This window comes from Felis catus, chromosome C2, assembly GCF_018350175.1.
Source record: "Felis catus isolate Fca126 chromosome C2, F.catus_Fca126_mat1.0, whole genome shotgun sequence".
Classification (NCBI taxonomy): domain Eukaryota; kingdom Metazoa; phylum Chordata; class Mammalia; order Carnivora; family Felidae; genus Felis; species Felis catus.
The window spans coordinates 28,651,720-28,723,808 of record NC_058376.1 but is presented as its reverse complement, the minus strand read 5'-3'; positions in this window follow the sequence as shown (position 1 = coordinate 28,723,808).

Here is a 72,089-nt window from a genome sequence, read left to right as displayed (position 1 = left end):
TATTTAGTAGCATATTATGATGTACAGCATCATATCAAATACTTTCCTTGTGACACACATTTAACATTCTCACATTACAGACCACGGGCCCAGATTCCAGTTCAAATGCAATTAGGTTTAAGTGATACAATGGGAGCCATAGGAAATGTGAGAACTGTCAGATACCACACTGTCCTCACTACTGAGCTAGACTGAACCAGAAAGAGGCCAGGCTTTATGATTCCCATTCTCCCATCTCTGGCAATTCTGAACTTGACCTCTGAGTCAATCTTTACTGAATATGCATTTTAGTGACAGGTTAAGGGTTTTTGGTGGTGGTGGTGGTGGTGGTTAAAAAAAAAATCAGAAAGAGCACTGGTTAAGGTAACTATATAGGTAAATGTAAAAGTATGTACTTTTAGTTTTGACTCTTATCTGATTTAAAGGCAACCACATAAAGCAATAATATAAAACTGCGTTGATGGACTTATAATGGATGAAAAATGTAAGTTGTAAGACACTAATAGCACAAAGGAAGGTGAGGAAATACAGCTATATAGGAGCAAAGTTTTTTAAACAATTGAAATTAATATGGCATTAATCTGAACTAGATTGATATGTATTAAATGTTCACTGTAATTCCTAGGGCAACAACTAAAAAATAATTCAAAAAGTAGCATAAAAAGAAATTAGAAGAGAATTAAAATAGTACACTAGAAAATATCTATTTAACACAAAAAAGGTGGTAATGGAGGAATAGAGGAACAAAAAGAGTATAAGACATAGAAAACCAACATTAAAATGTAGATGTAAATGCTGCCTTATGGGAAATTACATTAAGTGTAGATGGATTAAGCACTCAAATCACAAGACATATTGGTAGATGGACTAAAAAACAAGAAAAGATCCAACTATTTGCTATCTACAAGAGACATGCTTTAGGTTCAAAGACACAAATAGGTTGAAAATAAGAATGGAAAAGAAATATATTATGCAAACAGCAATGAAAAAAATGCTAGAATTGGTATACTGACATCAAGCACAATAGTCTTTGTTTTGTGGCCAAAGTCAAGGGGAAGCATGAGATATGTTTCCTAAGCCATCACTTGCCTCATTCCAGGGTAGTGGATTAAAGAGTGAGGAACATCTATCACCAATTCCTGTCTCTAATTATTGTCCTCTCCCTTTCTATGGCCTGGGGAAACAGAAATTGCTTAGATTCTAAATTTGAGGGGTGCCTGGGTGGCTCAGTTGGTTAAGTATCTGACTCTTGATTTCAGCTCAGGTCATGATTTCATGGTTCCTGAGTTCGAGCCCCACATTGTTTGAGCCCCACATTGGGCTCTGCACTGATAGTGCAGAGCCTGCTTGGGATTCTGTCTCTCCCTCTTCGCTCTGCCCCCCCTTCACTTGTGTTCGCTTTCTCTCTCTCTCTCAAAATAAATAAGTAAATATTTAAAAAATAATCTAAATTTGATTAAAAACCTAAATTTGATTAAAAAGCCTAAAATATAGTTTTTATTTGATTTTATTTTTAATAAAATCCTATTATATGTGAAAATACAGTCATATTTTTATTAAACAATAATTTATGAACATAAAAGGATATAAAACATAAATGCAAGCTCAATTCATTTTCACAAGTGAGAGCATACTTACGTAATTAGATCAAGAAATGGAACATTGACAAGGTACCTGGGTGGCTCAGTTGGTTAAGAGTCCAACTTCAGCTCAGGTCATGATCTTGCTACTTGTGAGTTTAAGCCCCAGCTCAGAGCCTGGACCTTGCTTTGGATTCTGTGTCTCCATCTCTTTCTGCCCCGCCCCCTCTCTGTCACTTTCTCTTTCTCAAAAATAAATAAACATTAAAAAAATGTTTAAAAAAGAAAAGAAATGGAACATTGCTAACATCCTTGAACCAACCACTTTTGTCTCATCTTCTAGGCACTTCTTCCCTCAAAGGATAACTACTATCTGGACTTCTAACACTATAGATAAGTTTTATCTGCTTCTAAACATTATATAATGAAATAATAGTGCATACTTTTTTGTGTCTTGCTTCTTACACTTAATGCCATGTTTATGCAATACATCTATATTGTGGCTGCAGTTGTACTTTGCTCATTCATATTGTGTTACCGAATTCCCTTGTGTGATTATACTGTAATGTATTTATCAGTTCTGCAATTGATAGATTTTGGGGTAGTTTCCAGATTGGGGCCATTCTGTGCAGTGCTGTTATGAATATTTTTGTATATATTTTTCAGTAAAAATATGTAAACTTTTCTCTTCATGAATAAGACTAAAGCTATTGGAATAGGATATACCTATATTCAACTTTAGTATGAGTTGCCAAATATTTTCCAGTGTAGTCCTACTAATGTACACTCCCTCCAGCAATTTATGAGAGTTTAGTTGCTCTATATTCTCACCAATGTTTGATGTTTACTGTTTTCATTTTAATCATTCTGATGGGCATGTAGTTATAGTAAACTGTGATTTTAATTTTCATTTTTCTAATGAACACTTTATCATATATTTGTTGGCCATCTTAATATCTTTTATATATTGAACACTATTATATATTTGTTGGTCACCTTAATATGTTTTTTTTTTCTGAATTCTTGCTTATTTTCCTGTTTGGATTCTGTCTTTATTTTTTTTATTGATTTACTAATGTTTTCTCCCAATCTGTGGGTTAACTTTCACTCTATAAATGGCGTGGTTTGATTAGCAGACATTCTTAAAAGTATCTAAGTTACTAATTTTTCTCATATGGTTATTGATTCTGAGGTCATATTTAAGAAATACTTCCTTACTTTAAGATCTTGAAGATATTCTTCAGTGCCTCCTCTAGAAGACATTGTTTTACTTCTAAATGCAGCTCTGTACTTCATCTACAGTTGACTTTTGTGTGTGGTTGAGAGATATGAGTTAATAGATAGATGTAGATAGATATAGATATAGATGTAGATATAGATGATATAGTTATAGATATAGATATAGATTGATACAGATTTACCCCCTATGGATGGGTATCTAATTCACCCAGCACCATTTATTTAAATGACCATCCTTTTCCCATTAATCCTTAAGGCTGCCTTTGCTGTGATTTTTAAGATCTTTTCCTTTTTTCCTCTTTTTAACCAGCTAATGAGAGACTTGAAGATATTATCCAGTAAGTATTGATGCACAGAAAATCATTAACCCAGTTTCTGAAAATAAAAAGCATTGATGCTATCATCTCCACTATTCTTCGGTTGTTTTAGTCTAGCCATACATAATACATATAGCCTTCTCATGATTCTTTTTTGTTCTTTGAAAAATAACTTTTCTAATAAGATAAGTAATACTGTTCATTGATTAAAAAAACTTATAACATACAGAAAATAAAGCAGAAAATATGAATCACCATAATCCCATCAACTAAAAGAAAATCACTAAAAAATTTGATGAGTTTTCTTCTCATTCATTTTTTTAAAAAGTTCATTCATAATATTTAATTCAAAGTTACTAACTACATAAAAACACCAAAATTTATAATTAAAACATAGATGATGACATTTTGCTTACCAAAATAGGTATTCATGAACACTTAAGGGGTGTCTGGGTCACTCAGTCCAGTAAGCGTCAGACTCTTGATTTCAGTTAGGGTCATGATTCCAGGACTGTGAGATAGAGCCCCACATTGGCTCCATGCTGAGTGTGGAGCCTGCTTGGTATCCTCTCCCTCCCTCTCTTTCTGCCCCTCTCCCACTCATGCATGCGTTCTCTCTCTTTCAAAAGAAATAAACATTAAAAAAAAAAAACTGGAAGAACATTTAAAAATGCAGAAAGGAAGAGCACCTGGGTGACCCTCTCTGTTGTGTGTCCAACTCGGTTTTAGCTCTGGGCAAGATCACGGTTTGTGGGTTTGACACCTGCATTGTGCTCTACTCTGACAGCCCAGAGCCTGCTTGGGTTTCTCTCTCCCCCTCTCTCTGTCCCTCCTTCACTGAAGGTCTCTTTACATAAACAAACAAACAAACAAACACAAACTTTGAAAAAATGCAGAAGGGAAACAAGATGGCACAGATCATCTTTTCCTACCAAGTGCAGCTAAAAATTCTGAAAATAACCCAAGAGGCAACTCTGAAAGTTGAAAAGAGGAAGGTGAACTGGCTAGAAATCTCAGAACCCAAAGCAACATAGTAGCCTGACGTCTTCTGACCTTCTCCTGTCCCCATTTACACCAGCAGAAAGAGAACCAGGCCCAACATCTCCTGGTCCCCAACTAAATGGGAGAATATGGTCCAAATAACTGAATTCCTTTCCCAGATTGAAACAATTAGCATAGATTTTTGTTCTCTGCCCCATGGCCAATCTTATCCCCCACCTTCAAACTCAGATATAGGCAGTCTTGATTAAGTGGGAACCCTGTCAACAATAGGAAGCCCATGGAACTATCTCTACCCCATGAGCAAGAGTTTCCCTTCCCTTAAACACTTAAAGACTCTAAGTACCTGGCTTTGTGGCTGGCACCAGGGAGGAAAACCAGAGAGACAAAAATAGACTATAAAGGCTCATAAAGATAAATTGTCAGTGCAACCGTAGCCCATGAAATGTAGGCCAGGGCCTCCATGCTAAACCAGAACATAAGGTACAGAAAACCAGAGAAGACAGAAAAAATGAAGAAGGTGACTCCCTGATAAAACAGAAAACTTAAGTAGGATCCAGAGTATCCTAAAATAATAATCAAAATTTCCGGGACAAAACGAAAATCATTTGCCATAACAAGAAATAGGAAAATCACAACTTGAATGAGAAAAGACAACAGATGCCAAAACTAAGAAAAACAGGCTATATTGAAATTATTCGCCAAGGAATTTACCTTAGCCATAATCAAATTGCTTCAACAAGCAACTGTAAGTATCTTTGAAAAAAAAATGAAAATCTCACTTGAAAATAAAAAAAGACCAAATGAACATCATAGAGCTAAAATACACAATTACTGAAGTAAATTTTTTTTTCATTGGATGGGCTCAATAGAAAGAATATGACAGAGAAAAGAATCAGTAAACTTGAAACTAGAATAACAAATTACTCAATGAAAACAGTAGGGAAAGCATACACACAGAAACAAAATAATAAAAGATCCAATGTTCATGTCATCAGAGTGCCAGAAGAAGAGAAAGAGAATGGGGCCGAAAACGTATTTAAAAAATAATAGCTAAAAATTCCTAAGTTTGGTAAAATATGTGCATCGACAGATTTGAAAGAGTTGAGCAAACATCAAACTGAATAAAAACTTAAAAAAAATCCACATCAAGACACATTAAAATTAAGTTTTAAAAACAAAGAAAAAAATTTGAAAGCAGCCAGAGAGAAAGCAGCCAAACAAAATACTACCCATAGTGGATGACATACGATATTTTTCTCATCCGCAGCCATGAAAACCAGAAAGAAGTGGTATGACAGTTTTCAAATAATTAAAGAAAAGAACTCTCAACCCCAAATATATCCTTCAGGGAAAGAGTTAAAAAAAAAAGAAATTTTTAGATGAAGAAAATTTAAGATAATTTGTCATCGGCAGACTTATTCTCCAAGAATAAAGAAAACACTCAAACAGAAAGAAAATGGCTGCAAGATAAGATCTGAAATTCCAGAAAGGAAGGACAAACAATGCAATAGGCGAAAATAAAATTAAGCAGAACTTCTTCTCTTCATGATTTTTTCAAAATCATTTTTGATCACTGAAGCAAAAGTTATAAGACCATCTATTCAATGTATTCATATGTAGAGAAAATATTTAAGGTAATTATATTTTCAAAGATGAAAGATAAAGAGACCTAAGTGGAAATAAGCTTTCTACATTTCACTGGAAGTAGTAAAACACCAAGACTAGTACATTGTGATAAGTTATATAGTTATATTATGATATCTAGAGCAAGTACTAATGAAACTGTAGAAAAAAATATACTCAAAATCATTAAAAATTAATGGTATCCTAAATAATGGTCAAGTAACTCACAGGAGAGCAAGAAAAGAGAGAGGTATGAGAATAAACAGAAAACAAACAAAATGGCAGCTGTAAGTCCTGTTCTTTCAATAATTACCTTCAGTATACATGATCTAAATACACCAATTAGAAGACATTTGGCAGGGTGGATTTAAAAACAAACTAACAAACAAACATCAAAAACCCACATGACCCAATTCACTGTATGCTGCCTCCAAGAAATTAACTTCAAAACCAATGCAGGTGAGTTGGAAGGAAAGGATGGAAAAAAGACACACTACACAAGCATCAACTTAAAAGAAAAATTCAGAGAGAATTCTTTCTTTATTAACATACTCATAATGTTCAAATACTCTAATGTATGGTGGGGCCCAGTGTTGATGAAATCATTTGGTTACTACAGATTTGCAGACTTTCTTAGCTCTTCCTGAACCAAATTACTCAAGAGTCAAGATCTTACTAATGTATATATTTTTAAATAGTAATAACTAGAAAACCATCTAGATGAGCACACTGATATGAAATTGTTGGCAGGAGGTTGCTGGTCAGAAAAGCAGCCAAAGCTAAAGGGAGCACATATGCAAGATCACTTAGATAAATGAGAGCCCAGCTTCATGTTTTGCATTTGAAAGCGTTCTAATGCAGTATGAAAATAGCAATAGAAGAGGGACAAGTGAAGAGATGATTTTTATCCTCAGTTCTATGGTGTGGCTTGTGGCTCTGTTCTTTTCAACATCTGTCAGTCTCTATCAATATATGCCTGCATAAAAATTCAGGCAATTATCATTTGAAAGGTTATAAAATTGTCCACACAGTCACATTCACCTTCTCAGTTGTAGTTTGACAGCAAGGTTGGTAAGTTAGATCCAAATCAAATTAGCCTTCAATAAGATGCTTTCAAATTACTATAACAAACTTCCTGGTACCTATAGTGCCTTTTAGAGGACCAGAGGCCTCACTCAAATGGACCGGAAGGCCTGTTGACTAGACCATACTGCATGCAGTCCGCTAAAGTGCTGGAAGCCATGGACAAAAACCAAAAAACAAAACAAAAACAAACAAAAAATCATCCCTTGCTTTTTCCCCTAGACCATTGTAGAAAAGTGAAGGGTTTTTTTTAATTTCTAAAAGCAGATGAAAATATGTTAGAAAATGTACTTTCTATTTTTTTTTTTCAATCAAATTCTAGGATGTCCTGTGGGTTCTGGAACCAATGAGAGCGACCCTGTACCTATAGAGAAATCCAGTAATTGCACTCGCATGTGAACTCCCGTATAAAAACTGTCATAGTTCTATAGATGGCTGGCCCTGAACTAGGCATTCCCATAACTTGATAAGAGAGCCACAGGAGGGCTCAGCATGACATTAGAGTGGAAATAAGATATGGTCCTCTTCCTACAGTCCTCCTGCAATCTTTCATGACCAATCATCTATTTAGTTAGAAATACTTATTTAGATGTTTAGTCTGAGTGCCATCTTTCTTTATCTCAGCTACATTCTGTCCCTAGCCAGATGTAGAAAAGGGTCATACTCTATGAAGAATGATAAATAAATTGATTCCATATTCCTAACATCAGTTTATACTGTGAGGTTGTAGGGGGGATGGTGGGTAGAGTATAGTGGGCTTAGATCAGCTTTTCAACATTTGAAACTTTTTTCTTTCAATTCAGTACCATTCGATTCAATTCAATTTCACAGTTATTAGACATTTGATGTGAAAGGTACTCTATAATGCCAATAAAACCAGAGGAAGACAGAAGTAGTTGTCAGTCTGATAAAGAAGTATGTTAAATACAACAACAATATCACAAGGTAAATCTCTCCCTCTTTCCTTCCTTTTTCCACTTTTCCCCTTCCTTCCTTCTTTCTTTTTCTTTTCTTCTTTTCCCCAGCTTCATTGACATTTAATTGACATACAACACTGTGTAAATATAAGGTGTACAACATGATGTTTTGATACATGTATATCGTGTATTTTCTATACATTCACATATATTCATGAAATGATTACCACAACAGGGTTAATTTAACCTATCCATCATCCCACAGAATTATCAGTTTTTGTGTATGGTGAGAACATTTCTTCCTGACGTACTGTCATCCCAAAGACACATTAACAAATATAAATACTGATTTCCACCTATCATTTCTCTAGCATCTTTCACTCACCAATCAAAGACAACAATGCCCTCATAATAGTAGATGTCATAAAAGCAATCATTCCTTTTGCAGAGACCTAAAGAGCAAGGAAGACTTTCTCAAGGTCACCTTTTACTTTTCCGATGCACACAATGAAAACACCAGCACCTCTGCTCCTGGTAAGGGCATCTCTCATAACTGCAGTTTTCCTCCACCAACTATAATGCGCTACTGGTGATTTTCATCTACTTCTGTATGAAAACATGATAGAATGCACCTCTTCCCTGGGTTATTTCCAGAGCTACTGTATTTATTATATTAATGTTTATCACTTGGATGTCATTTAATGAATGTCGGCGGGGGTGGGGGGGAGGGAGGAGATAGAATGTTCACCGAAAGAAACTGTGCCATTAATTCAAATGGATGGTAAAGACAAGCATGCACATTCACATGGCCATATGGGGGCTGTTTTAGGGCACTGAAGCAGTTAATTTTGTTTTAAAGACACAAGCTTAGATAAAATAGATCTTTCTGACTTTGTTGAGAATTGAAATTATAAAGCATGTAAGGCTTCAGATCAAAATGCCTTATTATTCTCCCCTCCCCACCTTATCTGAGGAGTGTAATGCCCTTACAATGGCCCACTTCTTGAACTCTTTCCAATTTCAGATATTTCCTATCTCTTTTAATACCTCATTGCTTTTGCATCAATTACAGCCTGACCTAAAGCTGCACTGGAAGTGGAAGTGATATATAGTGGAATCCATTTAAATGAATTTCTGATGAAAGAATAAAACTGTTAAAAGAATAAATTTACTGCACACAAATTTATACAAATCCCGTATATGCTGTGAAATCCTCTTAAATGAAAACCTGATGAAAGATTAAAATGTTAAATGAATTAAAATCCACCAGACTGGTGAAATATAATGATGATTTGACCTACTAAATGAATGGCTGAAATGAAGATATAAATTTGAAGTGCTCCAATGTATGTCAATTTTAACTGTGTGGTGAGCCAGCATAACACAAAAATATGGCTCTTGCTATTAAAGGAACACATTCTTTGTTGAACCAGCCATTATTTAGAAACACCTGTGTTCGTTCTTTGCATGATGAAAAAAGCAAAATATCCTGGTTCACACACAGGTAACATTATGCATTAACTCTTCCCTCTTTTCTAATCCTTTATCTATATCCTCTCTATATAGATATAATCCTGTATCTATATCCTCTTTAGGTTATATTTCAATTTGGACACAGTGCCGTAAGTGTGGATAAGAAAACTGGGAACTTCCCATGGCCATGTCTTTCCTTCAACAGGGGTCCTTACTAAAACAGCAGTTATATCTTGTTCACTGAATATACATTGGCCAAAAGCTAATATTAGGATGTAAATTTTCAGTGAGACACAGGGAGTTGGCCAAGAAGTTCCTATCAAGAATTACTACTCTATCTAACTCCCAATATAACATTCAAAAAAATAAAAACTCTGTTATAAAGTTTCTAGCACTTAAAATAAGTTTGCAAACCGGCTTCTGGCCCAGAAGAATTATAGGTTCCAACTCAGTTTAGGGAACAGGTGATACATGTTTTGTTGGTAATAAACTTGAAGCCTTGGTCACTCAAATATCATATCTCTCTAATTAGGCACAACTGGAAGCCTTTGATTATTGCCAGGAAAAACAAAAATGCAATTGCACTATGGAAAACTTCACCCAGCAGTCCTTTGACCTCAGTTCAGATTATGGTATTACAGCCATTTGCAATTAGAAGCCATGGCCAGGAAGAGGTCATTATCCCCACAGGCACCTCTGGTGGTGCCCAAATTTCTGGGCATATGGCCAAATGCATGTGACCATTAATTTAAATGCATCTACTCACCATCAAATGATCTATAATTTGTCTTAAAGGACCAAAAGGGGTGAGGTTTCTATGCTAATTAGGTCTGGCCAATCCTGAACCTGCTTCTAGGGAGAAATAGAACATTGCTTTTAGAAAGCTTTTGAATTTTTCATCAATCCTAGATATTCTTGGGTGAGGAATTGTCCTAACCTTCAGTGGAATTCCTAACAAGGAAGGAATCCAAGGCACGGTTGCAAGTGATCCAGGGTGGTCTGTGGTGGTTACTTGGCATAGCCTAGAATAAATGTCTTGGGTGCTGCAACATCCCTTAAGTTACTGTTGTCTAAAAGGCCAGATGCTTTGCCTTTCGTGGATAATCTTGGTGTCATTTGTCAACTACAGTAGTTGCCACACCAGCTTCCAAATGCCTCAAGAACAAGAAATGAGTCTTGGTTATCTTTGCAATTCTAGGGAAACCCACAGCACCTGATAAATGTTGTGTTGGGGTGCCTGGGTGACTAAGTGGGTGAAGTGCCTGACTGTTGATTGCAGCTCAGGTCATGATCTCACAGTTCATGAGATCCAGCGCCACAATGGGCTCCTCACTGACAGCACGGAGCCAGCTTGGGATTTTCTCTCCCTTTCTCTCTCTCTCTTCCCCCCCCCCTCACTCTCTCAAAGTAAATAATTAAGCTTTAAAAAGAATAAATAAATGTTGGATTAAACTAAAACGGTTGAGAGCAACTTTACTGAGGCAGAAGTGAGTAAGACTTGGGGCTCTAGCACCCTCTGGGGGATGCCATAGTTGACTTCCCTTATATTTTTTCATTAGCTTCAGAATATTTATGAAGTGCCTCTTATGGAGAGCTAAATAGTGGGAATGGAATATGTATACTCAGGAGGCTTACTTTCTGTCAGAAATGCTGAAGATTTCTAATTGTTGTGATGATTGTTTATAGAGTAACAACTATTACCAGGACCTGTAGGAGGCACAAAGATACAGTAGTAAATAAGGTATAGCTCCATTTAAAGGAGCACTGATGGGGAAATGCGCAGTTACAACTGAATATGAGAAGTGCTCCAAAAGGATTAAGTACAGAATGGAAAAGAGTAAATATTATCTAAACTGAAACCTGAAGGATGAATCAAAGTAGGCAAAAAAGGCGTAAAAATAGAAGGGGAGCTATACTTTCCAGCTGACCTTATTTTGTGGATCCATGTTCTACATGTTTTTCGTTAACACACAGATATTTTCATCTTTCAAATAAATAATAAGAATATTTAGCTCTACCAACTGTTTGACTCTTTTTGAATAGCAGATGAGTGCCCACAGCTTATTTTATTATGAATATTTTTTGCATATGTCTAGCAAGTAGGTCAGGTATTAGCGTGTAAAATTAAATACTTATCAGGATTACTATCATCAGTAATGTCATGGTAGGACTTAAAGACTTCCAGTATTTATTGGTGTCAGAGTGAAAAAGAATTCTTATATCATGAAGTTAAATAAAGTATAGTGAAAGTGTATTAAACTGCTATGGATAAAAACATCTATTTATATTCTTTAAGTTGTACCTAAAATATGCATAAAAATTCATTATTTTTTAGAGATATTTATCAAAAATGGGGATTAATCTTCACTCAGTTTTAATTTAAAATCTGAAGATGAATTGGGATTATAGAACATGATTTAAATAAAAATAATATATATCCACATGAAAAAATATATATAACTATATAAATATTTAATATATGTATACATTAAAATGCATTTTATTTTAGTATAAAAGATAAAAATATATAAAAATTAAAAATTAAAAATTATATATGTGTGTGTATATAGTGAAGTGACACTAAAAGCATATGAAGAACAAGTAAAATCTAAACAGTTATTTTTGAACATTTCAAAGACTTCTTTTTCTCAAGTCTTCTTTTGATTTCTAATTTAAATATATTAATTATTAAAAAGTATGCACATCTCAAATTTCACATTACCAATCAAACTCTCAAAAATTCCATTTTGCACTCACATAATTCTTTCTAGACTGAGATTTGGTATAAAGTGAAGTACAAAGGTTTATGAATATCTGGTCACCTGACGGTGACTTACATTTGTCAGTTTATATGAGCTCTCTGATGATCCACCTTGGAACCATTCACTGAAAGCTTGCTGGAAAGCAGAGTTTCTGGGGGAATAAATCTCTGATCATCAGAATCTTTGACAGTTTGGATTTATGAAATGCATAATCCTGGACCCATGCCAGGTCTACTGGATCAGAACTGTGGGAAGGCTTGGGAGAGTGAGATTTAGCAACAACACAATTAACAAAAGTAACTTTAATGCACAGTTCGGTTTTTAAAATGGTGAAACATGATAGAAGGTAAGTCTCCAAATTATGAAACCTTGAAGTGGAGCCCAAAACTCAATTTCCCTCTTGACTAAGATTATGACTGAGAATAACAGAAAGATTGGAAAGAAAAATAAATGTAGGTGATTACAATCATGATAGGAAGGAAAGATTTTTTAGGGAGATTTTAGTTTGAAAAAAAACTCAATTCCTAAAAGCAGCTCCTTAAAAGATGGAGTCAACAGCCATGAGAAGTCATCAGGGAAACTTAGTGAGAAAAGGGGGCTCTGGCAGGGATTAATCAATCATTCAAGCTATAGGCCAGGAACAGCATAGGCCCTCAACAAATTTTTGTTGGATGAATGGATAGATGGGAATTCTGGGTCTCATTTTTAGTGTGTCAGTGTATTAAGAACTACAAATGTGGAGATTCTAAGAGAATTGAACTTTATGTATTTTGATCACAAAGATATTCTACAAATCTAGTTGTGATTTACTGTTAGAATGCTTGCAAGTGTGATATGCTAGACTATCTCCTAGGGCGTTTTTCTGAATACCTACAGGAGACACAGTAATATGGATGCTTTGTGCCAAGGCCAATCTAAAGCAAGATTTCCAAGTATAAATAAACACTAGTGATTAATTTGTGCTTTACTTGATAGTAAATATTGACAGAATTATCAGATAGGCATCATTGCATCCGAAGCTTCATCTAGAACTTGGTATGCAAGTCAAGAGTATTATTTCAGTTTGGAGATTGAAAACAGGTAACATAATTTTCCTTGGCAACGTATTAAAATTGAAAAGTTCTTGGAGAACTTTTGGAGAACAAGATGCTAATTTTACCACTAATTCATTGTACAAATTTGGACAAGTTATTATATACCTATTAGTAAAACAAGAAAATTATACTATTATTCTAAACGGTTAGGGCAGTTGTAATCGGTAACATGCTGGTAAATAGTTAACAACTAGATCTCTAAAGGAGGGGGAAAAAAGCCTAATTCATATTAGCATTCTCTAATTTACATGAAGTAAAGACTCTCTTTGCAGTCAATTTAAAGCTGTCAATATGATATCACTAAATGCAGAGTTGGGTAGAGAAGCATACAAGTGGGGAGGAGGTAATATTCTATGGTAACATAATAATACTTTATGTAACTACTCCCTAATCTGGAAATTTTCTTTGTTTCTCTTTTTTGCTCTTCATTTATCTTTAGATTCCCTGAAGTGAAATTTCCAAGTCAAAGAATGTATGTATGTGAACATTTCTAAGGCTCTTGATGAAGATGCCAAATGATGTAAAAACAAAACAAAACAAAACTTTAATTTATAATAATAATTTATTTAATAATAATATAAATTCTACCATACTATTGCCAAGATAGAGTATTATTATTTTTAAAACAGCTTTCTTAATTTGGTAGCCTTTTTTCTATAGTTTTTAATTGGATAAACTTTTAAGTATACTAGCTAACAATTTGTGTTTCTTTCTCTGAAAAATGTTCATAAACTTTGCCATTTGTCTACTATAATTCTTAATGTATTTTTCTTCTTTAATGTTCATTTATTTATTTGAGAGAGAGAGAGAGTGCATGCACGTGAGTGGGGAAGGGGCAGAGAGAGAGAGAAGGAGAGAGAAAATTTCAAGCAGACTTCATGCTGTCAGGGCAGAGCCCAATGCAGGACTCAATCCCATGAACTACAAGATCACCACCTGAGCCAAGATCAAGAGTCAGACGCTCAACTAACTGAGCCACCCAGGCACCCCTTACTGGATTTTTCTAATTAATTTTATAAGTTGAGCTTATAACCCTTTGTTAGCATGTTGCAAAAACGTGATTATAAAATTGTTTAATGTCCAAAAGTACATCTTTTATGATTAAATCTGGATTTTTTCCCATTCCTTCACAAACTTTTCTGGTTTTCATTTTACATTTCAATATTTAAACATCTGAATTTACTTTGCCCTATAGTATGAGGAAAGATCTACAATGTTTTTATTTTCCCCTCAAAAATTTGGTCAATTTCTCCCTATCTCTTTTTCAAAATCTCCCTCTCCTCTCATCTTAATGTGTGATGCCATCTTCATCAATGTTAAATTTAGTATATGTAGTGATCTGTTTGCCCATTTAGCCTTTTCTATTGATCTATCTGCCCACCCTCATGGTAGTACCTTTCTATTATAATATATGCCCCATTATAATTAATTTCAATATCTAGTAGGTAATTCTCTGTTGTTTTCTTAAATCATTATAAGTTATTTCTTCCAGATAACTTTATAATGGTTTAGTCTGCGAAAAAAAAAAAAAAAAAGCCCAGTGAGCTATTTATACCTATTATATTAAACACATATAGCATTTGTATCTTTGCAGTGTAACTATTTAAGTCTTATTTTTATATTCCCTGGTAAATCTGGTGGTTTTCTTTATATATCTTATTGAAGTCATTAGTAGATATGTAACACTTTTCATGCTACTATACGCAAAATCTATTTTCAATCTATTTTCATGTAGCTGTGTTACATATTTCACGACTGATAAGTAGAAAAGCCATTGATTTTATATAAATGTCACTTAAACTTATTCACAACATATAAATATATATATATATGTGTGTGTATATATGGTATGTATGTATGTATGTATGTATGTATGTATTTAGAGAGAGTGAGCAGGGGAGGGGCAGGGGGAAGGAGAGAGAGAATCCTAAGCAGGCTCCACATCATCAGCTCAGAGCCCCACATGGGGCTCAATCCCACAAACCATGAGATCATAACCTGAGCTGAAATCAAGAGTCAAATGCTTAACTGACCAAGCCACCTACATGCCCCATATTCACAATACATTTTTTAAAAATTAATCTTGAATGGGGCGCCTGGGTTACGCAGTTGGTTAAGCGTCCGACTTCAGCCAGGTCACGATCTCGCGGTCCGTGAGTTCGAGCCCCGCGTCAGGCTCTGAGCTGATGGCTCAGAGCCTGGAGGCTGTTTCCGATTCTGTGTCTCCCTCTCTCTCTGCCCCTCCCCTGTTCATGCTCTGTCTCTCTCTGTCCCAAAAATAAATAAACGTTGAAAAAAAAATTAATCTTGAAGAGTTATATTTATACCATTACATGAATGATGATGTGTTTTCAGTTTTACATCATACTGTGTTGACCAGGAATTTAAAAACAATAATAATGGTGAACATTCTTGCCTGCTTACTTGATTTATTTTTTCTTGTCCTTCCTTTTTTTTTTTTTTTTTTTTTAACCTGGAGAAAGTTGCCTATTACATGCAGTAAGAAAATTCATGTATACTTGCATATTTGCACCAAGTGTTTTGTTAGCTCTCTGTTTGAGATACATATTCTTTAAAGCATATTTCTATTTCTAATATTTTAAAAGTATTTTTGTTCTTGTATTTTTAATTATTTACTTCTAATTCATTAATTAAATCAAGTATTAAATTTTACCAGATAGATTTTTGGCATCTATTGATATGTTTTGGAAAATAGTAAATAAAGAGGAAGGATTATTTATCGCCTCTCCTACAGGAACTATACCACTGGATAATCAAATAAAAGACCAGGAGACATTTCTCTGTATAGAAATAGTCTAGCTAATAAATAAGAAATGAACAATAAAGTAGAATTTCATAATTTTTCAAATTCTAACAAACTAATGGAACAAGACACTGACCTCTAATTACAGGATGTGCAGAAGACCAAGGAATGTATTAAATTGTAGCACAGGGTAACAATCAGGCAGATACATACTCTGGGAAACTCTATAGGCAAATTTATTTTAAACAAATAAACCATAAGAAGAAAAAGATAGGGAAGGAGATCATACATTTAAAAGATATTGAGGGGCACCTGATTGGCTCAGTCGGTTGAGCCTCCGACTTCGGCTCAGGTCATGATCTCACGGTCTGTGAGTTCCAGCGCCGAGTGGGGCTCTGTGCTGACAGGTTGGAGCCTGGAGGCTGCTTCAGATTCTTTGTCTCCCTCTCTCTCTCTCTCTCTGAACCTCCTCCGTTCATACTCTGTCTGTCTCTGTCTCAAAAATAAATAAATGTTAAAAAATAAATAAATAAAAATAAATAAAAGATATTGAGACAACTCATCAAATTGTACACTTAAAGTAGGTGCGATTTATTGCACAGAGAATACACATCAATAAAATAGTTTCAAAAAAGAGAGACTTAACATATATATATCAAAACATCTAAAAGTATGAATCTTATTTGTGTCCTGGGTTTATTTATTTATTTATTTTTATTTTATTTTTTTGTATTTATTTTATTTTTTTAATTTACTTTTGAGAGAGAGAGAGAGCAAGCACAAGTGGGGGAGAGAGAAAGGAAGACACAGAATCTGAAGCAGGCCCCAGCCTCCAAGCTGTCAGCACAGAGCCTGGGGCTTGAACTCACAGACCATGACGTCATGACTTGAGCTGAAGTCAGATGCTTAACCGACTGAGCCTCCCAGGCGCCCCTGTCCTGGATTTTTAAATTACAGCAGCAACAACAACAACAACAACAACAACAGATAAATGTCATTTGTAAATAAATCTCATCAGAAATTTGAACACTGGACATTTTGATTATATTAAGAAATTATTAATTTTAGGTGAGATTTTAGTATTGTGGTTATGTTAAATGATTCCTTATAATTAAAGGGACATAATAAATACTTATGGATAGGATAATATGGTCTCTGGAATTCACTTCAGAATAACAGGACAGAGGAAAATGGAAGAAAGTGTAGAAAGAACAGGACTGACTTTAGCTTGATATTATTGGGGTTAAGTGATGAAACCTTTTTTCCTATCCTATCTATTTTTGTATATGATTGTGAATCTCCATGTTAAATGCTACATGTTAAGAGAGGGTATAATCACAACTTTCATAGACTATAAAATGAATATATGTCAAAGACTGTAATTTATTATTTAATGAGGAAACCAAAAAGATGTTATAATTGGTTCAAAGGGGATTTCAAAGAACTAAACCTTTATAAGTGGTAATGGTGAAATGAATTTACAAAATTGGCTTATTCCATGAAGATTGTTGTGGTACTGCTGGGAAATCCATTGTATTTCCATGGGATAAAATGCACTTAGATGTCTATATTCAAGAATCCTCTGCTTTGTATCAGTTACCTGCAATTTACAGAGTTGTTCCAAAGCTTAAAGGCAATGAATGCTGCAGAAATGCCATAAAAATCAAATAACCAGGCAACACTTCGTTTTCAATGAAGATACTCGGTAATCTTTCCAGCCCATTTCGGACTTGTCACATTATGGTAGACAGAATAATGGCCCCTAAATGTCCATGTCCTAATCCCCAGAGCCAATGAATATGCTACTTGTACATGGTCAAAGAGATCATACAGATGTGTTTACATTGAGGATCCTGAGGCTGGAAGATTATCCTGGATTATCCAGACAGGCCCAATGTAATCACAAGGATCTTTATAAGAAAAGCCAGGGTTAGGAGAATTGGAATCAGAGAAGAGGTGATGATAGAAGCAGAGGTTGCGCTGGTATAACTGCTGGCTTTGAAAATGGAGGAAGGAGGCCATGAGCCAAGGAGCCCAGGCAGCCTCCGGGAAAAAAAAAAAAAAAAAGACAAGGAAACAGATTATTCCCTAGGGCCTCAGTGGAAATGCAGCCTTGTTTACATTTTCATCTTAGCCTACTGGGACCCATTTCTGACTTCTGACCTCATAACTATATAATGTGATAATAAATATGTTAAGTCACTAAATTCATGATACATTTTTTACAGCAGCAGCAAGACATTAATATAGTCTCTAGTCACCCTCCGTTTTAAGATCATAATTATCTCAAAGAAGGATTATCCTTCATCACACAAAAAATGGTGATCCCATTATGTTTGGCCTGATTATTTACACAGGCGCAACAAGAGTGTTAATAAATCTCTTTGAGCTTATTTTGCCAACCTAGAACTGCACAATATCAAGCAACCACCAAGGCTTTAAACTTAACTTCTGTCTGAAAGTTTTCATACGGAATCTCTGGTCTGACCTTTATGAACATCTCATTTATTCTTCTAAAACTGGAAAATCAAACCCAAGAAAATATCTATTCCAGATTTCATCTCCAGTACCTTATAAATTTAAATGGATTCCTCTGTTCTAAGGGTCCCCAAATTTTTCAGGGCCCATGCTGCAAGGAAGTGACCATCTTTCTACCTGTAGGACTGGAATTCTGAGAGTCAATATTCCTGAGGATGCATTCTAGCCATTGGCTCCATATGGAAAATCAACTTTAGTTCTTTAAGGGTGACTTGTCATATTTGATTAAAAGTGTATTATTTTCAAAAGTGACATTTCAAGCAAGGCATTGATTGTATAATTGTTTTGTCCAATTATAATCATGGAAAATGGAGGACAGATTTTTACTGAACCTATACACATAACTATATTATCATCAAAAGTAAAGACTAAGAGCTTTGGAATTCCAGAAAGTCTGAGAGAATCAGCTATTACTTACAACTTTTCATTTTATTTTACAAAAGCAGCATTTACTAAATTACTGTGGGGCATAAATAGCTTTTAAAAAGATAGGACTCCCTCATCTATCCAGAAAACAGAAAAATACAATATTACGAAAATTTACTGTCATAAAAATTTCATCATCAATTCATTCAGACCTATTTAATTAATTCTTGATCTCCTTGATCTCACGTTACCAGTGTCATTAAGCCATCTATTTTCAACGAAAAGCAGTCATGAAAATCTAGACCCATCTACAGGTATAGTCTGAGAGCAAACTTTTTCTGTAAAATCTCAGATACTAAATATTTTAAGGTCTGCAAGCCAGATGTTCTCTATTACAACTATTCAATTCCATCATCGTAGCAAAAAAAATTAGCCAGAGACGATACACATAAATAAGTGTATGTGACCATGTTTCAATAAAATTTTATTTACAGAAACAGACAATGGATATATTTGTCCAGCAGGCCATAATTTGCTGACCCTTACTCTGAGCAATGTAAGATCAGCCCAGATACATCAACAGTTTGAAGTACAGTCCTTTTTCTTGAGGCTCTGAAACTCTCCTTTGTTGAAGACACAAACTTTTTCCTGTAGCTTACAGCTGAGCCTCCATACAAGCAAGCGTCAGAGTAAAACAAATACTATCTGTAGATGACAGAGAACTAATTACTGGGGTTAACTTATTACAATTTTAAAATGTGAAAATTGGATGAGGTTTCTGATAGGAATAATGCAATTAACAGCAGTATGACTATTTCTATGACATCAAAACCAAAGATGACTAAGTCTTCCAAAAAGTAAGTCTCTAAGAGTAATGATTAAGTCTGTTTTCAAAGATGTCATTAAATGCTATATCTGATATAAACAAATAGAATAGTTTTAAGGGAAAAAAAGATATAGCAACAATATTTCTGAGAAATAATATTTCATATATGAAGAATATACCAAGAATATCAAGAAGAGAGATTCAGCAAGTCGGTAGTAGGGTCTAAACATGTGTAAAATTTCTTGGCTAAGTGTGATGTTCATCTCCACTTGAGAACCACTGGCCTAGAAGATGCTAGCTTTTGTTCAGTGTGGGATTTGATTTCACCCTACCTGAAAGCTACTGAGATATCCTGTTACCTTCTTATGGATTCTGACAGAAGACATGAGACTCTTTGGTCAGAGACAAAGGACTTTATTCCTCATATCACAACAAGCATATGAACATAAAATTGCATTAGTTTCCCTTGTCCCCAGATCCCACTGGGGTGACAGAGAAAGCCCAGATGGATGCTGTGCAGGCAGAGGGTTTATGTTGCGATCTGAAGAACACTGAGTTTGGGGAAATCCATTGCTTCTATAGAAAGCAGTAAGCAAGCCTTAATTTTTGTCTCAGAAAGAAATATTACTTCTTTCCTAAAGTGAATCATGAGAACACGGCCCTGAGAAGTGGCAGGGTGAAAGAGCAGTCAGGGCCTTGAAATTTTTGCATTCCCAGCAAGACACACAAGGGCATAAGAAACCCTGGGACAACTGTCTTTTTCAACAGACTCAAATGAAAAAAGTAAAGCTGTGGCAAAGTAAAAACTGAAAAGTGACAGATAATGCTATAGTTGGTGCTTCACATCATCACATAAAACAGTCTAGGACTCTGACAATTATACAAAATCTGACAGACTATTTCATAAGAAATTTGATCAGAGTTTCATGAGAGGTTAAAATATATTATGGAAAGCAAAACACTGACAGACAAGGGACTTCAAATGAAGCATATGATTTCTGAAATATTTGCAAACTTAACCTAGGGAAGACTGAATGTCTCTTCTAATTTGACAGCTTTTGCTCCACAACTCTTGTAACAGGGTAGCAAAAAGATCTAAATAGCTCTAGCATCTTTTTTTTATAAGCAAAAGAACAAATCTTTGTGATTTTTCAGGAACCCTCTGGGAAATCCCAAAGATAGTTTGGGAGTACAAGATATGCTGAAAATTTTATTTTATTTTTTCTACATTTAGGACCTGATTTTGGAAGGTAAAATGTTTAGGAGGAAATCTGGGGCACTCTCTTGGTTACCTGTTTAAGTACAGGAACAATAAAACATTTAAAAATAAACATGGAAAGTAGGATGCTTCTAGAAACCTTAGCTCTTTCATAAGTGAGGAACCTTTGTTCATTCTTTTTTCATTTTGCATAATAAAGAAATATGTCCTTGAAAGTAAATCAAATAAGTCAATGAAAAGCACAGAAAATTATTTTGGTAAAATACAGATTCTCTGCTAATCTATATAGACTACACAGAAGGTAAAGAATAACATTTCGGGGTGCCTGGGTGCCCCAGCTCATGAAGTGTCCAGCTCTTGGTTTTGGCTCAGGTCATGATCTCACGGTGCATGAGACCCAACCCCGCATCAGGATCTTCCCTGACAGAACCTGCTTGGGATTCTCTCTCTCCCTCTGTCTTTTCCCCTCCCTCACTCACACTCACTTTCTCTCTCAAAATAAATAAACTTAAAAAAGTTTAAGAATAACCTTTCATATTGTAGGTGAAGACAATCAGTAAACCAAGGAAGCAAACTCACTGAGTAGGCTCTGCTAACACTACAACATATTTCGTAGCTTAAAAAAAAATTTTTAATGGTTATATTTATTTTTGAGACAGAGAGAGACAGAGCATCAGTGGGGAAGGGGCAGAGAGAGAGGGAGACACAGAATCTGAAGCAGGTTCCAGTCTCCGAGGTGTCAGCACAGAGCCAGACGCAGGGCTCGATCTCCTCGACCAGGAGATCGTGACCTGAGCTGAAGTCAGAAGCTCAACCAACTGTGCCACCCAGGCGCCCCTATTTCATAGCTTTTTTTAAAAAAAAAAATAATATTTATTTATTTTTGAGAGAGAGACAGAGACAGAGACAGAGACAGAGTGCAAGCTGGGGAGGGCCAGAGACAGAGGGAGACACAGAATCCAAATCAGGCTCCAGGTTCTGAGCTGTCAGCACGGAGCTTGATGCGGGGCTGGAGCCCATGGACTGTGAGATCACGACCTGAGCCAAAATTGGATGCTTAACCAACTGAGCAACCCAGGTGCCCCTCATAGCTTTTTTAAGATGCAATATTACAAACCAAAGCCAAAAAAAAAATCACTTTTCAAATTTCAACCTTTATGTTTGTTCATATTATGGAGCAAACTCATGTTTTAACTTGGACATATCTCAGAAAGTTTGTGAGGTAATAACTTGTTTCATAGTAGATACTATTTACATTCATATACAATGCATTCATCTTTGTGATCTTAACATGGATCAATAAGCATTTTTTTTAAATTTCTGTTTCAATTCCTCACATGGTTAAGATTGTTATTTATAATTCACATAAGCTGAAATTCCTTGGGATCTTCAATGAATCTCAAGAGTATAAGGGTGAAATGGGTTCAGGAACTGAAAAATAACAAACAAATAAACCCTGAAAACTGCTACTTTAAAACAAAAACACTCTTTTCCTCTAAAGTATAAACAGTTGCATTTCTCTCTTATCGTTCCCAGTGTAGTTTCAATCACTCATATTAATTAACCTCTTCAATAAATAATCACAGAGAAAACTGGGGTGGGAGGTGGCTCATTAATAACTGTCTGTCATATGCAAGCATTTTAGTGGATGAGAAAAGCACATGGACACACATCACACAACTTTCTAATGTCACACAAGTATTTTAGATACTTTCTCAAAGTGGCAAAAGTAAACACATGCATTAACGCACCAGTGACTTCTCAATAGCACATACAAATGAGAATAAAGTATATGAACTTAAACATGGTTAGTAACCAGCACCTGTATTACTTAGAAATTTTCGAGGTTTCCAATGATTAACCATCAATTTAATATCAATTCAAGATAAATTAACTACAGATATTGGAAATTTTCTTCACGCAGACATACTATAAAACATAATTACTGTCAAAATAAACTTTTGTCACAAACATTACTCCTGGTGAATACAAATTTACTTGTTTCATAATCTTAAACTTTATATGATAGTAATGCTGTTTTATTTGATCAGTAAACCTGTATAAGCATAGAAAACACAAACCTAAAAGACAAACATGCTTATATTTTACTTAACATTGATAACTCAGAGAAGACATAGCTCTTTTTATTAAGCCAAAATTATTGATCTAGTCTCACTTACAAAAGATTAACCTTTATGACATAAACCTGAATTCTTAAAATATTTCTAAGTTAGTTTCTGTAAGAATTTCTTTTCAGTTTCTATAAGAATTTTTAAAGTCAAGTACATTTAAAGTATTAAAAGTTTAAAATTTATTATTTTTCTAAAATTTTAGTAGTGCTCAATTTTTGTGCTGATAATTTAATCAGAGCAAAACTCCTTTGAGAGACTTCACAATCTAATTTATTAAATATCCTCTAGGAAGATATTTTACACCAGAACAAGAAGTAAAAACCTTTCTGAATCAAAGAAATATAGGCATACAGGCTCATAAAGTGCTTAGTTTCAGATTTAAAACTTTAGCTACAAGTCAGCTGTAAAGAGAGAAACACAACCTTAATAGTCCAGATATTAAAATTATACTTCTCCTCAGTGCACAAAATTCTGCAGTAATTTAAGCTGAAAAATAAACAAATCAACAAATACAAAGAACAACAAACCAGATTCTCTCTCTCTCTCTCTCACTCAACTACAGAGATCAGAAACAGACCATTAAACCAAATTTCCAGTAACTGCTGCCACCAGTGGTTCATAACTCACGTCAGCCATGTACAATCCAGAAACAAAAACAAAACACAAAATCACTGGAAAGGAAAAAAAAAATTTCCAGAAAAAGAGAATGAATTATAGTTCTATTGCCACTTGGGATTCAACCACTGGGAGTTGAGCAAGAGGTTTTGGGCTTAGGCAATGATATTACCAGACTATGGCATGTGAATTCCCTGGGCATCTTGGCGGGACCTCCAAAACTGTTAAAGGGTGATTTTAAAAAGAGGACATATTCATGACTCCCATACAAATATAAAATGAACATATCAAAGATTTTATTTAATCCATCAATTAATGAGGCAATCCATAAGATACTATAAATGGATCAAAAGATTAATCAAAGAACCACACATATAAAGACAATAATACTGAAATACAGTTATAAATAGATACAAAACTGACTTATGGATCAAAAGATTAATCAAAGAACCACATATATAAAGACAATAATACTGAAATACAGTTATAAATAGATACAAAACTGACTTATTCTGTGGGAGGGATCGATGTCATGCACCAGGGAGAGCAATCTTCTTTTCACTATGCAAAATTCTTTTGTATGTCTCTGGACAAGAATCATTTGCATTGTTATTAGTTATCTGCAACTGAAAGAGTTGTAAAGTAGCTCAAAGACAACAAAAGGCATAGAGAATCCATGGAACCATAGAATGGAATAACCCAGAAGGATGTGCTTAAACAATCTTTTTGGCCCATTTTAAATCTTATGATTTCTTCCTATAACTGCCAGAAAGTTTTAAAACTATCATTCATTTCTAATGATTTATTGTATTTTAGAGGCCAAAGTGATCTAGAAACTACAAAAAAATATTTACAAAGGATTGATCTGAATGATAAGAAACTATAGGATTTCTGAGAAACAGAAATCAAAACTCAAGTGAGTCATAAAGTCTCCTTTTTGTAAGTGAAATCCATTGTCTGTTCCTCTTAAACTGCATTGTTTCGATTCAGTTGTAGGAATATCCAATTAAAGTTCTATTAACTAAAGAAATCTAAAACCTAGTAGATCATGTAACTTATCTGAAACAAAAAATGTAATTTTAATGAAACTTATTTGCTTACAATATTGTGATAGAAATGCTAGTTGCTTGAACAAACACCCACATTTTATTGTTGACAATATAAAGTTTTATTTCTTGAGCATAGAAAGTTCTTATGCATTCGGCAGCTCTCATGGCTGTCTCTTCTTCAGGCGAGGACTCATGGATCTGAGTTCCTTCCATTATGTGGTTTTGCCATTTTGGAGTCTTTCACTTCCAGACAGAGCAAACAAATGAAGGATCTCACAGCAGATTTTAGGTGCTAAGTCTGGAGTTGACTTTCAATACTTACATGCACATCGTCTTTGTCTAAACTAGGCACATGGCCCTAACTCAACTGCAAAGAATGCTGAGCGATGTGTTCATGGTGTGTGTATAGAAAACGGAACAGATTTCTGAGTAGCTAGCCATTTCCATAATCATGATGACTGATTTAATTAATTTTCAGTCAAAAATAATTTCTTGTGAACCATGAAAACCGCTTTCCCTTTTTTGAGTTCTTTTAATTTGTTATCTCTCTTAATTTATAGTCAATGGAAAATTGCCCAACTCCTTGACTCCTTGTCACTCTGAAGACCCAACCTGGAAGACTGTTAACAGAGCAAAAGCTCTATCACATTCCGAAGAGGACAATCACATGGAAATAAATGAGCAATGGAGCCAACAGAGGTATCAACATGTTTTTCAATGCTTCATGCATCATCAGCTGTTTATTTCAATATTTTGTATGTCATCAGCACTTTGTCTGACAGCTCCATTTGTTCACTTTTCATGCTCCTTTTGAGTAAACAGCACATGTAATAGTTCCATTTTAGAACAGCACATTAATCTTCCCTTGTTAAGGAATGACTTGTCCTCACACTTATCATCACACCTCTCTTGTGATATGACATCATCTCCTCATTCGCTGAGATAAATGCCAAACAACAAAAAGTCACACAGACATTTGAATTTCTACATTTGTCTATTTGATTTGCAGCACAACTCAGAAATATGGGGAAGGGGGGAAACTAGTCATCGGTGAAGCTATTTTTTTTATTGGCACATTTGTATTCTCCGCACAGTCTGTACTCAGTATTGAGAGACTCTAACAGATCTAAGCCAATTGGGTGGATTTCCCAGTAGGTTAAATCAAGCCATGCCAGAAAAGCAAAGCATACACCCATGTAGAGCACAGCAGAGTGGCAGCAAGTGTTCTTTGCCCTTCAGCATCCACAGGGGGCCTGTCTTCTGGAGCACTGAGTAATAACAGCCACAAGCCAATTGCTGTCTTTAAAGCAATTCTGGAAGTGTTCCTTATAGAAAATGAGCCATGCAAGTTGTGATTTATTTATAAATAACTCAAATATAAATACAAGTTAAGTCCTGTCTAGAAGGTAATGCAGACAGACTGCAAAATAGCAGTGTTTGTGTGCTGAGAAATGGCATTCAGTAGCCATGTTTCACCGCAAGTTAAGTACTATCATTAAATTCTTAATCAAATTCTCTTTGGACCTTTAATTTACTATAAAGCTCTGAAAAAATTCACCTCAACGCTAGCTCTCACTCTTTCTGTTTGTGATTTCAGCTTGAAATTTGACCACTGGAAAATACAGGGGAAGGTCGCTGAGTTTGGGGTTATAACACCTCACTATGAAAGACATTGAAACTGAAAAACACAGTTAGCTAAATGAGACGAACAGCTTTCCATACGAGATGGTAATATAATGATAACTTATAATTTTAAATAAAAATTATATAGTGCATTTACTGATTACCTTTCATCTATAATAAATTATGGGGTATAAGGACTTAAAAGAGTAGAAAGTTAGAAAAAAACTAAATATCCACAAATAAAGGAATGAATAAATTGTGGTGTGTTCAAACAATAAAATACTATATAACAGAAAAGGAATAAAATACAGCTATACCTATCAGTGTGAAGGATTTTCATGAACATAAATATTAAGAGAAAAAGGCAAGTTAACAAAGAACACATTGGTATGAGATTAGTTATATAAGCTCTTAAAACACACAAGAAAATATTATTACATATTGCCTAGGGGCATATGTAGTTGATGTGTTGGAAGTGCACTATAAGGTAAACAGCTTACCTTACAGTGGCTTTTTGAAGAGGCAAAAAAGAAGTAGGACATGATCAGAGAGAAAAACACAGAGGACTTCAAAAATACAGATAATATTTCACTTGCTAAGCTGTGTGGTGGCTACATGCATTCGCTTTATCTTCCTTTATACTTTTTTCTGTGTATGTAAATGTTTGCAAAATAAAATTTAATAAAAAAGTGCAGTGATCCTTGACTTTACAAACTTAGGACTCTAGTGTGATAAGAAATACATATTTGGTCTTTGTTCCCAGTTGCTGATACATATTTTCTAAAACCTTTGGAATGTCCTGAGTAATAGGGATAACAGGAATATTTTTTGTAACTCATAAAAAAAAATCTCCTTTCAAGCACATATGAGTTTATCCTAAGAAGGTGACTCTGTGTATGTCCCTACACAGCTTCAGGATGGGGGTTGGTTGCCAGAAATATCAAGCATGTGATTAGAGACCTGAAACTTTCAGTCCCACCCATGGACCTAGAGATTGAGTTCATCACCTATGGCCAATGATTCAGCCAATCACACCTACATCATAGAACCTTTAAAAAACCTGTAAACCTTTAAATACGTGTAAACAATGGGGTTCAAAAAGCTTCCAGGTCGGTGAACACATTAAAGTGCTAGGAGGGTGGTATACAAGGAGAGGACATGGAAGTTGTATATCTTTTCTCCTATACCTTGCCCTATATATCCCATTTGGTTGTTGCTGAGTTCTAGCTTATGTAATAAACTAATGAGGGTATTTTTTTTCCTGTGTTCTGTGAGTCCTTCTAGCAAATTATCAAACCTGAAGAGGGAGTTGTGAGAATCCCCTGAATTTATAACTGGTTGGTCAGAAGTACAGAAGGAAACCTGAGACTTACCATGGGCATCTGAAATGGGATAATCTTGTGGGCCTGAGCCCTTGACTTATAAGATATGTGCCAACTCCAAGTACTTAGTGACAGAACTGGATTGAATTGTAGGATATTCAAGTCATATAGAGAAAATTAGAGAATTGGTTATTGGATGGAAGGAATACACCACATATTTGGTTTCAGAGGTTTAGTGAGTAGAAACATGATCAGATCTAGCCATGGAGAAAAGGCATTTGCACATAAAAAAGTAGATGGCAATACAAAATTACAAATGTATATACTCCAAATGAATCCTACCAATAATATTTCTGGAGTCTTTGGAAAATATTTCATGGAGAATATAAATGATCATATTATCAAAGAGAAAGATGAAGTAGGTAGAGGACTAAGAAGAATGAGATCCATGTCTATAAAATCATAATGTTTATCCTCCCACTTAAATGTCACCTCCAAGAGGGTAGGATCATCTGTTGTATTCAGTACTGAATCCCCAGGCCCTGGCATATCACAGGTAATCTCTATCTATAATGACTTTGATAGATGGAACACTGGCATTCTCTAACACCCAGGATACTAGACATAGCACACAGACATACTGACAGGTTGGTAATATACTTTACACAGTGGTTATCAACTTCATAAAACTCTTTTCTCCAGAGGAAACAAACTATATATACTTGGGGGTTAACATTTGTAGCTGATAGATCAACAAATTAGGAAGAGAACTTAATTCTATTTTGTTAAGAACAGAATAGAGACCCCCTAAATAAATCCACATTTATATGATTAATTAACCTATGACAAAGGAGGCAAAAATATACAATAAGGAAAACACAGTCTTTTCAACCAATGGTGCTGATAAAACTGGATAGTTATATGTAAAATAATGAAACTGGACTATTTTCTTACACCATATATAAAAATTAACTCAAAGTAGATTCAAGACTTAAACATGAGACCTGAAGATATTTTCAAATGATGCATCTGATAAGGGATTAATATTCAAAATATATAAAGAACTTATACAACTTAATAGCAAAAAAACACCCAAATAATCCAAGTAAAAAACAGCCAGAGGACCTGAACAGACATTTTTCCAAAGAAGGCATACATATGGCCAACAGACATGAAAAGATGCTCAACATCACTCATCACCAGGGAAATGCAAATCAAAACCATGATGAGATGTCACGTCACACCTATTAGAATGGCTAAAATCAAGAAGACAAGAAACAGCAACTGTTGGTGAGGATGTGGAGAAAAGAGAACCCTTATGTATTGTTGGTAGTAATGTAAATCGGTTTAGCCACTGTGGAGAACAGTCTGGAGGTTCCTCAAAAATTAAAAATAGAAATACCATACAATCCAATAATTCCACTATTGGGTATTTACCCAGGGAAAACGAAAACACTAACTTAAAAAGATATATGCAACCTTATCTTTATTGTAGCATTGTTTACAATAGCCAAAACATGGAAGTAACCTAAATGTCCATCAATAGACAAACCTATAGGGAAAATGTGGTGTGCATGCATGCGCGTACACACACACACACACACACACACACACACACACACGTACGTGTGTGCACGCGCGCAAATATTACACAGCCATAAGAAAGGATGAGATCATGCCATTTGAGACACCATGGCTGGACCTAAACGGTGTCATGCTAAGTGAAATAAGTCAGACTGAGAAAGACATATAACAAATGATTCTACTCATAAATGGAATCTTTACAAAGTGAATAAAGAAATAAAAAGCAGAATCAGTTATAAATACAGAGAACAAATTGCTTGTTATCAAAGGGTAGGAAGGTTGGGCAAAATAGGTGAAGGGGAGAGGGAGATACAGGCCTCCAGTTATGGGATGAGTAAGTCAAGGAAACAAAAAACAAAGCATAAGAAATACAGTCAATCATATCATAGTAGTGACAAAATGGGGCAGATGGTAGCTATCCATACTTGTTGTGAACATAGCATAATGTAAAAACTTGTCAAATCACTAATCTGCACACCTGAACCTAATGTAATATTGTGTGTCAACTATAGTCAAATAAAAAAAAAAGGAAGGGGCGGACTTAAGGGTATATTTGAAAAAGCAATTATTTTGATACCTTAAAGTGAAACTTGATGCTCTTATAAAAAAAAAATAAAATGGAATGACAATATGTACACCACAACTTCTTTATCCATTCATCTTTCAATGGAAACTTGGACTGCTTACATAACTTGGCTATTGTAAGTAATGCTGCAATAAACGTAGAGGTGCATGTATCCATTTAAATTACTGTTTTTATATTTTTTGGGTAAACACCCACTAGTGTGATTACTGGATCATAAGGCAGTTCTATTTTTAACTTTCTGAGGAATCTCTATACTAAGTAATGCATAGAATTGTCGAATCATTACATCTGAAACTAATGTAACACTGTATGTTAACTATACTAAAATTAAAATAAAGAACTTAATTTTAGAAAATGGAATGACAATTACAATAAAATCTAGACCATATCAACCATTAATGTCAAAAGTACTGGATTAAGAATTAGGAAGCCTAAAATAAGATTTCTTGGTTTATACTCATTATTCTTAAGGTGGGATGGAAAAAGAACAGAAACAGAAAATAATGACATGTTTTAAGTGGTTCTGTGTGTCTTAAAGAGAAAAAGTGAGCCTCAGAATCATTTGCAGGCTCTACATTACAAGATCAAATATAAAGTGAGAGGTCTGAAGTGACCTGGCCAAGATGTGTGCCCATAGGATGCCCAAGAAAGCAGATGGTTTGCTGCATTAAGTCAAACAACTGCAAATTCAACAAAAAAGTCAATCTTCCAGAAGCTTACTTGTGGGCTGCCGTTTTCATCTCTTTTTGCTATCACTCTAGCAACACAGGCTTGAAACTGAATGCACTTGAGAAATAAAAGATATAAGATGTATAAAACACAATAGTCTACTATGTACTAAGTTATCAATAAATACTAACTAGTCTGGTAAAATAGTATTGTTAATAAAATTTTTTGTTACTGGATTTGAAAATAATCTTTTGATTGCATTCATGGAGCCTCCTTCAATGTTATCTCTTATTTTAACTATGGCTTCACATTATCTTATCATAAAATTCAACCCTTTACCCAGCATCCCAGGGAGGGGTGCTTGCACCAGAATGCACTAACCCCAGGGAATCCAAAACTTGCATGATGGTGGCGATTTCTATTGTGAAGAAGAAATAGGACCTCCGTAATCTGGTCGATGCTCAGTTCCCCAGTGCGTATTCTCTGGCTTCTGTTGGTTTCACTATCTGCTGCTCTGCTTCTATTTATATCATCTTCATGAAATGATGGAACTAGCAGGAGAGCTGAAGCTGAGAAGGGGTGATGGAAGAAACAAAAGCTATGAAATCTTCCACATGGCTTCACATTACCAGCAGTAGTAACAGGTTTGTTACAGGACTAAAAAGAAGTACAAAAATATCCATACAACAACCAGGAGATCCAAAGCCTAGTCCAAACTTTTACACTAATTTTCTGGTGACCTTGGGACTAGTTAGTTAACTTCTGTGACTGCAACAGTATGTTCAAATTAGAAAAATCTTCCAGATCCCTTCTCATTCTAAATTCTATGATTCATTGACGCTGAATTCTCCAAGATACTCAAGAATCATCTACAAAGAGCAAGAAAGTTTTTCTCCTTTCTCATCACACGGCATGTGCTATTACTCTCCAATTTTTTTTATTAGAATCCTTTCACAAAACCAATGATTCCGCCTTTACTCACCATGAACAAAAAGGCCATGTTTGTTTTCTGACCTCCAGAAACATTTGCATGAACATGTGATATATTGAGAAGAATCCTGAACCTGGAAGATCTGGGTCCAACCTCTGATTCTACCACTTACTAACAATTATCAAATTTATAGGTCTGTCAGTTATTTTGGAGATTTTTGTCTTTGATTTCATTTACTTTATAGAAGACCAAACACATCCTGTGAGACTGAGGATACATACTGCTGGAGTGATGATGTAAACTTAGTTTTTCCCTCCAGTACTTTGAACCAGTGGGTAAGAAAAAAAAAATCAGTGACAAAATGTTCTTCAAATAAAATCGAATGTGCAACTTCAATATGTGATCAAATCAAAGTGATGCCAAAGTCTTAAGGACTTCCATTGGACCTCTTCCTTCTCAGGCCCAAAGCAGTAACAACTCCTAGAAAGTCCTAGAACTTTCAAAGCCCTTCCTCAAAGTGGTCATCAGCATCACGTGAAAGCATGGCAGCAGGGCAGAATCTCAGGCCCATGCCAAGCTAACTGAATAGAATCTACCATGTGAGGAGATCCCCAGGTGGTTCTCCTAGGTGTGCATAATAAACTTGAGAAGCACTGATCTAGAATACAATTTAAAAACCACCGAGTTACCCCATGCTGCTCCCCCTAATTAAAATCTCTAGTTTAGCTTTCTTATTGCCAGTCTCATAGTGTTGTTGAGAACATGAGTGTAAACTCATTTTGTAAAGTACACATTTTATAAACAAAAGGTACTTTTATGAGTTCCGAGTTCCTAGAAGTTTCTGCTACCTTCCTGCTTGTGTTCCAGTTAAAATCTCCTTAAAATTCCCATTGCAAAGAATAATTCCATGTGGTAAAAATATCCCTACGTCTTAACATATTCCACAGGGAAAAACGCTTGATTTGATTATAGAATTTTTATGCAATAATTCCATACCTACTCTTTCTCTAAACTCTGTCAGTCTAAGTCACTTTCATTGATTGAAATTGTTGTATACTGTTTTCACCGTATACTGGGTGAGATGTATTTGATAAGTTAACAAATGCTGTATCCAGTAACTGTACTTCAATCCTCTTTCCAAGTAGCATATCCTACCTCAAATATTTGAAATAATGAAGTAAAGCCCATTTTAAAATGTAACATATCCAAACAAAATATAGAATAAAAGGTGATTAATAACTAGTAAACACTCAAGTAAATATACTGAATGACCAAATGAAAGAAATTTGAAGAAATAAAGTACAAACAGGGTCAGCATATCCTCTCCTATCCCTTTCTACTTTGATCACGTACTTTTATCTGAAAATTCACTTCAAAGAAGCAACTCCTTAATGGTCAGTTTTTCCAATTTTGATAATGTGATATGTAGCGATACATTAATTGTGACAAGTTTCCAAAACACTCAAAACCGTGCAGTTAACCCGAGTTTGTCATGAAGACATTTGACACATTATGCTTTTCTTGAATGTGTCCTATCTAGTTAATTAATTTAGGAAGAAAATCCATTTATATAACTGAGCTGTAAAATGGTTAGACGGTCTCTTGGATTTTTTTTTTTTCTTACTTAATCATAAGAGTCATCATTAGAAGATTTAGAAACAAAGAGTATTAGAATCTGAATAAGCTTTTCTCTCTCTCTTATTTTCTTGTCTTCCAACATAAACTCAACAGATATTGCATCTACTGGGAGGAAAAGGAAGAGAGAAAAATTGATTCCATATTCATATTTAATTTTCCTGGTTAATGCAAAGTATGTGATATTTCCAATCACATGTGCATATTACACTGAATCATGTAATTTTAGAGTTAGATTCTTAGAGATTTACACATACCACACCCACATCCTATATTCTCTCCAACCTATTTTCATTTCCTTCCCCATTTCTTTATATCATTCTATTTTTATTTTTTCTTCATACTCTCTTTTTATAGTGCTCTAGAATTTTTAAAACTATATTAAAATAGCATTAAGCTTGTGAATTTAGAATGCTGGAGATGGGCAGAAGCAAAGGGGAAGTTTCTTTAAGTAATACTGTATAGAACTACAAAATTAAAAAAAAACAAAAACAAAATATATACTTGCCTATATACACACCATACAGAAGAACCAAGGAGTGAGACATTCATTTTTATACTGTACCTAAAGAGCACACATTTAGAAAGCTGTATAGGACTGGTTTTCTAGGGTTTAGAACCATGAAAATAGTATTCTTAAATTCTTAAATGCAACACATTTGTTCTTCTTCACAGATGTTTGATCCACATAATTAATCCAAGTATCCAAATTTAATCCAAATGTTCAAATAATTAGATATTTAGCCTATTAAGTTGCTAATACCATCAGGCTCAGAAAAATGGAAAAACTAGGCCTTCATAGGCATCCATCATTTAAGTCACTCTTAGCCATCCTTAGTATCATGACAGCTAGGATTTCTAGGTAACAGAGAACCTTCGAAGTGATTCTACCACCTGTTCTGCACAGGTTGAAGAAGAAAACAAAAAGAAGAAAACACAGAAGTGCCTCCTTGGGTTTAGTTTTCAAAACAGCATTCACTGGGAGTAATAAGGAACTATCAGTGTTTCAGACCTTAAGAACTTAGAACAGCCTGATGCTGTTTCACAGTAAACAGTCTAATTGGAGGAATGCAAAATTTACTCAGAAAATCCAAAGAACTTGCTAATAATTTTTTCAAATAATATGACTTAGGATTTTTTTCTAGTTAGAGATAAATAATATAAGCATGCTACTTTATATTCAATGAGAAATACAAAAAGTATATAAAGAAGAAAAATGAAATTCACCCATAAATCACCACCAGAGATAACAACTGTTAACATATTTCCTATCATTCTTTTTACCATGTATCTATGTATGGATATATGGGCACATGCATACACATATATACATAGTAGATGTATGTTAGTTTTAATATGCATAGGTACATATATCTTTGTATATGTAGGTGGCTATTTTAATAAAATTAGGATGGTTCTATAAATACAGCATTGCAAGCTTTTTAATACAAAATTCTAAGCATCTCTCACATCATAAAAAAGTCTCTGAAAATGGTTTTTAATAGTTACAATATATTCACTGACTAACAATTCATTTAACTATGTAGATAATTATTATTTTTCAAACTTTTTGATTGAAATATAGTTGATAATGTTACAATAGTTTCAGGTGTACAATATAGTGATTCAGCAAGTCTATGTGTAACGCTATGCTCACCATAAGGGTAACTCCCAATGTCACGGTACAATATTTTTACAAAACCACTGACTAGATTCCCTAAGCTGTACAGTCCATCTCCATCACTTATTCATTCCATAACTCTAAGTATGTATCTCCTACTTCCCTTCTCTCACTTTGCCCATCTCCCCATTCTCCACCCTCTTAAGCAATCATCAATTTGGTCTCTGTATTTAAGTGTCTGTTGCTTTGCTCATTCATTATTAAGTGCCTGTCTTTTTCTTATTCATTTGTTTGTTTATTTTAAATTCCACATATAAATGAAATCATATGGTATTTGTCTTTCTCAGCCTGACTTACTTCACTTTGCATATTATCCTCTAGGTTCATCCATATTGTCACAAATGGCAAGATCTCACGCTTTTTTATGGCTGAGTAATATTCTATTATACATACAATTATATTATTACAGTATATGTTATATTGTTATTATATACAATATAATAACATTACACTATATATCTACTTTTGTGGCGCATATATATATACATATATATACATCCTCATTATCCATTCATCTGTCAATGGACACATAGGTTACTTCCTTATCTTGGCTATTATAAATAATGTTTTGATAAACAGAGGGTACATATATCTTTTCAAATTAATGTTTGCATTTTCTTTGGATAAATATCCGGTAGTAAAATTATCAAATTATATTATATTTCTATTTTTAATTTTTTGAGGAATCTCCATGTTTTCACAGTGGCTATCACAATTTACACTCCCACCAATAGTGCATGAGTATTTCCTTTTCTCCACATCCTCATCAACACTTGTTAGTTCTTGTCTTTTTTATTCTAGCCATTCAGACAGGTAAAGGTTACTTCTCATGTTTTGATTTTTATTTCCTGATGATCAGTGATGTTGAGCATCTCTTTATATGTCTGTTAACCATGGGTATATTTTCTTTAAAAAAATGTCTATGCAGATCCTCTGCCCGTTTTTTAATCAGGTTATTTGTTTTTTTGGTGTTGAGTTTGGTATAAGTTCCTTATACATTTTGGATGTTAACCTCTTATCAGATATATCATTTCCAAATAACTTCTTCCATTCACTAGGATTACCTTTTCATCTTGGTGATGGTTTCCTTCACTGTGCAAAAGCTTTTTACTTTGGTGTAGTCCCAATAGCTTATTTTTTATTTTGTTTCCCTGCCTGAGGAGACATACCTAGAAAAATGTTGCTATGGCCAATGTCAAAGAAATTTCTTCCAATGTTCTCTTCTAGAGTTTTATGGTGTCATCTCTCACATTTAGGCTTTTAATCCATTTGGAGTTTATTTTTGTGTTAGGTGTAAGAAAAAACTCCACTTTCATTCTTTTGCATGTAGCTGTCCAGTTTTCCCAGCATCATTTATTGAAGAGACTATCCTTTCTCCATTGTATAATCTTACCTCTGTGTCATAGATTAATCGACTGGATATGCATGGGTTTATTTCTAGCTCCCTGTTCTTTCGATCTACATGTCTATTTTTGTACAAGTACCATTCTGGTTTGGTTAACATAGCTTCGTAGTATATGTTAAAATTGGAATTGTAATGCCTCCAGTTTTGTTCTTTCTCAAGATTACCTTAGTTATTCAAGAACTTTGTGGTTCCATACAAATTTTAGTATTATTTTTTCTAGTTCTGTGAAAAATGCTATTGGTATTTTGATAAGGATTGCATTGAATCTATAAATTGCTTTGGGTAGTATCAACATTTTAACAGTATTAATATTTTCAAACCATGAGCATGGAATATCTTTCCAGTTGTATTGTCTTCAATTTATTTCATTAATGTCTTACAGTTTTCAGAGTACAGGTCTTTTACCTCTTTGGTTAAGTTTATTCCTAGTTATTTTATTCTTTTTGGTAAAAATGTAAACAGAATCGTTAAGAATTCTTAATTTCTCTCTCTGCTACTTTGTTATTAGTATATAGAAATACAACTGATTTCTGTGTATCACTGAAGTCAATTATTACTTCTAGCAGTTCTTGGGTAGAGTCTTTAGGGGTTTCTATATATAGTATGCCATCTGTGAACAGTGACAATTTAACTTCTTCCTTACCAATTTGGAAGTCTTTTATTTATTTTTCCTGTCTGATTGCTGTGACTAGGACTTCTAGTACTATGTTAAATAAAAGTGGTACAAGTGGACATCCTTGTCTACCTGATCTTAGAGGAAAAGCTCTTAACTTCTCACCATTGAATATGATGTTAGCTGTGAGTTTTTAATAAATGGCCTATATTATGTTCAGGTATGTTCCCTCTAAACACAGTTTGCTGAAAGTTTTTATCATGAATGGATGTTCAATTTTCTCAAATGATTTTTCTGCATCTCTTGAGATGCTCATGTGATTTTTATCCTTCATTTTATGTGGTGTATCATATTGATTGATTTGTGAATAATGAACCATTTTTTCATCCCCAGAATAAATCTCAATTGGTCATATATTTTTAATGTATTGTTGAATGCAGTTTGATAATATTTTACTGAGGATTTTTACGTCTATGTTCATCAGGGATACTGGCCTTTACTTTGGTTTTTTTTTTGTTTTTTTTTTTTTTGTTTTTTTGTTTTTTGGTTTTTTTTTTTGTAGTGCCTGTCTGATTTCGGTATCAGGGTAATGCTGACTTTATAGAATATATCTGGAAGTTTTTCTTCTTCTATTTTGTACAGTAATTTGAGAAGAATACGTATTAACTCTTCCTTAAATGTTTGATAGAATCCACCTGTGAATCCATCTGGTCCTGGACTTTTGTTTCTTGGAAGTTTTTGATTATCTATTTGATTTCACTACTAGTAATTGGTCTGTTTGATTTTTTATTTCTTCCTGATCCAGTTTTTAAAGATTGTATGTTTCTAGGAGTATATCCACTTCCTCTATATTGTGCAATTTGTTAAGAATATAATTTTTATATTATTCTTTCATAATCATTTTTATTTTTGTATTTATGGGGCATCTGCTGTTACTTTTTTCAAACCTTTTTAATGACTTTTGAGAGATTTAACTTTAGAAGATCAAAGGGTATAAACATTCCTATGGGGGCATAGATTAGTTTGTTAAAGAATTTAGTAAATAGTCCAAAATTGCTTTCCAGGAAAGAGTAAATAATTATTGAAAGGTAAATATGCATTTGAAATAGAAATTAAACAGCTAATTTTTTTACATATAATCATTATAATCTTTCAACTGAACTTGAAGTGTCAAGCCAATTGTTTAAGGCAGAATAATAGCTAAGAATATGCTTTGAATCCATCCTATAGGTTTAATTCCACTCTGCTATTTGCTAGCTAGATATCATATTAGCCTACTAGTGCTGCCATAGGAGGATACCACAGGATATTGTGGGTGGTATAAACAACGGAAATATCTTCTCTCATAGTTCTGGAGGCTAGAAGTCTATAATAATGTTGCCAGCAGAGTTGGTTTCTGGTGAGATCTCTCTCTCTCTCTCTTCTCTGTTTTATAGATGGCTGCCTTCTTGATGTGACCTCGCTGGCCTTCTTTCTGTGTGCACACATCTCCAAGTGTCTCTTCTTCTTACAAGGACAAAAGTCTTATCAGATGAGAGTCCTGCCCTTATGACTTCATTTAGCCTTATTTATTTCCTTAAAGACCCTATCTCCAAATACAGTTATACTGAGGTTAAAGCATCAACAAATTAATTTGGATGGAGGGATCCAATTAGTTCATAAGAGGTGTGTTTGGCCAAGTAACTTGATGACTGCATATATGAGTTAGTTTATTTGTGAAATGAAGATAGTTATACTTTATCAGCTATGATGAGACTAAGTGTGTTATAATACATAAAGCATTCAAAAGCGGTGGCTAGCAAATGGTTAAGTATTTAATAAATAGTATCACATTAAAGAGTGAAGGGATCACATGGACATTATATATATTAATCATGATACACTATTTAAAAATAGCTTCAATAGCAGAATTTCTAAGTTAGGCATTCTGTCCATTTTAATGTTTATTAGAAGATATTAGTATTTAACAGAATAGAAATAGAAACTTTAAGCAAGTCACCCAAGATCAAACAATTAAAATAAAAACAAGTGTCTCAAGAAACGGCATATCCTTTCAATTCTTTTGAAATTAACATAATTGTCAGAAAGAAGACTAGTCATTTTCTATGATAAATATTTATTAGTTTTAGGGTGAAAATAGGCTTTAAAAGAAATAAGATTTATATTATTTGGAATAGTTCAGTTTACTTATTTAAGGTTTTTTAAACCGTCTCTTCCACATAGAAAATAAACCTCCCAATATAACTATTCCAAAAATATTTAGTAAGATGCTTAAGAATGATGAAAAAAAAGGGCCAAGAGACGAACAGCATTCATCTTGCTTCTTTACTGAAATAAACTTACTTGAAAGTCAAACAACCCACAAATATTTAATGAATTGTATTTTGCGATTAGTGGTAATCCAAGTACCATTGAAAATGCAAAAGAAGTTATGACACATAAACAGATAATCAAGACAATAGATATTAGAAAGCACATAGTACCTTGGAGTGTTGCTGAAGGACATCTCGCTCACCATGACACAGGAATGTTGGACAGGAATCAGGAGTGCCAGCACTGGAGTAGTCATGCCAGAAGAAATGGAGAAAATGAAATTAAGCTGAAGACGAACAGTAAATGACTAACAGTAGGGGCGAGTGAAAGGGGGAGAACAGTCAGGCAGAAGAAGGGAAGTCTCCAGGTAAATGGGACCATGGGATCGAAGAGGCAAATATGCAAAACTTGCAAAGAACTACAAATAGTTCTGTGTTCTAGGCAGAACCCGAAGTTCTAGGCAGTGGGTGATGAGACGAATCTGTATAGGCAAGATCACAGATGACTTGTATATATCGTAAAAAGAAGTTTGCAATTTAGTCTGTAGGTGATTGGAAGTTGCAAAAAGGTTCTGTAGCAGCCTGACTTAGCGTTATTGACAACTTAAATAGATCTCTCTGGCAGTCCTATAAGGGTTGGGCTTGAAGATGACAAAACCAGAGGCAGATAGATCAATATGGACACTTTTGTGATTATCTAGCTAGAATTGAAGTAGTGGAGATAAAAGGGAAAGGAAGAGAAAACGTCAAGAAGCCCTTAGGCATTAAAACTATTAGAACTTAGGACTTTATAGATATGGAATTATGGGAAAGAAAGATGATTAAACAGAAAGTTTAGGAAAAGGAACGATTTTGAGAGAAAATGACACAGTTTGCAAAATATTAAGATCAAGGTAATGATAAATGGTAGACAGAAAGTTGGATATATGAATCCAGAGCATGAGGATTAAGGCAGGGCAAATGCCCATTGAAATAAGAGTGGATGAGATTCTCTGACCCTCCCCCGTTCATGCTGTCTCTCCCTGTCTCAAAAATAAATAAACGTTAAAAAAAAAATTAAAAAAAAAGAGTGGATGAGATTGTCCGCTGAGTAATTAAAATGACAAATGATTGGGGCACCTGGATGGCTCAGTCAGTTAAGCCTCTGACTCCAGCTCAGGTCATGATAGCATGGTCCCTGAGTTTGAGCCCCATATCAGGCTCTGTGCTGACAGCTCAGAGCCTGGAGCCTGCTTCAGATTCTGTGTCTCCCTCTCTCTCTGCACCTCCCCTGCTCACATTCTGTCTCTCTCTCTCTTAAAAAAAAAAAAATAATTAAAAAAAAATAATAAAAAAAAATAAATAAAATGACAAATGATTCAAGGACAGAATCCTGATTTAAAAAAACAACATTAAAAGGATGGATCATGTGGCAAAAGTCCATGAAGGAAGCAGAGAAGAAATGTGAAAAGCAGCAAACTAAAAGAGAAAGAAAGCAAGAAAGCAAGAAAGAAAAAAAGAAAGAAAGAAACAAGAAAGAAAACTGAGTTAGGAAAGACAAGTGTACCAAAGATCAAAACAGATGGCAACCCTTAATGAATGCCAACTGAGTACACCAAACAGAAATCTATTTGTGACCTTAGAGATGTCAGTATATACATTGTGGGGGATTGGGAAAATAGATTGTATTGAGTTCCTCTGAGTAGGAGATGGATGTCTGAAAAGACCTTAGAATCTCTCTTGGTTAATACATAAAGGGGGTAATCCAATCACTTAAGGTCACATATTATAAGGTGAAGCAAACAGACACAGAAGGTCTAAAGTAAGTAATGTGCAGAGACTAGACAGAGAAGTCTAGCCTAGATATAGAATTATGGTTCAAGGCTAGGCTTTCCAGCCAAATGACATGTTCTTACTTGGGAGAAAAGCAGGATTTCAGGTAGAGAACTGATCGCTGGAAAAAGAAGAACTATAATCATTAGAAATCAGGAGCAAAGAAACCATAAATACAACTAGCAGTAAGGTTGACTTTTGATGTTGTGTCCTACAGATTACTCAGGAAAGATTGCTTAAATACCAACAAACAGGACAGGTCAAGTTCCAGAGAACAGTCTATGTTAGAATGTGCAAGCAAGATCAGGTGGCTGCAACTAAGGAAGAAGAGTGTGGAGATAAGGAGCCAAGGAAACATAGAAAGGGATTAACAGAGAAGAAACATGACTGAAATGCTCAACCTAGCAGAAATATGCAAGGACACCATAACTAAATTGTTAGAATACATAAAGAAGTTAGGGAAATATATTAGCCCATGAAATAAGAAATGGACAAACCGGATGCCTGGGTGGCTCAGTCGGTTGAGCGTCTGACTTCAGCTCAGATCATGATCTCACAGTCCATGAGTTCGAGCCCCACGTTGGGCTCTGTTGTGACAGCTCAGAGCCTGGAGCCTACTTCAGATTCTGTGTCTCCTCTCTCTCTCTCTCTCTCTCTCTCTCTCTCTCTCTGCCCCTACCCCATTCATGCTCTGTCTCTGTCTCAAAAATAAATAAACATTAAAAAAAAAAGAAAAAACAAAAGAAATGGACAAAGGAAGATTAGTACTTCAGAAGTCAAAGATATGTGAGAGCATCTATCCCTGCACACACAAATTACACCATAAAGATTTGCTGAATGAAGAAATTAATGAATAAATAAGTTAATGGAAAAACTAAAAAGATTGGCAACAGTTTTATTCTGTTCAACTTTAAATTAATATGGCTACATAGTATCCACTCTTCATCTAAAACTTCTACTTTTTTAAACGGTGCATGAATTATCTCATATATTCACCCAAATGTCTCCAGACAAGAGTTATTTTACAAAAGTAAACAATTTTCCCTTGGAAAATTAAATAGAACCAATAGAAACTTTATGAAAAGCACTTGTAAGCATTAAGAATTAGTTTTCTTTCACTACTGTCTTATTTCTCAGTGTCTTCTCTCAACAGAGAAGGTATTAATCTGCTCAATTGTATCCTGGAACGATATTTTTACATTTAATCAAACATACAGCACATGCACCAAGCATATCCTCACTAAAGGCTATACCTTAATAAAGACAGTACAACATACTTCTATAACCTGGCAAGGTAAAGCCACAAGACGAATAGATTAAAAGATAACTGAGTAATTGTTAAAATACTCTGAGACGATAGGAAGGAAGATTATATCTGGAGGACAAAATTATGGTATATCTCATAGGTATATCTTCAATTTAATACAATAATAAAGAAGATTTTACTTTGAGTCAGGAGACAAGGGTTCTAGTTCTGTGGCTCTTTTTGTATTCTAGGACAAGCATTTTAATATATTTGTGCTGGAGTGTTGCAGTTCTTGTTTGCATTCTTTACCTTCCTCACTTCCTAGGTGGCAGCCATAGTCATCTTTTAAAAACATAAACTAGGGACACCTGGGTGGCTAAGTTGGTGAAGCATCCAACTCTTGATCTCAGCTCAGGTTTTAATCTCAGGGATGTGAGTTCAAGCGCCACAGTGGGCTCTGTGCTGGATGTGAGGCCTACTTCAAAAAAAAATTTAAAAACATAAACCAAACCATATCACTTCCTTCCTTAAAACTCTTCAACAGTTTCTTGTTACAATTGGAATAAAATCTAACCCATTCCCCATGACCTTCATCAGCCTATGAACCCTGCCTACCTCTCTGAACTAACGTCTTTCCACTTTTCCCCTCATTAACCATTCTCGGCTTGCTTTATATTCCTTAAACTCTGAAAATTTCATAATTGCTGTCTGTCTGTCTAGAACACTGAGCCCAGGTGCTCCTGTGGTTGGTTATTTCTTGTCATTTAGGTGTCAGCTCAAATGCCACTTCCTTGAAGATGACTTGCTTGAATTTGTATCATACAATTATGACTTTTCTTTATAAAACTTCCCTCTATTGGAATTTTTTTAATTGATAGACATAGGTAGAAACCATATGAGCAGGGCAGGATAAAGGGAGACAGAGAAAGATAGAATCCCAAGCAGGCTCCACACTCAGCAAGGAGCCTGACACAGGTCTGGATCCCAGGACCCTGGGATCATGACCTGAGCCAAAATCATGAGTCAGACACTCAACCGACTGAGCCACCCAGGTGCCCCGAAACTTACCACTATTGAAAATCATATATTTTTCACTATTTATGTGTTTGTATACACTATGTGTCTCTCCTATAAAACATCTCCATGACTACCTTATTCATCACTGGAGTCTCTGGCTCATAGTTAATGCTCCTTAAGTATTTGCAGAAGAAAGAAAAGACAGAAGGAGGATGAAAAGAATTTTAAAAATAGAAAATACACTGGAAATAACCATTACTTAGATACCACACCATACTTAAATGCTAACAAATACCACAGACTTACTATGACCTAAAGGAACTCCATATACTATTATTTTCATTTGCTTCATATTTCAGTAAAAACCGAACAATTCAAAGATTTTTGTGCATATATAGATGAGTGAGTGTGGATACGTGTTTTAATTGTCACGGTTTATTTGGGTGCAACTAGGATAGAAAGAAACATGAGACACCCCCAGAGCACATTCAAGATGTCAGCCTTTACAAACCCATGTGCTACTCCTCTAAATTACACTCCTCCAGCTGGCTTGATTAATTTTGAAGTGGCTAAGCTAACAGTGCCAGATCACACCCAAGCAGTATAAAACGGTATAAGAACACAATAAAACAGTAATAAACAATAGATTATTTCAGTGGCATATGGCAGATACATAGTTGAGCCAGCCTCAAATGCAACCTTTGGATTCTGCTTAAAAATCAGTGTCTGAATTATAGATTTAGCATTCAAGGCATTCTTTGTAAGCATTAAGCAATTATTCCAAAGAGAAGAAAGGGAGGGCCAGATAAAGGAGAAAAAGAACACACACTGGTCATTGGAGAAGTAAGATAAACTAGAATTAGGGAGTAGAATTAGTGAGCATGCATGGCAATCTACAAGGGACAATATAAAATGCATAAACACATTCAAAAGGAAGGGATGGCAACAAGTAGACTAATACATATGAAGGAAAATACAAATAAAGAAAACGAGAGGAAGCAGAGCAAAAGAGAAAGAATAAAAAACAAACTTTAAATCCTCTCCTATCTGGGTATAAAAATCACATCTTTTCCACTTAAATTATGACAAAAATCTCATGTTGCACATTAAAGAGAGTTTGGAAATATGTTGCTGAAATCTTACCTACACCATTCTCAGGTAAAATTCCTCTCTCCAGGGGCGCCTGGGTGGCTCAGTTGGTTGGGCGACCGACTTTGGCTCAGGTCATGATCTCACAGTTTGTGGGTTTGAGCCCCGCGTCGGGTGCTGTGCTGACAGCTCAGGGCCTGGAGCCTGCTTCGGATTCTGTGTCTCCCCCTCTCTCTACCCCTCCCCTGCTCACGCTCTGTGTCTCTCTGTCTCTCAATAATAAATAAACGTTAAAAAATTAAAAAAAAATCCTCTCTCCAGAATATGTTTTCCCCATTTTCTCAATCTCCAACTATCTTCTTCTAGGGAAGGGATGCTTCAGAAGAATGAGTAGTAGTCAAAATTGCTGAGATTAAAGCTTCTAAGTGAAGACCCCAGAGTACTACCTTTTTTTTTTACCTCCTAATACCCTATTTATGAACTTTATTTCAAGGGAAACAAGGCTTCCCCAGTATCAAGGGAGAGACTGCACAGCTAGAAACTGATAATCAATAATAATTTTTTTTTTTTCCCAGAAGGTTCTTGACCTTTTCATCCCAATGGCTACTCACATGTTTTTAAGTAAGAGTCTCATTGATGGATAGTTTTTGATGATGCAAGCAATCTGAATAAAATTAATTGTTAACATACTGAAACACTTCAAAACAATCTGTAATAGGGTTGATGTTAGCAAGATGACCCAGCCTTTGTTTAATGCTCAAAAGCACAGATTTAACAATGATATATGGACCAAAATATCTTTATGTGAATTCCAGAATCCAATCAAGAAGTTGCAAGGCCCTAGGCAAAAATAAAGCCGAGAACAGCTACACTGAAACAGGTCAGAAGCGTAATTTCACTTTACCTGCATCAGACTTTCCCCCAAGCCAGCACAACACAAGACTCAATACCAGGAGACAGCACCTCATCCTGAGACCACTCTCTTAAGGGGAAAGTGAAGAGTGGAGCATCCCTCTAATGTTCTGGCTTATTGGAGAGCTGCCTGAGGAACTGGTTTCTGTCTCACTCATTTGGAGGACTGACAACACCAGTATACTCTCCATGCCTGCGGACTTCTGAAAACAAAGGACAGCAGTTGCAGCCAGCATAGCTCAGCACAACTGGCAGAAGTAGCACAACTTGAAGATTCTCCCTTAGAAGGGAGTGAGAGGAGTAGAACTGGAACATGTGTCTGACATTCCAGCTCTGTTAAAGACTACCCAAGGGATGACTTCTGTCTCATCTCATTGGGAGCACTGATAGAACCAACATAGTTTGGATGTCTGGGGACTTGCTAGAAGATAGGAAAGAGATAGGTGGTTTGCTATGATCAGTACAGTATAGCATTGATCAAGAGAAGGTGCACAACATGATGCTACTCCCTCAAGAGGGCAGGAAAAGAGGGGCGCCTGGGTGGCTCAGTCGGTTGGGCATCTGACGTCGGCTCAGGTTATGATCTCATAGTCCATGAGTTCTAGTCCCACGTCGGGCTCTGTGCTGACAGTTCAGAGCCTGGAGCCTGCTTCAGATTCTGTATCTCCCTCTCTCTCTGCCCCTCCCCTGCTCGTGCTCTGATTCTCCCTCTCTTCCAAAAAACTAAATAAACATTAAAAAAAATTGTAAAAAAGAGGGCAGGAAAAGAGTAGAATATGTGTCCTGAGTTCTAACTTTTCAGTGGGCTGCCTGAGGAAGCTGGTATGTAACATAGGGTGCTGGTAGGTATACTGTGGATATCTAGTGGCCACTGAGAACAAGGGAAAGCTGGGCAGCTTTCTTTTGTAGAACTAGAGAACTGCAGTTCCACAGACAGATAGCAGAGACAGCAGAAGATTGCAAGCTCCTGAAATAGAAACCAGCAATTGAGAAACTGCACACATAGGCCCAGAGAAGTTGTACTATCTGCCAAAAAGATTTCAGATGCTGTCAGAATTTCTAGCTGGGCTGATTGGTGAAGGTCTTATACAGTACAAAGCCAGTCTGTAAAGACTGGGAGAGGTGGCCACTTTTTAAATGCAAAAATCCCAATAAAAAAGTTATAAAATACCTGAAGAAAGAAGGGAACATGGCCCATCAAAAGAACAAACATAACCCCCAGAAAACAAACCCATAGAAACAAAAGTATATGAATGAACTGAATAAGAATTCAAAATAACCATCATAAAATGCTTGATGAGCTCAAGAAAACAATGAGTGAATGAGTAAAAGTATCAACAAAGATAGAAAATATTTAGAAAGAACCAAACAGAAATCTTACAGATGAAGTATGAATAACTGCACTGAAAAATTACTAGAGGTGTCCAACAACAGATACCTTCAATCAGATGAAAGTATAAGCAAACTTGAAGATAAGTCATTTGAAATTATCCAATAAAAGAAACAAAGAAAAAAAGAAATAAAAATAAGAAAATCCATGAGATTTATATAACATGATCAAAAAAGACCAATACACCCAGTTTAGGAGTCCCAGAACAAGAAGGCAGAGAGAAATGGCAAAAAGCTCTTTAAACAAATAATGGTCAACAACACCCCAAATCTAGGAAGAAAAATAACATCTAAATACAACAAATCCAATAGATTCCAACTAGAATGAATCCAAAGAAATCCAAACAAAGGCATATTTTTTTAATCACACTGTCAGAAGTCAAAGACTAAGAAAGAATTTTGAAAACAGCAAAAAAAAAAGACTCATCATATACAAGAGAATCCCACAAGACTTGTGATATTATAATTAATAAGAAATATATATTTGGTGTTTGTCCCCATTTCTGGCACAGAGCTCATAAAATTCTTGAAAATTCCTAAGTGATGAAAAGGCTAGAGGCATCTTTTGTTACGTTAGTGATGTGAATTTGGATCCCTAAAGAAGGGCTGGTTGCCAGTGGAGCCAATCATGTAATTAAAGGGTTGGAACTTTCAGTTTTACTCCCCAAACAACAGAGGTCAAACAACAGTGGCCAATGAGTTAATCAATCGTGCTATATAAGGAAGCCTCCACAAACCCCTCCAAAAATGGGGTTCAGAGAGCTCCCAGATTGTTGAACATATAGAGATTTTAGGAGAATGGCACACCTGAAAAGGGCATTGAAAAATCCATGATCTTTCCCCATACCTTGCCTTATGCACCTCTTCCTTCTGGCTGATCCTGAGTTATAACCTTTTATAATAAACCAGTGATCAAACTAGTGAAATATTTCTGAGTTCTGTGAGCCAGTCTAGAAAATTAAATGAACCTGAGGAGGAGGTTATGAGAACCTCTGATTTAACAATGTCAGAAACTCCAGAAGGGGGTCACTAGAGCCCCCAAATCTATAGCTGGTTGGTCAGAACTACAAGTAATAACTTGAGTTTGTGACTGGCATCCGAAGTTGGGATAAGTGGGTGCAGTAGGACTAAACTTTAACCTGTGGTGTCTGATGCTCTTTCCAGGTAGATAGTGTCAATACTGAGTTGAGGGGCGCCTGGGTGGTGCAGTCGGTTGGGCGTCCGACTTCAGCCAGGTCACGATCTCGCGGTCCGTGAGTTCAAGCCCCGCGTCGGGCTCTGGGCTGATGGCTCAGAGCTTGGAGCCTGTTTCTGATTCTGTGTCTCCCTCTCTCTCTGCTCCTCCCCCATTCACGCTCTGTCTCTCTCTGTCCCAAAAATCAATAAACGTTGAAAAAAAAAATTTATTAAAAAAAAAAAATACTGAGTTGTATTCTTGGAAACCCTGCTGGCGTCTGGAGAATTACTTGGTGTTGTGCAGGAACCCCACACCCCCAAACACATACACACAATGCAATTGCAGCCATAACCAAAAGAAGATTATAAGTGAATTTCCCAGCAGAAACATTGCATGCTAGGGGGAGTGGTATGAAACATACAAAGAGCTCAAAAAAAAAAAAAAAAAAAAAACTGCCCACCAAAAATATTATACCTGGCAAAGCTATTCTTTAGAAGTGAAAGAGAGAGAAAGACATTCTCAGACAAACATGAGGAAGTTTATCACTAGACCTGCCTTACAAGAAATACTTTCAAATGGAAACAAAAGAGCATTAGATAGCAATACAAAAGTATGAAAGTTGCTGGCAAGTGTAAATATACAAATAGAGAATACTATAATGCTGCAATGTTGGCATATAAGTCATTTTTAATTCTGGCACACAGACTAATGACAAACTATTTAAAGAAACTATACCTGAAAAATTGAATAATAAAGGCCATATACAACAAACCCAAAGCAAATATCATATACAATGGTGCAATATGGAAAGGCTTTCCTCTAAGATCAGGAACAACACAAGGGTACCCATTCTCACCACTCATATTCAACCATAGTACTGGAAGTACTGGGTATAGCAGCTACAAAAGACAAAGAAATAAAGGGCATCCAAATAAGAAATCAAGGAGTAAACCTGTTGTCATTCGCAGATGTCATCTTATATACAGAAAATCCTAAAGACTCAAGAAAAAAGACTGTTAGGAGTAATCAACTAATCAACAAATTCATTTAAGTTTCAGGGTATAAAATCAACATACAGAAATCAGTGGCATTTCTACACACTAATAATAAAACATCTGAAAATAAATTAAAAAAAAACTATCCCACTCATAATAGCATAAAAAACAAGAAACAGGAATAAATTTAACCAAGGAAATGAAAGAGCTCTGCAATGAAAACTAAAAGACTTTGTTGGAAGACACAGACAAATGGAAAGATAACCCAGGTTCATGGATTGAATGAATTAATGTTAAAATGCCCAAGCTATCCAAAATAATCCATAGATTCAATGCAATCCTCAATAAAATACCAATGACATCTCTCACAGAAATAGAAAAATATTTCCTAAAGTTTTTATGGAACCACATAAAAACCTGAATAGATAAAGAAATATTGAGAAAGAAGAAGAAAGCTGGAAGTGTCAGTATTCTGATTTCAAACTACACTACAAAGCTATAGTAATTGAAATAGACACACAGTAAAAATAGATATGCAGACCAATGGAAATTTACCTTACTTTACGCTATCAACTTCACACAATCAACTCAACATGGATTAAAGACTTAAGCATAAAACTATACTGAAACAATAAAATTCCCCCAAAAAACCATAGGGAAAGATTTTCATGACATTGATGTTTGTAATGATTTTATGAATATGACACCCAACACACAGACAACAAAAACAAAAATAAATGGGTCTATGTCAAGGTAAAAAGCTACTGCACAGCAAAGGAAACAATCAAAACAGTGAAAAAGACAGCCTTCAGAATGGGAGAATATATTTGCAGACCATATATCTGATAAAGAGTAAATATCCAAAACACATAAAGAATTCCTACTATTCAACAGCCATCAATCAATCAATCAAATAATCTGAGGAGAGAACTTGAGTGGACATTTCTCCAAAGAAGATATATAAATGACCATTAGGTATATGAAAAGATGCAAAGCAAAACCATAGTGAGGTATCACCTCACACCTGTTTGGATGGCCACTATGAATACACACATATGTGCATACACACACACACACACACACACACACACACACACACACACACACACTAACCAGTGTTGGTGAGGATATGGAGAAAATTGGATCCTTACATATTATTGGTGGGAATGGAAAATGGTAAACTACTATGTAAAACAATGTGGAGTTCCCTCAAAAACTTTAGAACTACCATATGATTCAAAAATCCCACCTTTGGGTATTTATCCAAAATAACTGAAATCAGGAACCTGAAGAGATATTTGCATTTCTGTGTTTATTGCAACAATAATAAAGAGGTAAAAACAACCTAAATAAATATTGACAGATTAATTTTTAAAATGTGGTATAATAGAAAATGGAATATTATTCAGTCATAAAAATAGAAAGAAACCCTGTCACATGCAACAACATGGATGAATATTAAGGAAATTATGCTAAGTGAAATAAGTCAGTCACAGACAGGCAAATAATACGTGGTTCCAGGTATATGTAGTGCAGTCACTTATATATGACTATCTAAAATAGTCAAATTCACAGAAACAAGAAGTAGAATGGTGGCTACCAGGTGCTGATGGCAGGGGAAAATGCAAAATTGCTGTTCGATTGGTTTAGAGTTTCAGTCATGCAGATTGGAAAAGTTCTAGAGATCTGTACAACGCTGTGCCTGTCATTAACAATACAGAACAGACAGCCCTGTGTTGTACTTAAAATTCCGTGAAGAAGGTAGGTCTCATCTTATGTGGTATTTTCTAACATTACTGTTTAAAAATTGCAATTTGTAGCAGTCACGGAAAAAGGATTTCCTTACTTTATTTGTAGATATGAAAGAATCTTTTCATCTATACTGTGTTTTTTATTTATATGCACAGTTCAATGACAAAAAGTAATCATTGTAAAATTACACAATTGGCAAACGTGGCAGTTTATAGTAGGAAATACTGATCATCATATGCTAACTGCAAAATAAAGATTTCCTAATCTCAACTCCCTACTTTATACTAAAAATGTAAAATTACAAAGTCAAGCTTTCCATTCCCAGCTGAAGCATAAATTCCAGAGCCATTCCATTCTTTGGGGGGGGGGGGGGAAGGAGGGATATGTGCTCAAATATAAGATAATACATATTTTATCTCCCTGGAGGACGTTCTGTCCTCAAAGAGAGAACCCATCACAATATAAATCATAATACAATGATAGTCAAAGGGACTTCCACAGATAATTGTCTTACATCTGAATTGCCCCAGTCTGATGGACAGCAGCTCAAAAGTGTATATGCACTGCAGATTGTTGTACTTAAAGAGTCCTTTGTGTTTTCTTCATATTTTAAAATATTACTACTGAGGGGCGCCTGAGTGGCTCAATTGGTTGAGCGACCAACTTCAGCTCGGGTCATGATCTGGCGGTTTGTGAGTTCGAGCCCCGTGTCGGGCTCTGTGCTGACAGCTCAGAGCCTGGAGCCTGCTTCTGATTCTGTGTCTCTCTCTCTGCCCCTCACGTTCTGTCTCTCTCTGTCACTCAATAACAAATAAACTTAAAAAAAATAAACATTTAAAATATTACTACTCACCCATCAAGCATAGATTCCATTGTCCACTTCTCTCACAGTCTTTCATACAACACAAAACCTTTAATCTTGACATTAGAATATTCCAACCAAATAAAATTGGGACTTGCTCACATCCATACTTTTCTCATATGATCATGGCAAAATGAGATATGAGCAAATAACTGGTGAGTCCAATTCAACATGGACTCAATAAAATTGCGAAGAGGTAGGAATCTATAGTTCATGGGGAAATTTTGGGAAGAGCTCATGGTGAAGCTAATGAAAATATTCATATATTCATCCCCATGAGTTAGGAAAACCATGCCGTTCTGGTCTTCGCTATGTCCCCAGGGTTCCGCGAGTGTTCACCAAAAATTCCCTCAGGGCGCCTGGGTGGCTCATTCGGTTGAGCCTCTGACTTCGGCTCAGGGCATGATCTCACAGTTCATGAGTTCGAGCCCCACTTCGGGCTCTGTGCTGACAGCTCAGAGCCTGGATCCTGCTTCAGATTCTGTGTCTCCCTCTCTCTGCTCCTTCCCTGCCCATGCTCTGTCTTTCTCTGTTTCTCAAAGATGAATAAATGTTAAAAAATTAAAAAAAAATTCCCTGAATGAAGGAGTAATGTCCAAGGTTATATGAATCCGGTTGATAAAAGGGTACATGCCTTGACAGTGTACTAAAATACTAAGCAAACAGCTCTTTATATACATAGAAATATTCATGATGTTCAATATTATGAAATGTACATACTCAGAGCCAGTGTCAGTCTATAAAATTTAAGTATTCACATAGAATTTATTCACTTCTGTTTTCTTCATAAAAGGCATTAAGACTTAATCAGAGAATATCAAAGAATCAAAGAATAAAAGATAATTTATTTCTTCCATAATTTTACCAAATGGTGAAGTCTTCATTGCACAATGCTACCGCTACTAATGTGATGTTAAGACAGAACCTTAAAGTTCATAGATAAAGACCACCATAGTGTCTAAGATTGTATAATCTGCGAAAAAAAATTGTATTCAGGTTTTAAGCTTAAAATCAAATCTTGTCAGATTAAAAATCCAGTTATCCAGTGTTTTATCTTCTGTAAACATTTCTTTAAATGATCTCAAATGAATGAATTAATTCTCACAATTTATGCATTGTTAGGATTGTCCAGTATTTTCATCTCAAGTAAATAACCATATTTAATCATGCCAATAGCTGTTACAAACCTTTACCATTCTTCTTTAAATCACTTAACTGGACTCACCCACTCATGTTTTAACAGATGGCATAGCCTCCTACCTCACAGAGAAAATAGCAACCATCAGTCATAAACTCCACCTCCTATATTATCTGCATGTTCTCCAGATTTCCCTCCTTCCCTTCTGTCCCAGAGGATGCCTTCCCTTTCTTCCAAAGATAACACCTTTATTTGTATTCTTGATTTCATCCCCCCCACCCCGCCTTTCCTGTCTTCTTCTCTTCATGCATTCCTTCAATAAATGTTTTTTTGACTGCCTTCTAGCACCAGGATATTCTAAACCTGGGCATACAATGTTAAACAAGACAAGTGAAGCTCCTCTCCTCATGGATTTACCATTCTATTGTGTCTTGAAAGGCCTTTTTAATGTCCATCTCCTTTTATATCTTCAATATATCCCCTCTTGCTGACCCTTCCTTTTCAGCTTCTAAACCTGTTTAAACTTATCCTCATATTTAAAATTCATCTGCTCAGGGTATCTGGGTGGCTTCGGTCAGGAATTAAGCTTCTGACTTCGGCTCAGGTCATGATCTCATGGTTCATGTGTTTGAGCCCCGCAGTGGGCTCTGTGCTGACAGCTCAGAGCCTGGAGCCTGCTTCGGATTCTGTGTCTCCCTCTACTCTCTCTCTGCCCCTTCCCTGCTTGCATTCTGTCTCTCTATCAAAAATAAATAAGATAATTTAAATTAAAAATTTTTTTTAATTAAATGCATCTGCTCAAGAAAGAGAAATGGAGAAATTGAGAAAACAATTCCATTTATGATGACACCAAAAATAATAAAATACCAAAGAATAAACTTAAGCGAACAGACGAGAGATCTATACCCTGAAAACTATAAAATGTTGATAAAAGAAATTAAAGGCAACACAAATAAATGGAAAGATATTTCATGCTCATAGATTGGAAGAATAAATATTTTTAAAATTCCAATATTACCCAAAGACTCTAATCTATTGATTTAATGCAATTCCTATCAAAATACCAAAAGCATTTTTTTTTTTTGGAATTGAAACAAACAATCCTAAAATTTGGTTGGACTCACAAAAGACCCAAATGGTCAAAGCAATCTTGAAAAAGAAGAACAAAGGTGGAGGTATCACAATTCCAGATTTCAAGTTATATTACAAAGCTATAATAATCAAAACAGTATGGTACTAGCATAAAAATGGACACATATCAATAGAACAGAACATAAAACTCAGAAAAAAAACAAGATTATATGATCAATTAGTCTTCAACAAAAGAAGCAAGAATATGCAATGGGAAAAAAGACAGTCTCTTCCACAAATGGTGTTGAGAAATTTGGACAGCTACATGCAAAAAAAAAAAAAAAAAATTAAAGTGGACCACCTTCTTACACCATACACAAAAATAAACTCAAAATGGATTAAAGACCTAAATGTGAGACCTGAAATGATAAAAATCCTAGAAAAGAGCACAGGCAGTAATTTCTCTGGCATCATCCATAGCAACATCTAGATGTGTCTCCTGAGGCAAGGGAAACAAAAGAAAAAATAAACTATTGGGACTACATCAAAATAAAAGGTTTTTGGACACCTGCATGGCTCAGTCATTAAGTATCTGACTTTGGCTCAGGTCATGGTCTCATGGTTTCTGAGTTCCAATCCCACATCAGGTGAGCTTGAGCCCTGCTTCCAGTGAGCAGGAGCCCTGCTTCAGGTAAGCCCTGCTTCTCTCTTTCTCTCCCTCTCTCTCTCTTTCTCTCTCTGTCCCTTGCTCACTTGTGCCCCCTCTCTCTAAAAAACAAACAAACACACAAACAAACAAACAAGCAAAAGTCTTCTGCATAGCAAACAATGACTGAAAGACAACTTACTGAATGGGAGAAGATATTTGCAAGTGATATAAGAACTATACAACTCAATACCAGAAAAGTAATAATAATCCAGTTAAAAAATGTGTAGAAGACATGAAGAGGTATTTCTCCAAAGAAGACATCCAGATGGCCAACAGACATATGAAAAAATGCTCATCACTCATCAACAGGGAAATGCAAATCAGAACCACAATGGGGTATCACCTCACACCTGTCAGAATGGTTAAAATCAAAAACACAAGAAACAAGTGTTGGTGAGGATGTGGAAAAAAGGAATCCTCGTGCACTGTTGGTGGGAAGCAAACTGGTGCAGCCACTGTGGAAACAGTATGGAGTTTCATGAAAAAGTTAAAAATAGGATTACGATACGTTCCAGTAATTGTGCTACTGATTATTTACCCGAAGAATATGAAAACACTAATTTGAAAAGATATATATACCTCTATGCTTATTGCAGCATTATGTATAATAACAAAAATATGGAAGCAGCCCAAGTTTTCATCAATTGATGAATGGATAAAGAATAGACATAAGGGGTGCCTGGATGGCTCAGTCTGTTAAGCCTCTGACTCTTGATTTTGGCTTAGATCATGATCCCACAGGTTCATGGGTTCAAGTCCCATTTCAGGCTCCGAGTTGACAGTGTAGAGCCTGCTTAGGATTCCCTCTCTCTCTCTGCCCCTCTTCCTTCTCTCTCTCTCTCTCTCTCTCTCTCTCTCTCTCTCTCTCTCTCCCTCTCTCTCTCTCTCTCTCTCTCAGAATAAATTAATAAATTTTGAAGAAAGGATATAGATATAGATACCCAATGGAATACTACTCAGCCATAAAAATGAATGAAATCTTGCCATTTGCAACAACACAGAGAGAGCTAGAGAGTATAATGCTAAGTTAAATAAGTCAGAGAAAGACAAATACCATTTGATTTCACTCAGATGTGGAATTTAAGAAATAAAACAAGCAAAGGAAAAGAGAGAGAGAGAGACAAACCAAGAAACAGACTCTTAAGCATAGAGAACAAACTGATGTTACCAGAGGGAAGGCAGGTCTGGGGATGGGTGAAATAGGTGAAGGGGATTGAGGGGACACTTAGCATGATGAAGGCTATACATTACTATGTATAGAATTGTTGAATCACTATATTGTACACATGAAACTAATATAACACTGTTAATGTACTGAAATTAAAATTTTTTAAATAAAAATAAAAAAGAATATGTAATAATACATATTTTTTTAAAAGCATGAGTTCATTTTGCTGATCTTGAAACTATGTGTCTCCAACCCTTACTGCTACAATTCTAGAATCAGCTGTAATTTGTTTCCACTTTCACTACATTTTTTAACTCCTCACTGCACAGCAATTTTATTTTGCTTTCTATAGTCTAGTGACCTATTGTTTATACTCAGCTTTTGGCATAGTTTTCCTTTCTTTGAATTCTCATAAATTCCAGGACAGAATATAGTTTAACTTCTCCACAGTTTTTGCTGCCATTTTTCTCTGCCTGTACCTTTACTGCTTGACTCCCCGAGATTCCTATATTGGCTTTCCTTTCTCATTCTATCCATTTTCCCTGAAACACCCTGCCCATGCCCATGATTTCAACTCCCACCTATGTGCTCATGACTCCAAAATTCTGTATATCCAGACCCTCCTGAGTTTCTTATCTACATTTCAAGTACCCCAAAGACATTCTCATTTAAATGGCTACTAGCATTATGTGCTAATGGGATGGTACTTAATGCTACAGAGTAGCATAGAGAAAGGTATCACTAACTATGGTAACAGAAAAGCTCCAAAATTTCCATGATTTAATGAAGTGGAAATATTTTTCTTCTTCCCATATGGTTCAGTTTGCGGTGGTGGCAGCAGGACAGTATGGGGCTGAATGTGGTTCTGGGACCTAAATTCATGGAGACTCTAACTGTTTTATTATGTGGCTTCCAAGGCCATCTGGCAGGGTTTCATCCAACCAGCAGATGAGAAAAGAGCTCATTGGATGATGCGGAAGGGGTTTATACACCCATTCTGGAAGTGGTTTATACACCCATTCTGGAAGTGGTGTACTTCACTTTTACCCATATGCCACTGAACAGAATTTAGTCGTATTGTCCCACATAAATAAGAGAGAATTGGGAAGGACAGGCCATGGCTGAGCAGCTATTTCACAACATCCTCTATACTGTGCAAGGATAATGCAAATGTTTAGTAGAAAGCTAGCATTCTCTGCAACAGAAGTCATGGGTGACCTTTTTCTTGTTGCTAGTTAAGTGAACAGAATTGAGAAAGTATGAAAGTGCAAACTATCAGGGTGCTTCTCTTTCTGTAAGCATACTGGTGATGTATAGGGGCTACATGAATATTCCCAGAGACAAACTTGGCTGTTAAGGGAAAGTGAAATCTTGGGAAGCAACTGGCCTCTTTGTCTTCTATCTCTATTTCCTTTCACAGAACTACCAAAATGTCATAAAATGTTTCCTTCTCTCTTTCATTCCTTATTTTTTCTCTTTACATTTATAAATTTAGTTTTCTGTTAATAAAAGCAATAGATTATTCTTTATAAAACTCAGTTAATCATTTCATTCCCTGTTAAGACAATCATTAATTTCCCCAATGATTCTAAAAGGAAGTACAAGCACATATCACACCATGAAAGCCTTATAGTAAGACTCCCACCAACCGTACCTGTCTGTCACTGAATTTGCTTCTCTCCCATCAATTCAACATCACTCTATCCTCCTTAAGGTCTGAAGAAGCTAAGAACAAAGAGGATACTGAGAATATCCTTCTCCTACGTGGTTCCGGTTTAGAATCTACTATTGATAGGCATCACACAAGAATTGGGAGGTAAAGAGAAAAAGAGAGCATTATTTTAATTTTTTTAATGTTTATTCATTTTTGAGTGACAGAGACAGAGCAGGAATGGTGGAGGGACAGAGAGAGAACAGGGGACACAGAATCTGAAGCAGACTCCAGGCTCTGAGCTAGGCTCAGCACAGAGCCCAACGTGGGGCTCGAACACATGAACAGTGAGATCATGACCTGAAGTTGGATGCTTAACTGACTGAGCCACCCAGGTGCCCCAACAAGAGAGCATTATTCCTCAGATATTGCAGGCAGATGCTTGGGTGGTCAGGAGCTTTGAAGCACTTTCTGAGTGGGCTCTTTTTTTGTTTGTTTCTGCTGATTCCGTTTTTTTTTTTGGTTTTTTGGTTTCTGTTTTATAACAAATTCAAGTCAGTTCACATACAGTGTAGCCTTGGCTTCAGGAGTAGAACCCAGTAATTCATTTCTTACATATGACACCCAGTACTCATCCCAAAAAGCGTCCTCCTTAATGCCCATCACCCATTTAACTCACTCCCCCATCCACCTCCCCTCCAGCAACCCTCAGTTTGTTCTCTGTATTTAAGAGTCTCTTTCGGTTTTCCTCCCTCTCTCTTTGTACCCTAGTTTTCCTGAAAGCTCTTAAGGATCATTCCATACTAGGATAGTCTTCATTTCCCCAAGGCTTTCCAATGAGTATAAGCTTCTAAGTCCCTGAATTAAACATTTCAAACTTGCAATATAAAGAGTGCTGAGGTTTTCTTGAACAAACCTCGACAGAGAAACCCACTCAAGTGGACACACACACGCACACACATCCTATCCTCCAGCGAAAGCAAAATTCTTGCCATTACCCAAATCTAATTCATTGTTTTGATACATGCTGCTCTCTCTCTGCACAGCATGCCCTTTCCCTGACATTTCTGACTGAAAAATTCTTGCTCATCTTTCAAATTCAAATATCACCTTCTAACTGAAGCCTTCCCCAATACCCCCCGAGTTATTGCCACACTTTCCTTGGGAAGACCATACGGTCCTGCTCCTATCTCTTAGGTGGTATTTATAACATCATTTACAGAACCTTACCTTGTCCAGAGGAGTCATGCTTTATGACACTTTGTGGCTTCAGTTCTAAGTACACAGATTCTCATAGATAAGACACTCAATAACCTATGCTCGATGCTCCATTTTGAAATAAAATGCCACCAATATAAATGAACGTTGCTTTTTTCACCGCACACTCTTAAAATTGGAGAGTAAACCTGTGAATCAGGAGTGCATCTAAGGCTCACTGGAGGGTCCCAGGTGCTCCCCTCCCCCCACAAGTACCGAACATGCTGGTACACACAGGAAGCAAGGGGAAGGAGCAGGCGTCATCCAGCCTCTCCCTTGCCTTTCCCCTCTCAATCTTTTCGTCACTCATCAATGTAGTGACTCCGTGTACCGGCATCCTCGGAAGCGGGTGTTTCTCCCGATTCCTGACGCTGAGATCCTCCCCCGTGCCTCCTCCCAAAGACCTGCTGTAGAGGAAGAGGCTCCTGCATGCTTTTGTAATAACGGTGCCGTGTGGCTGACCTTCCCGCAGGAGATGCCCTGGTCGCCCAGACGAGTGGCACCACCTGGTGTCGCAGTGGCAGCCTGGGTACAGTGGAACGTGCTCCCGCCAGGTCTGCGCGGCGGCAGCGACAAGGCCAGGAGAGGAGCCCCAGCTGCGACGTCGGTTTTCCCTCATTAACACGGGGTCAAAATGACTCTGCTATTTAAAATGGCTCCTCTCTAATTAAACTGCTAGCTTCTGTGTGGTGCCCTATCCCAGGAATTTTCTGCCTGCTACTTAAAGCAAAGACAGAGGGGGGGAATTAATCTGGTTAGCCCTTTGATTGGGCTTTAATTTCCATGAGAAGCTCTATTCTGATCAAGCACTATTAAACAGAAATTACTTGCAACCAGTCAATCGATTCATTCAGCATATATAACGTTTATTGGGCATTGGCTTGGTCAGGATTGTCCTGGGGCCTGGGGTACACTGACGAAACAAGTTAAGCATGTTGCCTGACCTCTTGAAGCTTACAGTCTAGGGTCCACTAGGGACCAGAGGAGGAAAAAATAAATAAGAAATCAATGTGTAACACAGTATAAGAGTAAGTGCTATGGAGACAGACAGAGCAGAGCAAAAGGACAGAGAGAGCCAGTGGAGGCTGGCGTGGTCAAACAACTCCACTCTAATGAGGAAACTTTTGTGTCTGGATCTGAATAAAATGAGCGAATAAGCCATGAAAGTATCTATGAGAAGAGCATGGCTGGCAAAGAGAATAGGGAGGTCCTGGGGAAGCAGAGCCTGGAGGGTTTCAGGCAAGAGGGCCGATGTAGCTCTATCTGAGAGGTAGGAGATGGACTGGACAGGTGCACAGGGCCCAGATCAGTTAGGGATGTGCAGGTTGAGGCTTGAGGCTTCCGTGCGGGTCTAAGTGTCTGTGACGCCGTGACAGGACTTTCATTAGGACCATGCTCAATGTTCCTCATTCCTCTTGAGAAATGAAAATAAACCAATTTATGGCACAAAAACAGACACATAGACCAATGGAATAGAATAGAAACCCCAGAACTAGACCCACAAACGTATGGCCAACTCATCTTTGACAAAGCAGGAAAGAACATCCAATGGAAAAAAGACAGCCTCTTTAACAAATGGTGCTGGGAGAACTGGACAGCAACATGCAGAAGGTTGAAACTAGACCACTTTCTCACACCATTCACAAAAATAAACTCAAAATGGATAAAGGACCTAAATGTGAGACAGGAAACCATCAAAACCTTAGAGGAGAAAGCAGGAAAAGACCTCTCTGACCTCAGCCGTAGCAATCTCTTACCCGACACATCCCCAAAGGCAAGGGAATTAAAAGCAAAAGTGAATTACTGGGACCTTATGAAGATAAAAAGCTTCTGCACAGCAAAGGAAACAACCAACAAAACTAAAAGGCAACCAACGGAATGGGAAAAGATATTCGCAAATGATATATCGGACAAAGGGCTGGTATCCAAAATCTATAAAGAGCTCACCAAACTCCACACCCGAAAAACAAATAACCCAGTGAAGAAATGGGCAGAAAACATGAATAGACACTTCTCTAAAGAAGACATCCGGATGGCCAACAGGCACATGAAAAGATGTTCAGCGTCGCTCCTTATCAGGGAATACAAATCAAAACCACACTCAGGTATCACCTCACGCCAGTCAGAGTGGCCAAAATGAACAAATCAGGAGACTATAGATGCTGGAGAGGATGTGGAGAAACGGGAACCCTCTTGCACTGTTGGTGGGAATGCAAATTGGTGCAGCCGCTCTGGAAAGCAGTGTGGAGGTTCCTCAGAAAATTAAAAATAGACCTACCCTATGACCCAGCAATAGCACTGCTAGGAATTTATCCAAGGGATACAGGAGTACTGATGCATAGGGCCACTTGTACCCCAATGTTCATAGCAGCACTCTCAACAATAGCCAAATTATGGAAAGAGCCTAAATGTCCATCAACTGATGAATGGATAAAGAAATTGTGGTTTATATACACAATGGAGTACTACGTGGCAATGAGAAAAAATGAAATATGGCCTTTTGTAGCAACGTGGATGGAACTGGAGAGTGTGATGCTAAGTGAAATAAGCCATACAGAGAAAGACAGATACCATATGGTTTCACTCTTATGTGGATCCTGAGAAACTTAACAGGAACCCATGGGGGAGGGGAAGGAAAAAAAAAAAAGAGGTTAGAGTGGGAGAGAGCCAAAGCATAAGAGACTGTTAAAAACTGAGAACAAACTGAGGATTGATGGGGGGTGGGAGGGAGGAGAGGGTGGCTGATGGGTATTGAGGAGGGCACCTTTTGGGATGAGCACTGGGTGTTGTATGGAAACCAATTTGTCAATAAATTTCATAAAAAAAAAAAGAAAATAAACCAATTTAGAATGAGTAAAACCAAGAAAGTTATTACTGGTGCCAATTTTTGTTATCTGTTATGCTATTTTCTTAATAATAATTATAATAATAACAATAACAATATGATAATAATAAGAATATCTTGTTAAAATGGCTCAGTATTTAGACCCAAAGGATTTCGCATAAGCTGAAGTTGAATGGAGGGGAGCGTTTTACAACGCTAACTTAATTTCCTGGGAATGCAATCATGTTTTTTGGACCTTTCTGAATAAACCTTACAGATAATCTAGTGTTTTACCTATGAGAACACTATGACTCACTTTGACTTCTGCAAAATCACCCAGGTCATTGGTCACTATTCTAATCAGATTTCCACAACACCTCAGTATGTCGAGTGAGCTTTGAAGTCAGATATCACCCAGCCTTACAATCCATTCACAATCTTTCTGCCACTCTGAGCGTCAGAGTCGTCAAATTCCTTGTTATTGGAATCAAATGTAAACATCTTACCTAGCGCCCAGCACATCGCATGCACTTCAAGCTAGTATTTCTGCCTTGTTAGTACAAGTTTTTGTGCCTCCTGAAGCTGGTGAAAAAGAACAGTGATGTACTTCTCTTCAGGATATTTCTCAAGGACACACCATATTCGTTTCCTCCTTTCACCCCTCCCTGTCTCTTAAGTCGGTCTAAGAAGAGCCCTCCCCTCGTCCCCAAACATAACAAGCTTCAAATTGGAACGGGCCTCTGACGTAAGTAGAAACCGTGCTCTCTCATATATACAACAAGCAAATGAATCCCAGATTGATTGGACAGGACTTTTATACCTGTTCTGGGTCCTTCTATTTCATCTCACAGACCCACATGCTGCCACTACACTTTGATTTGAAAGATGTTCTCTATGCATGTAAATTCACCCTCATTGATAGATCAGCCACTTAATCACAAAATATGGGCTAGGAGCACTATCCGGTTCCAAGATCCATAGTAGCAATTTTCAACTTGAAGAGAGAAAATAAACGGTAGCACTTAGCAGGGATTCGCCTCTGGCTTCCTGCATGGCAGGACTCTCTGTGACTTTTGGAGTCACTTCAAGCTTCTAAGCTCCCATGGAAGTATCCTTGACCAAAATGAAAACAACAAACTTGCTGATGTAAGGGAACATTCTTGAGGTTGTTATTCCAGAACCCACAAATCATTAGAACCTGAGGTAAGCCCGAGGTTTTTGTTCATCTGCTTCCAATTCATTGTCACCATTGTATAAAAACGACTTACCCTACACAGGATACAGACCTATCTGTCTATTCCATCATGAATCATCTCAAGCAGCTAGAGCCTCAGCCCACGGCTGGGCTATATGTTAACTTTTGACATTGCTTCTAGGTCTACTCTTGCCCAAAACTCATACCACAAATCATTTTCAGTATATTAAAGCCCAAAACACATATTTAAAAAATTAAGTATTAAATCCCATGTAGACACTAAAAATTCCTTAACAGCCTCAATGTGTAAAACTCATTTGCCTTTTCCCATGGCCTTTGGAGCTGTTTCCAGCTGAGCAGGCATGTTCAGGGGGTAGGAGGGTAATTATTGGAGAGTCAGATTGCCTGGTTTTCTAAGAACTCCATGTAGAATTTTGGAGGTGTTGAGGAATATATATCCCTACTTTTCCCAACTAGGGTTCTAACAGACTGACTAAAGTCATACTGAAGAAACAGGTCAGAGGAGAGAATTAGAAATCCACTATAACATGGGAAATGAGAAATTAATCCTTTTCATTGGCTCTATCATCTTTTTCCCTCTTCTTTTATCAGAATTCTTCCCTTCTCCCCTGAGACTTCCATTTACTTCTGTGCTTCCTCTCCTCCAAAGTGTATCACATAGCCTTCCATATTCCTCACCTTAATGTCTCCATTTACAGATTAAAATTTTGATACTTACCCCTATATTGTAATATATAGTATTATATACTATATATTAAGAGAACCACATTTATGGAAACCACTTCATCAATATTATCTTCATCAGAATTAGTGATAATTACCACTCATAGAAATGTTGTAATGTGAAAGAACTGTCATATGCAAAAAGTACTATCCTTATTTGCTGAAAATTTCCCACCTTCACCATGAAATATATTATGGTAAATCCTCCCACATGACTTTTTTAGAATAAACATGATGCTACCCAATGTGGGCAACTACATCACTATATACATGAGGAATGAAATTTAAATCACAATTTTAACAATTTCCCTGGACACATTTCCCATAGAAACATTTGAATGCTAACCATTCTCTTTCTTTTTTGGATGTCTCTTGTTATCAAAACTTCTTACTGTTTTATGCTTGATACTAATAGGGACATATTTAGATAAAGCAAGAAAATAGATAAGAGATTAAAAACAAACTCATCATCACATGGAACATATAAGGAAAATGCCCTAAATATCATTATGATCAGGATCCCTTCTTTCAATGTTACATTTCTTCTCAGGTTTCTACTGTATGCACATTATTCTATGGGTTAAATATAAAATAATCCCAGTAACATGTATATTACAGATATCCCCAAAGCCATGAAGCACCAAATTTGTGCTTTTTCATAAATAGGATAAACAGAAATAAAATAAGCTAAAGAAATGGTTATCAAAGTGTAGACCTTGGACTGGTAGTAATAACATCACTAGGAATTCATTAAAAATGCTTCATCCTATAGATACTGAACCAGAAACTCAGGAGTGCAGCCCAGCCATCCATGTTTTTAACAAACTCTACAGCTGATTCTGATACATCCTAATGTTTGAGAACCACTGACATAAAGGGGGGTTTTCTAAATAGGAGGATCTTACTATCGTTACCTGTGTTCATATTTGAAATTCTTTAAAGAGTGGCATTTCATGACCAAGCCCAAATTAATAGACTTGTTATCCAAGTAGCCCAGAGATAATCATGGAGTTGTCCATCAGTACCAAAAAACTGAATTGGGCCTGGATTTGTAAGACAGAGGGAAAAATGAAGATTTTATTGTAAAAAATAAAAATGCAAAGACAAGTGCATCCATGAAAGTCAAATGTCATTATTTAAATATTAGCTATATGTTCATAACTGTTCCAAAATGAAATAAAAATTCACTTTTGTAAACTAAGTGGGTATCACTTAAGGATGTGTGATCCTTAAAGGCAGAACTTTGGCCTCTGTAATATGTATTCATTACTCCCAGTAATATATTAGATGATAGATAGATAGATAGATAGATAGATAGATAGATGATAGTAAGTTTACTAATCATCTGACTTTAAAATAAGGAGATTATCCAGGTGGCATTAACATAATCATAGGAGCCCTTAAAATCAGAGATCTTTCTCCAGCTGGGAAACAGAAAGGGAAGTTGGATAGTCAAAACAGGAGAAGGATTTGAACCGCTATTGGTGACTTGAAAATGAAGGAGGTTATGTGTCAAGGAAATAGGACCTCAATCCTACACCTACGAAAACCTGGATTCTGAAAACCACAGAGAGCTTGAAAGAACATTCTTCTCCAGAGCCTCCAAGTAAAAACCCAGGCCAGACCAGCTGATACCTTGATTTCAGCCTTTGTAAGATGTTGAGCTGAGAACCACCTAGTTAAGCCATGCTATGTCCAGATTCTGACTTTGTAGACTAAGAGATAATGAATGGGTGTTGGTTTAAGTGCTAAATTCATGGTAATTTTTCATTGCAGCAACAGTAAACAAACACTGGTGTTAAGTTAAAAGGCTCTTACAGTCGACCCACATTTTGCAATGAACCTGCTGCTTTTAACAGCAAAAAAAACAAAAACAAAAACAAAAACAAAAAACAATTGGCAATTTAACATTAAGAACACGAGGGCTTCACTAGTAACCTTTTGTAATATTCAGAATATCTGCACTATTCCTTTGGCCTTCTAGAGGCAATCACTCCTTTAGTATATTTGTCTTGAGGGTATACTCACTTTCCTCATAGTCTAGGCAGCAGTATCTGATATTCATATGTCAGTCTCTGAAGACTAGAAAGAGGTGTCTGTCTTTGTTCTCCTCCTTCAGAGGGATCTTTCTACGTAGAAGAAACTTAGTTCACAAGGTTCAGAGGAGAGCCACGAGGTAGCCCCACTGCTGTATCTTGACAGACTTTAATCTGTGACATATTGTCAGACCTCCGCACTTAAAGGAAAATAGAGCCTTTGAAATGTGAGTTCAGTTCAGCCATCTTCCACTTTGCAGACATCTAATTATTTTTATTTAAGGGAAGGACGAAGAGGGCTCCTCATAAGTTTATGACCACTACCCACATAGTAGAGGCCCCCAGCCCCTGAAGAAATCAAGCTAACAAAGGAGAATGGGAACAAACAGCTGGTGTATTCGTTTGCTAAGGCTACTATTACAAAGTACCACAGACTTGGTAGCTTAAACAACAGGAAATTATTTCCTCACAGTTCTGGAACTACAAGTCCAGGACCAAGGTGTCAGCAGTGTCGGTATCATTTGAAGGCCTTGTACATAGCCATCGTCTTCCAATGTCTTTACATGGTCTCCGCTCTATGTGTGTCTGTGTCCTAATCTTCCTTTCTTATGAGGATATATCAGTCATATTGGATTAGATTCCACCCCAATGGCTTCATTTAAACTTAATTGCTCCTTTAAAGACCCTATCTCCAAACACAGTCACAGACTGTGGCACTGGGGGACGGGTAGGACTTTAATATACGAACTCTGGGGAGGCACAATTCAATCCATTGCAGGTGACATCCAGTTATTTACTTCTGGAGTATAGTCTCACCTATTCTTGGTGCCAGTGCTCTTTCCAGACAAGGCATCAGAAACTTTCTGGCCAAAGAGGATAATAGGCTTATATGCAAAAATTAGGTAACCAGAAGTGATAGAGCCATGATAAAGCAGAGTCTTCTGATACAAAGCCCCGTAGCCTTTCTACTGCATTGGACCAGCAGTACTGGTTTATAGCAGAAAGGTTCTCAGAAAACCATATGCATTCTGTTTATATTAGAGTTACCAGGATGTTCCATTAAATTAGAAAACCATTAGCATTTGCCCATTTAACTGTTTATCTCTCTTGCATTCTCTCCATGCTTCCTGAGCTATTCATGCAATGGAGATAATTCAATTTTATTTAATTTCATGTATTTCCTTCACTGAACATTAAAGCTAATTAAAATAATCCTTGACATTTATTGCCTTAATGTGGCATACACTGTACCTAGTGGTTTACGTGTGTTATCCCATTAAACTTGCAGTAACCCTATGAGCTAAATACTATGGTTATCCCAATGTCAGAAAAGGGAGCTGAGGTTTAGAAATTCAATTTCTTGCCCAAAGTCCTGCAACCAGTATGTAACAAAGCTGTGTCTATAAAGGTCTGTCCAGCTGCCTCTAGAATGGTGATTAGCTTCAAAATAGAATAGGCAAAACTTCTATCACAGAATGAAGGAAAATGGCTTCATTACTCATGAGTTCCCATATATAATGAAAAACATCCTGGCAAGAGGAAACTCACTAACTATTGTAACATAAGTCCTGGCCATCAACCTGTCATTACAAGATTTGAGTGGTTCTGCATGTGGAACATTTCATGGGCTTTTGTAGGTGGGAAACTTCTATTTCAAAACAAATGATAAGATTCTTTAAAAATAAAGCATTGCATTCATATATCTAAAATGAAATTAAAAAATAGAATATAATCTTCAGACAAGTGACAAAATACTCCGGCACTCAGGTTCAAATCGTGAATGTAATTGCTCTATGTACCTGTGAGACAACATTATAAAGGAATGGACATTTTCAAGAGGAAAAACTTGAACATCAAACACTGCTCTGGAGGGGACAAAAAGACTTACATGAAAAGCAAACCTAGACCAATTCTCCCCCAGGAATGAAAATTAAGCTATGACTCACACTAGTAAACTTTCTAGAAAAAAAAAAAATTCAATATTTGAATGATACTACAAATTTCTGCTGACCTATTTTAAGTAAACTATTACCGCTTCCTGGTAATATTTTCATTTATCTAGTAGACTGTAGACAGCAGCTGTTCTCTTTTCTTGTCAAGCCTTGAACTAAAACAATTCTCAGCTGACTTGAAGTCATGATCAGGACTCCAGCTTCAGTGAGAGCTTAGAGGTCGGCAAAAGGTCCAGCTTCTAGCCTCATCCGAAACTGCAGAGAGGCAGAGCGCCCTCTGCTGGCTAAAATCCTGGGGCCACAGCATAAATACCCTTCCAAAGGTAAAATAAGATTCCAGATAAACGTGGTGCTCTAAAAAATTTTCCACCAACAGATCTGCATTAGAGGGAATGTTAAAGGAAACCATTGGGAGCAGGGAAATTATACCAGATGAAGACTTGAATCTATACAGAGGAATAAACAGCACCAAAAATGGTAAGTAGGAGTAAATACATAAGAATATTGTCTTCATTTTTAAGTTATTTAAAAGGTAATTTGCCCTTTGCTTCTCCCTATTCCACAAAAGCCATACGTTACTGTGTAGTGTCAGTCACATCCCCGAGACATGATGGTTAAGGTCAGAGTAAATAGATTTGTCCATATTAAGCGTCTGGATGCCAAGGCTGCTTTTAACTTCAACAAGTAGGAAATTATCGTCATCAATGTCTCATTTAGTGCATAAACTACATGGTCTAACACATTATGCTATGGTTTCACACATGGCAACTTGAGTGGCACAATCAAGGCTGACAACAAGAAGTTTGTCAACAATGGGAAGGCCATCTCTATCTCTAAAGCAAGATGTCAGCAACATATGGAATACTGTTGGTGCTAAACATGCTGTGGAATCTATTAGGCCTGGGGCTAATTGAAGGCTAGAATCAAAAGGGTCATCATCTCTACCCCTTCTACTGATGCCTCCATATTTGTGATGCCCCCATCCTCAACACAGTGTCCATACCAGAACCATGAGAATTATGACAACTTTCTCAAGACTGTCATCAATGCCTCCGGCACCACCAACTGCTTTGCCTCCTGAACCAAAGTCATCCAGGATGACTTTGACATCATGGAGGGACTACAGTCTACAGTCTATGTCATCACTGACACTCAGACTATGGATGGCCCATCTGGGAAACTGGCATGACAGTATGGAGATACCCAGAACATTATTCATATGTCTACTGGAGCTGCCAAGGTTGTAGGCAAGATCATCCCCAAGTTGACTGAGAAGTTCACTAGCATGGCTTTTTGTGTCTCCACCCCTAATGTGTTGGTTATGGGTCTGACCTACTGCATGGAGAAAGCTGCCAAGTATGAGGACATCCAAAAAAAATGATGAAGGTGTTAGAGGGCCCTTTGAGAATGAGGATATCTCCTGTTATGTTAACAATGACACCTACTATTTTACCTTTGATGACGAGGCTGGCACTCCCCTCATGATCACTTTGTCAAACTCATTTCCTGATATGATAATCAATTTGATTATAGAAACAAGGTGGTATATCTTATGATCTGCATAGCACCCAAGGAATAAGAGTCCCCTGGACCATTAGTTCTGGTAATAGTAAAATAGGAAGAGAGAGATCTCCAGCTTCTGGAGAATCCCTGCCTCAACTGAATCTAACACAGTGAGAATCTCTCATCGTCAACACAATTTCTATCATAGATTCCCCACAGAAGGGGAGTGGCCTAGAGAGCCCTATGTTGTCATATACTATCAATATAGTAACTACACTCCACAATAAAAATAATTGTTTAAAACAAACAAAAAAAACAATATGCTGGAATTTATGAATGTACAGTAGCTAATAATTGTGTATGATACAAATAGTGCAAAGAACAGGAGAGAGTAATAGCAGTATATTATCATAAAGTAGAGAAGAGATATAAATAATATTAACTTATATAATAATATGATTTAAATATGCATGAATAAATTTCAAACACAAAGCAGTCACTAAAATAAATAGAGTTGCAGGTAATAAGTTGAGTGGAGATAAAGTGATATCAAAAATACTCAGCCAAAAAGATAACAGGAAAAGAAAGAAAACAACCAATAAGAAAAAGAAAAGCACTCCCCCCCCAAAAAAAACCTGAAACGAATAGAAAACAGACAGTAAGATCATAGATTAACCCAATCACATTAATAGTTACAAAAAAGGTAAGTGGGAGGATTGGAATAAAGAAAACACATCAAAAAAGACCCAAGAAGAATCACACTTTAAATGTAAAAGCATAGATAGGTTCAAATAAAAGACATTATGGGGGGAAAGATATATTATGCCATCACTAAGTATAAGAAAGTTGGAGTAGCTATGTTAATATCAGACAAAGTAGACTTCAGAACAAGAAATGTCATTAGGGGGAGAAAGGGACTTTTCATGATAATAAAGGAGTCAGTCATGAACAAGACCTAACCCCTTAACTCCAAATAGACATGCACCCATGAACAAAGCTCAAAAACAAAACAAAATAAAACAAAGAAAAACACTAAGCAAAATTAATAGAATTGAAAGGAGAAACAGAAAAATCTGCAATGATAGCTGATTTCATTCCTCTCTCAGTAATTCGTAGAACAACTCTGCAGAAAATCAGTAAGGATACAAAAGATATGCCCAACACATTCTCCACAAACTGGACCTAATCAACAGTTATCCACCACTGTAGCCAGCAATAGCAGCATATACACTGACGCTGGAAGAGCTATTATAGACCAGGTGGACCTGAGATATTAAAGCAAATCTCAACAGTTTTCTTCATATACAATTTCAAAAACTATTATACTCTGTATTATAGCTAACGTTTTTTATTGTTGTAAATATACATAACATACAATTCATCATTTTAACCATTTTCAAGTGTACAATTCAGTGTACGTTCACATTGTTCAAATTTTAAAATGTTAAAATAAGGGCACCTGGGTAGCTCAGCCACTTGGGCATCCTGAGGCGATTTTGGCTCAGGTCATATCTTAGGATTCATGGCTTCCAGTCCTGTGTGGGGCTCCAGGCTGACGGTGCAATGCCTGTTTGGGATTCTCTCTCTCACCCTCTCTTTCTGTTCCTCCTCTGCTCACACTCTCTCTCAAAATAAATAAACTTTAAAAAATAATAATAAAATAAAATACTAAAATAAATCAAAATACATTATCTGACTACAATGAATTTAAATAAAGCATCAATAACAAAAAGATATGTAGAAGACCCCCGATATGAGAAAATTAAATAAAATACTTCGAAATAAGCCATAGATCAGGGGCAGCTGACAGCATCGAGCTGACATGACTGTGCTGATAGCATGGAACCTGTTTGGGATTTTTTCTCTCCCTCTTTCGCTGCCCCTCCATGCTAGCTCGCTCTCTCTCTCTCTCAAAATAAATAAACTTGAAAATAAAATAAAATAACATAAAATAAAATAAAATAAAATAAAATAAAATAAAATAAAATAAAATAAAAATAAATAAGCCATAGGTCAAAGAAAAGGTCACAAAGGAATTTAGAAAATATTTGAAAAAAAAAATGAAAGTATAACTTATCAAAATCTTAGTTGCAGCTAAAGCAGTGCTTAGAAGGAAATCTATAGCTTTAAAAGCTTTTATAAGAAAAGAAGAAATATTAATATCCATGATCAGAGCTTCTGTCTTAAGAAGCTAGTAAAGAAAAGTAAAACCAAAGAGATAGAAAGAGGAAAGAATAAAAGAGCAAAAATTAGTAACACAAAAAATGGACCAAGAATTGGGAAAATCAATAAAAACAAAGGCTGGGTCTTGAAAAGATCAATTTAATACATCTAGCTAGGCCAATAATCAAGAAAAATAAAGAAAAGAATATCACTGCAAAAGCGACTGATGTTAAGAGGGAATTATAAGGGAATATTATGAACAATCTTATCCCAATAAATTTGACAACACAAATAAGAAAATTATTTGAAAGACACAAATTACCAAAACTGACTCAAAAAGAAATAATAAATTGAGTATACTTATGTCATTTATAGGAACAGAGTTTATAATTTAAAATCTTCCCACAAAAAGAATTCCAGTCCCAGAAAAATCCTGAATATAAGCAAATCAAATCAAGGACATACAGAATAACCAAGGATAATTCATCCAGGAATGTAAGGTTGATTAAAATGAGAGAAAAAGCATGCAATCATCTGAATAGATGCAGAAAAAAGGTATTTGACAAAATCCAATACTCATACATGATTAAAAAAAAAAAAAACTCTGCAAACGAGGAATTGCAAAGAATTTATTCAACTCAATAAATGGAATCTTTGAAAAGCCTATAGCAAACATCATACTTAATGGAAAAAACTAAATGCCTTCCCCATAAAACTGAAACAAGGTGAGAGTAAGAATTTCCTCTCTCATCACTTCAATTTGATGTTGTACTTTAAGTTCTAGAAAGAACAGTAACATAGGACAAATAGGGGTCTATCTGCACATGAAATTTACTCTATGCAGAAAGTTCTAAGAAATCACCTAAAAAGCTAATAAATGAAGTTAAAAAGAATTCAGGATGCAAGGCCAACATATAAAATTTTACACCAGTACATCATCCAAAACTATAAAACACTTACAGAAAAATCTGCCAAAAGAAACATAAGTCCTGTACACTAAAAACTCTAAAACAATGTTCAGAGAAATTAAAGAAAACCTAAATAAAAGGAGATATAAGCTATGTTAGTTGAACACAATCCTCAAGATTGGTAAATTGTCATTTCTGCCCAAACTAATCTATTGACTCAACAAATCCCAGCCAAAATCCCAGAAGGCTAATTTATAGATATTGATGAGATAACCTAAAGTTTTTTACGGAAATGGAAAGAAATTAGTTAGAATGGGGAAACAATTTTGAAAACAAATATGGAAGGTAGAAGATTAAATCTACAGTAATCAAGAAAGGATAGTAAGTGGGGTGCCTGGGTGGCTCAGTCGGTTAAGCGTCTGACTTCGGCTCAGGTCATGATCTCACAGCTCGTGGGTTCAAGCCCCGCGTTGCGCTCTGTGTTGACAGCTCAGAGCCTGGAGCCTGCTTCGGATTCTGTGTCTCCCTCTCTCTGTGCCCCTCCTCCACTCATACTCTG